The sequence below is a fragment of the Leptonychotes weddellii genome, chromosome 12, assembly GCF_054177405.1.
Source record: "Leptonychotes weddellii isolate Sample4059 chromosome 12, ASM5417740v2, whole genome shotgun sequence".
Lineage (NCBI taxonomy): Eukaryota > Metazoa > Chordata > Mammalia > Carnivora > Phocidae > Leptonychotes > Leptonychotes weddellii.
The window spans coordinates 85,229,485-85,289,669 of NC_138380.1; the positions used below are offsets into that span (position 1 = coordinate 85,229,485).

Here is a 60,185-nt window from a genome sequence, read left to right on the forward strand (position 1 = left end):
TTTTTTTTAAAGATTTTATTTATTTATTTGAGACAGAGAGAATGAGAGACAGAGAGCATGAGAGGGAGGAGGGTCAGAGGGAGAAGCAGACTCCCTGCCGAGCAGGGAGCCCGATGCGGGACTCGATCCCGGGACTCCAGGATCATGACCTGAGCCGAAGGCAGTCGCCCAACCAACTGAGCCACCCAGGCGCCCCTACCCTATGTCTTTTGATGGGAGAATTGAGTCCATTTACATTCAGAGTAATTATTGAAAGATATGAATTTAGTGCGATTGTGTTAACTGTAAAGTTGCTATAGATTGTCTCTGTTCCTTTCTAGTCTTTGTTGCTTTTCTCTCTCTTTCCCACTCAAAGGGTCCCCTTTAGTATTTTTTGAAGAGCTGGTTTAGTGGTCACGACCTCCTTTAGTTTTTGTCTTGGAAACTCTTTATCTCTCCTTCTATTCTGATCGACAATCTTGTTGGATAAAGTATTCTTGGCTGCATATTTTTCCCATTTAGCACATTGACTATATCATGCCACTCCTTCCTGGCCTGCCAAGATTCTGTGGACAGATCTGCTGCTAACCTTATGTGTCTACCCTTATAAATTAAAGTCCTTTTTTCCCTAGTTGCTTTCAGAATTCTCTCTTTATCTTTGTATTTTGCAAGTTTCACTATGGCATGTCAAACAGGTTGACCCATTTTTGTTGATTTTGAGGGGAGTTCTTTGTGCCTCTTGGACTTGAATGCCTGTCTCCTTCCCCAGATTAGAGAAGTTCTCAGCTATAATTTGTTCAAGTAAACATTCTGCCCTTTTTCTCACTCTCCTTCTTGTGGGACTCCTATGATACGGATATTATTGTGCTTTGTGGAATTGCCTAGTTCCCTAAGTCTATATTCATGATCTAAGAGTTTTTTCCCCTCTTCTTTTCATTTTCATTATTTTCCACAATTTTATCTTCTATATCACCTATTCAGTGCTCTGCTTCGTGTATCCTCATTGTGATTACATCCAGTCAGTTTTACATCTCAGTTATAGCACTTTTTATTTTGGCCTGACTAGTTTTTAGGTCTTTTATCTCTGCAGCCAGGGATTCTTTGGCATCTTCTATGCTTCTTTCAAGCCCAGCTAATATTCTTATGACTGTTGTTCTAAATTCTTGTTCAGATATATTGCTTATATCTGTTTTGAACAAATCCCTGGCTGTGATTTCTTCTGGGTCTTTGTTTTGGGGAGAATTCCTCCATACTGTCATTACGTCTAGGTTTCTGTCTCTTGTGTATTATGAAAGCTTGTTATGTTTCCTGCTCCTGAAAGTAATAGTATATTACAAAGGGGTCATACACTGTCCAGGGCCTGGCACTTCAGGAGGTATTTCTGATATATGTTGTGTGCACTCTGCTGTTGCGTTTTGGCTGCTGTTTCCCACAGGTCAGTCCTCTACAGAGTTCCTCCTTGCTTGCAGTGGGGGAGGGGGGTCTGGATTCTTAAATAGGTGTGCTTTGATTTGTTTGTTAAGATAAGCTTGATTTAAAGTAAATAAATAAATAAATAAAAAGCCCTGATCCAAGAAAAGAGAAAAAGGAACAGAAAAGCAAACAGACAGACAAAGAACTATAAGCCTGATTCCAAAGAGTAAGAATGAAAGAAGGAAAAAAGAAAAGAAGAAAAACAGAGCCTGATCTAAAAAACGAGAAAAGGAAACAAAACAACCAACCAACAAATGAATAAAATACTATTAGCCTGATACCAAAGAAAAAAGAAAAAAATAAAATTATATTTAAAAAATATAAAATAACAAAAAAATAATAAAATAAAAAGTAAAATAAATGAATAAATAAAAAGCCTGGTCCTATTTGCACCAGAACTGAAGCTGACTCTTTGGAGTACTCTATGATCAGTAGACTTGGTATATGTTGTGGGGGCCTGTGTTGCTATTCTCAGAGGGAGGCCTGCTGCGCTGGCTCACAGTCAGATCTGCCTTTGTAAAGATGCCCCTGCCCAGCACAGTGGGGCAGGGTTTGGTGTCATTGACTCCAACGTCCACTGGAGGTGCTGTATTTCTCCCTGAAGTTCACCGTGCTGGTGGGCAGGGGGTGGTGGAACTTGTGGCTGCCACTGTTCAGGAGGCCCTCACAGAAAAGTGAAGAATCTCCTCTCCTGTGTCCCAGGCTTTTGTCATACCCCTCCCCTCAACCTGTTTGTGGCTGGCCATTGACTTGCCTGGCTCCATAATTCTGTGTTTTATCTCTGGCTGGCAGCTGGGATTCAAAAGTCCAAATCTTAAAGGGCCTGGCAAGGTGCGGACCTGCTTCCCTCCCCTGGAAAGGAGACTGCTGGAAGGCTCGGCCCCGTTCTGTTCCAGAAAAGCAGTTGCACAGTATGTGCACGGTGGCTGGAGTCTATTGTGATATACGGTGGAAAGCTGCAGTCAGGGTATCTGCCCTCGGTGTGTGCCCCTGGCCGCTGCTGCTGAACGGCCACTCAGTGGTTCCCGGTGGGCCTTTTGTCCTTGGAGAGGCAAAATACCCTCTTGCAAATGTTCTCCAGGAAGGGGAGCGATCTCTGCCAGTGCATCCTAGGGGAGGCCCACTCCACGGCATATTGTGTGAACCCTACATGCCTCTCTCTCTCTCTCCTGCTCTCTCCCTCTCTCCCTGACTTCATCCGTGAAAAGGACTCCCTCCCCTTAGTGGCACCTCGGCTTTTCTCTTCCCTAGTTCAGGGCTCCAAACCTCACATCTGCCATGTTCTCTCCCTCCAAATGTGCAGATTGTTTTCTTAATCCTCAGATCAGTTTCCTAGTTGTTCAAATGATTTGGGGTTGCTCTAGCTGCATTTGTGGGACGAGGCAAGCTCAGGGCCCCCCTACTATTCTCTAGTATGATTCTTAAGGGTTCTGCAATTTGGGGCATGGTAAACGAACATTGGCTTCAACTTTAAGTCAGCAGCTGCACTGGCCCCTAACAAGAGTCAGCCTGTCCTTTGAGGCTTGAAGCTTTGAAGCCAGGCATTGACTTCTCTCTAGCTATGAAAGTCCTACATGGCATCTTCTTCTAATAGACGAGTGTTTTGCGTCCACTGAAAATCTTGTGTAGTGTAGCCACCTTCGTTAATTCTCTTAGCTAGATCTTCTGGAGAACTTGCTTCAATGTCAGCACTTGCTGCTTTACCTTGCACTTTTATGTTATGGAGATGGCTTCTTCCCTTACGAACCAACCTCTGCTAGCTCCAACTTTTCAGACTTCTGCAGCTTCCTCAACCTTTCAGCCTTCCTAGAACTGAAGAGTTGCTCTGGATCAGGCTTTGGCTTAACGGAATGTAATGGTTGGTTTGATCTTCTATCTAGACCACTAAAACCTGCCCTATGTCAGCAATAACGCTGTTTCTCACTGGAGTGGCACCAGTAATTTCCTTCAAGAACTTTTACTTTGCATTCATAACTTAGCTAACTGTTTGGAACAGGATGCCTAGCTTTTGGCCTATCTTGACTTTCAACATGCCTTCCTCACTAAGCTTAATAATTTCTAGCTTTTGACTTCAAATGAGAGACTTAGGACTCTTCCATTCACTCAGATACTTAGAGGACATTGTGGGGTTATTCACCGGCCTAATTTCAATAATGTTGTGTCTCGGGGACTAGGGAGGCCTGAGGAGAGGGAGGGAAGGAGATGAGGGAACAGCTAGCCGGTGAAACAGTTGGAACACACACAGCATTTATGAAATTTACTGTCTCATATGCATGGTTTATGGCACCCCAAAAACTTACACCAAGTAACAAGTAACATTAAAAACAAGGAACATCAAAAATCACTGATCACAGATCACTGTAACACATATAATAATAATTAAATGTTTGAAATATTGCAGAAGTTACCAAAACATGACACAGAGACACAAAGTGAGCAAATGCTGTTGGAAAAACGGGGCCCCTAGACTTGGGGGATGCAGGGTTGCCACAAACCTTCAATTTGTAAAAAAACACAATATTTGCAAAAAGCAATAAAATGAAGTATGCCTGTGCTGGAGTTTTGCAAGACACTGGGTGAAATCAAGTAAAGTGTATATGGGGGCTCTCTGTAGGATTTCTTACAACTGCATGCAGATCTAGTTATCTCAACTAAAGTTCCAGCAAAAAATTACTTGCAATGTACTCTCCCTACTGAAAGGTTAATCTAGATCTGAAGGGTGGAAATTTGGAAGAAAGTATAAATGTCATTATAGAATCAAATCCTAATGTCAGTAATTTCTGAAAAGGACTATGTAAGATGAAAAAAAATTAACAGCAGCAATCTGGTTTAAAAACCTCATTTTATATGAATGAAGAATGGGAAGTGAAGGAAATAAAACAGGAATGGTTTATCTTTCTACCTATGAGGAGTCAAAAAGAACTTTTCATTTTTAATGTTTTTAAAATTAAAAAAAAAATTTAGTTGCAATATAATTGACATACAGCTTTATATTATTTTGGGTGTTTTATTATTTATTTTGACAGAGAAAAGTTTTTTAAAACTCACAGATAACGTGAAATAGGATTGAGACAGGATGTATACCTTTGAAACCTTTGGAGAAGATAAACATATAGCAAGACAAAGAAAAGAAGAGGAAAAGCAATATAATAAATAATAGAAAGCAACAAAAAGATAACAAATAAGGATAATCATTGGCAATGCCAATAAAACTAAATAAATAAATTCCCCAAGTAAGATAAAAAGAAGTCAGATCAAGTTAAAGACAATATTGAACTATATGCGGCTTTTACTTTTTAAAATTTTTTATATATTTATGTTTTAAGATTTTATTTATTTATCTTAGCAGGAGAGAGACAGCATGTGCAAGTGGGGGGAGGGGCAGAGAAAGAGGGAGAATCTCAAGCAGACTTCACACCCAGTGCAGAGCCCAACGGGGCTCAATCTCACGACCCTCAGATCATGACCTGATCAAGAGTTGGATGCTTAACCAGCTGAGCCACCCAGGTGCCCCTATATGCTGCCTTTGAAAGTCACACCTAAACTGTAATGACACAGAAAGTTTAAAATAAAAGGTTAAATGAATACTTATTCAGCAAATACAACCCAAAAGAAAACAAAAGATGGCATCACCAATTTAAGAAAAACAAGTCACCGGTGATATTGCAGGACCTGGGATAAAAGTGGAAATGGAGGTCCACGTATCATGTGTCTCAGTTTTCAAAAGTTAAAAGTCAAGCCAACAAACTTAAATAAAACACATTTTTAAAAAAGATTTTACTTATTTATTTGACAGCGAGAGACACAACGAGAGAGGGAACACAAGCAGGGAGAATGGGAGAGGGAGAAGCAGGCTTCCCACTGGGAGGGAGCCCGATGTGGGGCTCGAACCCAGGACCCTGGGATTATGACCTCAGTCAAAGGCAGACGCTTAACTGACTGAGCCACCCAGGCGCCCCTAAAACACATTTTCTTCTTCTACCTTGACACATAAACCTTCAGAACAATCTGGAATTCCAAGGTCAAAAGCAGAATTCTTGGACAACTCTGATTTCCATGATGGAATGTGACAACAAAGTGAGAGCCAGCTGCAGCCTTGCTTCCCATGAGGGCCTGGCACTGTGTGACCCCCCAGCCTGCTTGTCTCCCTACCAAATCCCAACACCTGCCGTGGGTCCACCCTTCGGGCCTAGGGATGTGCACTTGTCTTGGAAGATGACCTTGGCAAGATGCTGCCTGGGGTTGTGATCTGCTTCTTGCACTTAGTAGTACAGGGCGCAGTTTCCCTAGGGCTCTGTGGTCTTTCACAAGTGTTCTCACGCCTGGGGTTCCCCAGAGCTCCTGCAGGAGTGGGGGAAATGGGAAAGGGGCTTAGGTTCCCCTCATTTGGAGTTCAGACAGTGCAACTTTCTTTTCAGCTGCTTTACATATTGAGCTTCTGCTTCATATTTTGTTTAAAGTTGGGAAGCGTTCATAATTAAAAAAAGTTTTCAAATTTCAATTTGAATGACTTAACTAGTTTTCTACTGTTGGGGATTTTTTTAAAAAATATTTTATTTATTTAAGAGAGAGCGAGCATAAGCAGGGGAAGCAGCAGAGGGAGAGGGAGAAGCAGACTCCCTGCTGAGCAGGGAGACTGATGCGGGGTTCGATCCCAGGACCCCGGGATCACGACTTGAACCCAAGGCAGACACTTAACTGACTGAGCCACCCAGGTGCCCCTACTGTGGGTATTTAAGTTGCTCCCAATTTTCCTTTATGATAAGCACTTTCCCTATCTTCTTTATCTAGCTAATTCATATTCTTTCACTGAGAGTCTTTTAGATGTTTTCTCCCATCCCCACGGGAAATCTTCTTTTTTTTTTTTTTAAACTCAACCCAGTTGGATTTTCCGGCCAGGTGTTCTGCGGGAGCATGGGCACACTCTAGCACCCTGCCCTGTGCTGACCGGTGTCGCTCCACACAATCTGTCTCCAGATAAGACCGGGGATTTTACCGCTGCATTCCCACAGAGGACGGGTCACTAATGTTTGCTGGGTGACTAGATCTTCTGTGGAACCTCTTGCTCAGATTCCATGCTGGCTAAACCAGCAGACATAAGGATGCCTGAGAGAGTTCTTTAAAGCAGAGGCTCTTTCCCAAAGCTGCTGATGCCTGCCACCCCTGGGAGGACCCACTTCCAGAGGGACTGCAGTAGACAACCTTCTCTCTGTTGTCTTCCTGCGAGGGTTTTCTTCAGAGGAGAGAATGTTCTAATAGTTGATAGAAACAGGAGAGTCTGCTTGGATGTTCCTTTTTACCCTGCAAAACTAATGAGCAGAAATTCTGTTTCTTAAGCCATTTTTTTGTATGGTTGGTTAATATGCATCATAACCCCTGAGTTTGGTACACTGTGAAAAACTGACAAAGTCCACTCTCCATCCCTCGCTCACTGGGGTCCAGCTCCCGGAACATGTGGACCCCATTACAGTGGTGATGGCCAGATGCCTTCCTCCCAGACCCGTCTATCTTCTGCTTCATCGCTACTGCCACAAATTAAGTATATCTTTCTTTTTAATCACTTTCAAAAACCGATTATAGATTGGATTTATGCCTGTTAGCATGTGTGTTTAGAAGCAGAAGGCCATCCTTCAGTAATTGGCGTTAGGAGGAACCACAGGCACACCTCATTTTATTGTGCTTCACTTTATTGCCCTTTGCAGATACCGCAGTTTTTGCAGCTTGAAGGTTTATGGAATCCTATGTTTAGCAAGTCTATTGGCGCCATTTATCCAGCAGCATCTGCTCATGTCCTGTCCCTGTGTCAGTATTTTTAAATGAAGATACATACATTGTTTTTAGATATAATGCTATTACACACTTTATAGACTACAATATAATGTAAACATAACTTTTACATGCACTGGGAAACCAAAAAATTCATTTGACTTGCTTTATTGTGATATTAGCTTTATTGTGATATTTGCTTTATTACAGTGGTCTGGAACCAAACCCACAAGCGTCTCCGAGGCATGCCTGTAGTTGAAAAAGACAGAAGTAAATCCTGGCTGTTCTAGACAAGCAAAGAAACTCAGAAATGAAGAGATGTCTCAAGGATGGAGGGGGGTGACTGACAGGTGTGCTGTCCTTCTGGAAGGCAAGTCACAGTGATGGTGTACGGTAGGGGTGTTGTAAGGGGTGATGGAAATCATCCTGAGGAAGAGACTAATCACCCCCAGAACTGGCTTGTGATTAAAGGCTGATTATAGGTGGGAAATTGCCTCCTTTTGATTCTCATGCTCTTAATGGTGCTATATAGAAAGAGTCTTGGACGCCCTGGCTCCTATCCAGGACAGTATTATTTAATAATAATGGGTGCTCAGCTCTCCCCTGGTTGAGTTTGCAGGGTGAGACGTTGGTTCACTAATGCCCCTTTATGTTCTTTTAGTACCTTTCATCCCCAGTGACTTCACAACGTGTTATTTATCTTCAGAGTCGGCTTCGTGTGTGTTGGGGGCAGGAGGGAAAGGGTAGCAACTGCAAATGTTAACACACTGCTTTATGACCAGGGCAAAGAAAGCGTCAGAGGGCGTGTGATTTGCTGAAGTCCAGGCCTAATGACTGTCAGTAGCTGTTCTTCTTGGCAGCCCGTGGAGGTTTAGATGCCCAGTGGTTGGCAACACTTTCAGATTCTTGTCATGGGAATGATTCATTTAAATACAATATGAGTACATGGTTTACATTTCCTTACAGAATTAAAAGAAAAAAAGACAGCAAATGCAAGCTGGCTTCCACTTCTAGGAATGATTGCACTCTTCCCAAATGGCAGGGTTCATAGTCATTCTTAACATTGTCATGTGTATTTCTATAAGTTCTTCTTAGGGAATTCAGCCAACCTAAAATAAAAGGAAACATTTTCAATTTTCTACCACAATGATAAGGAGATCCTGCAGAATGGAGATTTGAAGCTAACATGAACTCCAAGTCCTAAAACCAATATTGAATTGTTTCACCAGCTAAGTACCTGCCCCGGGCAGATCTGTGTAGCCCCCACTCCCCATTCCTCTTTGGACATTTACTGCCCCTAATGGAGTCATTTTTTTTTTTTTTTTAGATACTGCTGGAATAGAGAGGTAAGAAGGAGCTCTTCCCTCCCTCAGGGGCTTGCAGTGGGGAGCTCTGGGAGATGGGGCAGGGATCCTCAGGAGATGTGATCCAGAGCCCAGCTCTGCTCCACATCTCCCTGCAGCAACTCCATGAAAGGGGGTAATGCCAACTTCTACCACATCCCCAGAGCTTGGGGATATGAGCAGCTTCTCAGTAATAATTTATAGGAAGGTGTGAGGGTTTCCTCCTTTATTCCAATTGACCTCTGAGATCATGGGCATCCACATCTATCTTTTATTTTTTTAAAGATTTTATTTATTTATTTGAGAGAGAGAGAGTGAGAGAGAGCATGAGAGCAGGGTGAGGGACAGAGGGAGAAGCCGACTCCCCACTGAGCAGGGAGCCTGATGCGGGGCTCAATCCCTGGACTCAGGGATCATGACCTGAGCTGAAGGCAGCCACTTAACTGACTGAGCCACCGAGGAGTCCCACACATCTACTTTTTAAAGATAATCAGACTTTAAGGTGGCTGGAATTAGACCCTTGCTCCCCTCCCCCAACTGAAACATAGCCTCCAAATCAACCAAACAACCAAACAACCAAACGAGCTCATCTTTTGATTCCAGGTGTGATGTCTCTCCTAACTAATGTCTAAATGGGGGCAACTCAAGGTATAAGCTTAATTTGGACATCAAATTTAGATGGCATATATCCATCTTTACTAAACCTCTCTTGAAATCCTTTGACATCTGGATTAATGCATCAGCAATGTCATCTACTGCTTCAAGATTAAGGCAAAGCTGGTAATATGTGAACCTCCACACAGGCTAATAAATTGGGGGACCATAACATAATATTTATAAACTGGGTATTTGACCTCCATTTAGGAGAGAGACCAAATGGCAGAAAAGGAGAACCCAGGGTCTCACATGCCCACTTGTCCCAGAAACCCCTCCCCACCTTAGCAGGCAGTTCACATGCCAAAGTGGTCATTGAAGCCTCCATCCCCACCTCCAACACACCCTGTAAGTGACCCACCCAAATTCTTCTAATCACAGTTTTCTCTTTGAGAACTCTACAAAATAAGGTTTCTCCCCATTTCTTTAGATTTTTAGCATAATTGGAGGTCACAGTAATGTTTTTCTGTCCCTCTTAGACTAGAAGCCTAGTTCCTCTTGGCCTGCACTTGAGTCTAACTCAGTTAATGGTAATGCTAATTAAAAGCCTTCAGTGACCAGCCTACTAACTTCAGCTTCAACTCTAAATACCGGCCCAAATACAAAACACACCACTTTATCTTGAAGTTCAATGTCACCTCATCTAGCTGAAAGTGTTTAGTTCTATCTTGTTAAAAAAAAAAAAAAGAACAAAAACAAACAAAAAACCACCCAAACCACCTCAAACTGTTATTGTTGACCTCTGCAAACAAGCCCGTCACTATCTGTTTTGCTGTCTAGTTTAAGTAGTGAGATTTATTTCTCAAAATATAAACTATTTTGGTTATAAAACCAACCAGCGGTCCTCTTAATGAATGTATCACCAGGGCTAAGAGCTTGGGGTCAGAAGAGCAAACCACATTAGATTTTTTTGGTGGGGAATTTTAGGCTTTTTTTTTTTAATTTTTATTATTTTTTTTATTTATTTGACAGAAAGAGAGATAGCGAGAGCAGGAACACAAGCAGGGGGAGTGGGAGAGGGAGAAGCAGGCTTCCCGCGGAGCAGGGAGCCCGATGCGGGGCTCGATCCCAGGACCCTGGGATCATGACCTGAGCCGAAGGCAGACGCTTAACGACTGAGCCACCCAGGCGCCCTGAATTTTAGGCTTTTAATTTAATTCCCAAAAATTTATCAAGGAATAGTATCAGGGACATACAAAAGATAAACTTGCCACTAGAATACAACTCTTAAATTGGAGATGAAAAAAAAAAAAGAAACAAACAGAAATGAAAGAGTTATCCTGAGGTGAGTATTATACTAGGATATTTTTATAGAAATCATAAAAAGTAAGTATAATGATAAAGCAGGGCTCACTGATTATTTACTCTAGATAAACAAGAAATGTTTAAGAAACCCATCTGTCTACTGTTTTAGAAGGGATCTAACCAAGTGTTATCTCTTCCCCTTTTGATCTGTTTGCAGAAAGTTTGAAGAGAAGGAACTTCTTTCCTTAGTTTTTAGGCAAAATTATTAGGACTAGGACTACAAACTACCATTTTCTAGACTGTAGTTAAAAATCTACTATCAGGCACCATATACAAAAGATAACTCAGGATGGGATTATAAACCTAAATATAGAATCTAAAACTATAAAACATCCAGAGTAAAGCAAAGGATAAAACTTTGTAATCTTGGGTGGGGCAAAGATATCTCAGATGTGGTACCCAGAGCACAACCGATAAAAGATTTAAAAAAAGATAAATTGGCTCCATCAATATTAAACACTTCCGCTCTCTGAAAGCCACTATTAAGAGAATGAAAAACAAGCCAACAACAGGGAGAAAATATTTATGAAGCACCTATTTGACACAGACATTATATCCAGAATACATAAAGAACTCTCAAAACTCAATAATGAGAAAACAAACAATCTAATTTAAAAAAATAAGCAGAAGTTTAATTAGACAATTCACCAGAGATAATATATGAGTGGCAAATTAGCACATGAAAAGATGCTGAAATCATTAGCATTAGAGAAACGCAAATTAAAACTACAATGAGTTACTGGCATATACCTATTAGAATGGCTAAAACACATACACGCTCACAAACAAAGCAAACAAAAAAGAAAGGCTAAAAATAAGAACAAAACCCCCAAACAAAACAAAAGCCAAAAAAAAAAAAAACCCAACATACTGACAATACCAAACCCTACAGAGGATCAGGGGCAACTGGGACTCTCATTACACTTCTGGTAGGGATGCAAAACACTGCAGTCACTTTGGACAACAGTTGATGGTTTCTTCTAGAGTTAAATATATACTTACCATTACCACCCAGTGAACCCATTCTTAGTTACTTACCCAAGAGCTGTGAAAACTTATGGTCACATAAAACCTGCACATATGTATTTATAACAGCTTTATTCATAATAGCCACAAACCAGAAGTCACCCAAATGTCTTCAAACAGGCACATGGCTAAGCAAACAATGGAATCCACACAATGGAATACTACCCAGCAGTGAAAAGGGTCACATTACTTACACATGCAGCAGCATGAATGCATGTCAAATACATTGTGACAAGTGAAAAAAAAAAAAGCCATATTCAGAAGTCACATACTGTGTGATTCCATTTATATGACAGTCTAGAAAAAGCAGAACCATAGGGACAGAGTCAAGATTGGTGAGGCTGCGAATCGAGAGAGGAGTTGACCCCAGAAGCTTTGACAGGATGTTTCAAGCTGATGCAACTATGCTATGTATCGGTCGTGGAGGTGGTTATATATTGTATTCATTTGTTGGACTTATTAGAGCTGTTCACTAGAAAGGTTGTATTTTACCTTATGTAAATTATGTCTCAATTAGGACAGCTCTGATATTACTCAGAAGAGATCGTTTTAATTAAGAAAATGTCTCCTTTTAATACTCCACTGTCATTGGCAAAGTTCTGTGCTTATAAACAGAGCCCTGCTTTAGTGAATCACCTCAGAGAATTCTTGAGCAGCCCCATCTTTATTCCCACCCTTCTGGCTTTGGTCAGCCTCTCATCATCTCCCAGGACTAGAGGATAGCAGTAGCCTCCAAACTGGCCTCCCTTCTTCCATCAGATCTGCTGTGACCCATATTGGCTTTTCTTTCATGGTAATACTATCACTTTTCTGCCCGAACCCCAGTAACAGCTTTCCCATATCCTAGGATGAAGTTTGAAGTCCTTGGCAAGGCTCATGGCCTTGCTCCTGACCACAAACTCTGCTCCCTTCACTCCCCCAAATGCACACAAATTATCTGCTTCATCTGTTCACATTTTCACACCACCATACTGTTCCCTCTGCCTGAAATTCCTTTCCCCATCTTGTTTACCTGGTTAATTCCTACTTATTCCTTAAGATTCAGCTAAAGGCAGAATACACATACTTCTCATTCCTTCCATAGCATTCTGGGCATGGAAAATTTATTATAATAGTAACTTTTTTATTTGCTTATATTGTTCTCCCTCTGCTCTTTCTTCCGGATCTTGCCAAGGTGAATTCACTTAAATCATTCACCATATCCTTATGGAGCACCTCCTTTGGGATAGGCATACATTGTGCTAGGCAATTGGGATAATGTACCTGCCCATAAATAGCCCACAGCCTAGTGGGAGAGAAAGAAAGAGAGGAAATTAATGATAACGCACCCTGAGAAGCATAGTGATAGAAATATACACAAGAAATAGAGATACCATGGGATAATGATTAACAGTGAGTTTTTGCTGATTAATAGCTAGTTACGGTGTTCTTTGAAATATTCTAAGACCACATGTGAACATGCCCCAATAGGGCTTTATTACTTAATTATAGAAGACAGAATGTTTGTTCCTCTGGGTCTTTTGGCAATTCTGAAAAGCGGGCTTTAAAATGGCTATTTTACTAATTTGGAAAATGGGAACCAGTGAGGTTGACCCAAGCAAGTAAGGAGAATGTTTGGGGTTGGAACTGGGAATGAAATGCTCACATTCTTTCCACTATCACTTTCCCTCTACTTAGATCTTGTTACTTGGGTCCTTCCCTTCACTTCGGTTTTGTTTCTTTTCTTGTGTCTCTTTGGCTCCTGACCTTCTATTACTAAAGCTTTAACTTCTTTTTGACACTTTGCTAAGCCCAGGAACATAGCTTTTCCTGCTCCAGGCTGATTTGAGTAGCCCATGTGAGGGCTGATATTCAAAATACTTAACAACCAGACTTTATGGGCACCAACCATTCACAATGGACACTGATTTGTCAACTGTGCCTGCTGGCCTGGGCACTATCCCTCTGACCAAGTCCTGGCCTTAGACCCACAGCCTGTCATCTGTCCACCCTTCCTGGGACCCTGGGGAAGGGGACTTGGACAAAGAATCTCACTGTCTAGAAAGTTGGTATTCTTGCAGAGAATGGCAATCTAGTATCATATAGGTTTAAGGGGAGACTTGCACAAGGAGGGACGAGAACTTAGAAGAAAGGATGGCTGAAGCCCCTGAGGAAATTAGAGCAGGTTCACATGAGAAATAATGCTGGAATGGTCTTTGTTCATTCTGTGTGTGACTCTATGTGGAGCTAATGACTTAGAAGCACGTGTGAAGGAACGCAGCCAGTCAGGAAGTGACCAGCAAGTCAGCACGAGAGAGTGCTGGGACGCGAGCACCTTCAGTGGGCTCAAGGGTTGATTGCTGAGCCAGATGTGAAGGGCCCTGTACGTGCCTTGCCTAATGTCTGCATGCTACACTTATCCTAAAGAAACAGAAGAGGCCTAGTGACCTTTAAGCAAGAGTTACTGTCCCCTGAGTATACTCGGAAGTGCTGGGAGAGATCAGTTGCCAGTTCTCTCTGCTGGCCTCACCAGAGTGGGATCTCTGGAAGGCTGGTGTAGTCATGTGTAATCCAATGTGTAAACACCTCTTCACTAGGGTGTCTACGTTTGTCTGTTCAGATGCAAAGTTTTATCAATTCTGTTAGGCCCTGATCCTGTATCTCAATTTTTAAGACCTAGCTTTAACGAACTGCGTGTCGACTTACAAAAGAATGTGTACCTGGCCCGTAAAATGAAAGCATTCTTTGTCTGCTATTAACGTATATGGAAAAACTAGTATCAAAATGAAAAGGCCCAGGAACCAGATGATATTATGCATTTGCATATCTCTGTAAGTTTACAAAAAGCTTTCACATCTGGTATGTCACTGGCACTTCATAAAAACACTGTGCGGTGAGCAGGGAACCCCAAAGGCTGGAGATAAAGGACGTGTTAGGATCAGCTCAAGTAGAGACCAAAGTGTAATGTTTACTGTGTTCCCTTGATGTGAAACACACCCATTCTTGGCATGTGATGCAGTCCTACACTATACTTTTGGGAACAACTACTATAGATCCATTTGAGCCAGCTTACTCAAGAGAAGCAACATAATTATTAGCATACAATATCTCCCAAATCCTAAGGGCTGAGCTTTCGGGGTGGATTGAAACCTGAGACTACCATCAGGGTTCTCTTTTCATTTCTTTTCATTTTGTGACAGCGTTACTGAGATACAATACATGTCATACAATTAGTCCATTTAAAATTTACAAGTCAGTGGAATTTAGTATATTCACAAAGTTGTGCAGCAAATCACCACGATCGATTTTAGAATTGATTTTAGATTTTGATTTTTATAATCAATTTTTCATCATCTTCATTAACACCACTAGCTCCTGACAACCACTGATCAGCTTTCTGTTTCTAGATTTGCCCATTCTGGACGTTTCACAGAAACGGAATCATACAATTTGTGGCTTTATGGCTTACTTATTCCCTTACCATAATGTTTTCAAGGTTCATCCATGTTGTAGCATGTATTAGTACTTTATTCCTTTTTTTGCCAAATACTATTCCATTGTATAGATATGCCACGTTTTATACCTGTTCATCAGTTGATAGATGTTGTTGTTTCCACCTTTTGGTTATTATGAATATTGGTATACAAGTTTCCATGTTGACATGCTTTCATTTCTCTTGGATATATAAGTAGGAGCGGAATTGCTGGACTATATGTTAACTTTATGTTTAGCATTTTGAGGAATTGTTAAACTATTTCTCAAAATAGTTGTGGACTGAATCTCTGTATTCCTCCCCCACAAATACATATGTTAAAGCCCTAACCCCAAATATGATCATATTTGGAGGTGGGGCCTGTGGAAAGTCTAGATGAGATCATGAGAGTGGACCCCCAGGATGGGATTAATGTCCTCATAACAAGAGGAAGAGACCAGTGCTCCCTCTCTCTCCACCATGTGAGGATATAGGGAGGAGGTATCTGTCTGAAGCTGGGAAGTGGGTTCTCACAAGGAACTGAGTCTGCCAGCACCTTGATCTTGGACTTTGCAACCCCCAGAACTGTGGGAAATAAATATTTTCTGCTTAAGCCACCCAGTTTATGGTATTTTGTCTTAGCAGCCTGAACTAGTACAGTGGCTGAACCAGTTTACATTCCCACCAACAATGTAGAAGAGTTCCAGCTTCTTCATATCCTGGCCAATGCTTGTTATTTTTTGCTTTTTTAAAAAATTTTTAATTATAACCCTCCTCATGGGTATTAAGTGGTATCTTACTGTGGTTTTGATTAGTCCCCAGTGACTACTGGTGTTCAGTATATTTTCCTGTTCTTGTTGTTTATATGTTTATCTTTTATGGAGAACTATCTATTCAGGTCAAATTACAAAATGCAGGTGAGAGCATGCTGAACACTGTGGAGACAATATAAATGCAGGATATTATTATGGACACAAAAAGACATGATGCCAAGAGCTTGAGGATATTGCATTGTGGAAGTAGGTGGTTAACAGATAAAATGGGGGCACATGGGTGGCTCAGTCAAACATCTGCTATTATGGACACAAAAAGACATGATGCCAAGAGCTTGAGGATATTGCATTGTGGAAGTAGGTGGTTAACAGATAAAATGGGGGCACCTGGGTGGCTCAGTCAAACATCTGCCTTCAGCTCAGGTCATGATCCTGGGATCCTGGATCCTGAGATCGAGTCCCGCATCAGGGCCCCTGCTTGCCGGGGAGCCTGCTTCTCCCTCTACCTCTGCCTGCCTCTCCCCTAGCTCTCTCTCTCTCTCTCTCTAATAAATAAATAAAATCTTAAAAAAAAAAAACAGATAAAATGGTAGTTCAGGAAGTTAAAGGTGGGAGGCAGGAGCAGGAGATAGATTGAGAAAGAGATACCTAAGTTGATATAAATGATTATGCAACATTTCTTAGGTTTTATCTATTTATTTTTTAAAGATTTATTTATTTATTTGAGAGAGAGAGAGATGAGAATGTGAGCGGTGGGGGGAGGGCAGAGGGAGAGGGAGAGAGAATCCTCAAGCAGACTCCCTGCTAAGTGAGCCAACGTGGGGCTCAATCCCAGGACCCTGAGATCATTGGCCAAAATCAAGAGTTGGAAGCTTTAACTGACTGAGCTCCGCAGGCGCCCTCATTTCTTGGATTTTAAAAGAGATGTAACCATTATGCAGTAATGCCTCTAATGTGAAATCCACATGTGAGCTAAATATTTCTATTATATATGTAGGACAGGTTTATCAATGTCCACATGTGTGACGTTTGGACCAGCTTATTCCCTGTTGTGAGGGCTGTCCTGTGCATGGTGAGATGTTTAGCAGCATCCCTGGCCTCTACCTACTAGATGCCCATAGCACCCCCAGTTGTGACACTTCACCCCCATTCCTCCTCTGCTGAGAACCACTGGTGTAGGATAAGGGTGGGAGGGGTAATTCCTGCTCAGTACTGATGTGTAAAGTGGCATGACCTACAAATTTCCACCCCAGGCAGGTCCTAGCTGGATAGTGCATCCCAAGTGTCTGCATCACTGGTGGCCCTCATTGTTCTCTGCAGTTGATTGCATTACCTTCTTGGCCCCTGGTTTCTCTCATTCAAATCCATGCAGGCTGTGTCTTGCTGGTTTCCCAGAAGCTTTGGCAATTTGGGTTTCACTTCTCTCTTCTCTGGCACCTTCTCTCACCATTCATCTTTGCTTCAGCTGCAATGAACTTCTAAGTCTTCCCTGGAAATGCTATGCCTAGGTATGACTCCACATTTATAACCACCGTTCTCCCAGCCCAGAATGTCTTCCTCCCTTTCTCAGCCAGAAAGCTCCTGTAAACCCCCTTTTAAGACCTAGCTCGTATGTCATTTCCTCTGGGAGTCTTTTTCTGACAACGTTAGGCAGGATTGGTGTGACTCCTTCCTCTGTACTTGTAAAGCACTCAGTTAATATTTTTGTTGCAAAATTTTTGTACTGAATTTTAATGATTTACTTTAATTATCTGTCTCTCTTACCCACAGCAGGTTAGATTCCTGGAGAGTAAGGACTCCCTGCTTCACTTGTTCTGCCTTCAGCTTCTATCACTTGGCCTGGAGCACAGTAGGTGCTTAATACTGATCAATGTATGAAGAATGGATGCTTGAACTGATGTGAAGGTAGCTCTGCTGATGCATTCAAGCATGACTGGATGGTCAGGTGGGATAGTTAGTCTAGGTATTTCAGTTCTCCAATAACGGGTGAAGTTCTTTGGCTAGGAATATTGGAAAACAAGAAAGGCATTTAAGTTGAGCAGAACCAGACAATCCTATGGAGGAGGCACATAAAACTCTACCTCCTAATTAATTTAGACCTGCACAGCTAATTATAATATGCAGAGCGCAGGTAAGATCTTGTTTAATCACTCATCCCTGCTCTGGTAATCACAGTGCCCAGCAGCCATGTCTCTGTTGGGATCCTGGTGTGGGACTAAGCCCCACCCTGGGCGCCTGACTCATGTTGTCTGTTCTGGAATCTCGGCGCTCTGCACACTCGGGGCCAAGTCCTTGTCCCACTCTTATAGGACATCTCGTGCTTCTCTGGCTCGTGCTCCTGCTGATGGCTGGTTCCTCCCGGCCTCTGCCGTTGGGCATTGCATCACCCTACACCCAGGCAGAGGACTGATGGTTGCCTTCCGGGTCAGAGCTCTGCTTCCGTTGTGCTGCCAACCTGACCGTGCGAGCTACATTCCCACCTGTCTGGCCTCACGCTGACCATCCTTCATCCCATTGCTGTCTAGGACTCCCGCGTTTGTGCCTCGCCCCTCCCGATGTGCTCAGGTCCCTGCTGTCCATCTGCTGTTCGCTTTCCTCAGCACTTTGGGAGGGGCTGTTTATCCCTGTGGTTTCTGGTGGGAAGAAATCGTTTCAGGGCAGAGCCTTATGAAAAACATCTTAGAAACAGATCTCTTTTCTCCCGGTTTCTTGGCTTCTTCCTGCCATCCACATTTAAGCCTCCCTTGCTGTTGCTGGATGGTAGGAATTATTGGCTATTGCAAGCCTCTACTTAGTTAGCTGGGAGCGGGGAAAGCCTCAAAAGTCTTTGGAAATTCTTGGTTTAAGTACAGAAGAATGTGTAGAGTGAGTTACTCTTTGAGGAACAAAAGGGAAACAAACACACATGCCTATATTTACACACCTATACATAGGATTTCTTCAGAAGGATATATGCTAAGGTAATGGAATTGGTTGCTTATGGGAGAGGGATGCTGGGTTGTGTGGGGGTCGAAGGATGGGAGGGAAATTTTACTGTGTCTTGTTTTGTAACCTTTGACTTCTCAACCCAAGAAAATGTGTTATCTATTTCAAATATAAGTGGACAAAAGCTAGAGATGAATGGTGTACAGAAAAAGAAATAGCAACATTTATGAAAAGATATGAAAAGATGTACAAAATAACTTTTTTTTTTTAAAGATTTTATTTATTTATTTGAGAGAGAGAGTGAGAGAAAGAGCACAAGAGGGGGGAGCGGGAGAGGGAGAAGCAGACTCTCCGCCGAGCAGGCAGCCCGATGCGGGACTCGATCCTGGGACTCCAGGATCATGACCTGAGCTGAAGGCAGTCGCTTAACCAACTGAGCCACCCAGGCGCCCCTGTGCAAAATAACTTTTAACAAAAGAAGCGTAAGTTTATTTATTTATTTATTTATTTATTTATTTATTTATTTATTTAAGGTTTTATTTATTTATTTGACAGAGAGAGAGAAAGCGAGAGAGGGAACACAGGCCAGGGGAGTGGGAAAGGGAGAAGCAGGCTTCCCGCAGAGCAGGGAGCCCGATGCAGGGCTCGATCCCAGGACCCCGAGATCATGACCTGAGCCGAAGGCAGTCGCTTAACTGACTGAGCCACCCAGGCACCCCAGGAAGCATAAGTTTAAACTGGAGGTCAATTTTTACATATTCAGTTCGCAAAGATCAAAACATTAAGGATTACAGTGTTGGTGAGATTGGGAAGCAGGTTCTCTCATACACTGTTGGTGGGATGTAAATGGATCCAACTTTTGGAGATTGGTAGTTATCAGCATGCTCTATAACATAGCAGGATCTCTTCTAGAAACGTACCTACATATATTTTCATATATCAATGCAAAACATATACCAGGTCTGTTGCAGAATTATTTGTATTGTAGAAGCAATCTAAGTCTCCATCAATAATTATTGGGTGAAAAATTTATGGTACATTTATACAAGTATTATATTGTCATTAAAAAGAACATGGTATATTTATATATGCTTATATGGAATAACCTCCAAGACGTTTAGTTCATTGGAAAAGGTATAATGCAGAACAGTGTGAATACAGTTTATGTTCCTCCTTTCATGGCATGTTTATCCTTTAGAACACCTATTTTTCCATCCTTCTGACATTTATTCCTTCCCTGTATGTATGTATGTATGTATGTATCTATCATCTATCTATCATCATCATCTATCATCTTTTATACTCTATTATATATCTCTCCCTCCATCCCTGCTTTTCCCCTCCCTCCTTTCCTCCCTTCCTCCCTCCCTCCCTTCCTTCCTTCTTTCCTTCTACTACATATAGAAAACTTTAAAAAGATATACAAGGACATATTACCAGTGGTTGTCTCTAGTGAGAGATATTTCATTTTCATCCTATACCCTTTGGTACTGCTTAGATTTTATCATATCAAAAGCATATATAAGGGAGGTGGGCAGGGGATGGGCTAAATGGGTGATGGGTATTAAGGAGGGTGCTTATTGTAATGAGCACTGGGTGTTAAATGTAAGTGATGAATCATTAAATTCTACCCCTGAAACTAATTTTACCATATATGTTAACTAACTACAATTTAAATAAAAACTCGAAATAAACAAAGTTTAAAAAAAAGCATTTATAACTTTTTATTTGAATGTTTTTATTATGAAATAAGCTGTCAACTCTCTCTCAACTGTTTTCTTTGCTCAGCAGAACTTGTACAAAACAGAAAAGGTACAGCTTGGTGACGTTCCCAAAATGAGCCTGTATGCAATCACCACTCAGAGGAAAAAGTGGAATCCTGTCAACAGTCTGGAAGCTGCTCTCTACCCCCGTCCAGGCACTGCCCTTCCCCCCTCCCAGAGGTAACCATGATCTTGACTCTCAGGATAATCACTTTTCTGCTTTTTTTTCCCATCAAAGCATTGCAGCTTAGTTTTACATACGCTTTGAACTTTATACCAACGGATTAGTACAGTATGTACTCTTCTGTGTGTGGCTTCTGTTGCCCAATGTTGTGTTTGTGAAACTCATCAGTGTTGCCCCATAGTTATAGGTTGTTCATTTTCATCACTGGACAGAATTCCAATGTGTGAATGAATATACTGTAGTTTATACATTTATTGTAAAAGGATACTTATGTTTATACTTTGGGGCCATTGGAAACAAAGCTGCTGTAAACATTCTTGCACATGTCTCTTGGAGTAATATTTCTATTGGATAAAAAATCAAGAGTGAAATGTTTTGACCATGTTGTAATGTATTTTTAGTTTTAGTAGTTAACATCAAAGAATTTTCCAAAGTAGTTGTACCAATCTGTGGTCTCCCCAAGCAAAGAATGAGAGTTCCTATTGCTCCACATTCTCGCCAGTATTTGATATTGTTTTCTGGTTTTTTTTTTCTGCCATTCTAATAGATGTATAGTGATGTCTCATTGTCTTATTTTGCAATCTATAATTACATATGATGTTGATAAGCCTTTCATATGTTTATTTGCTATATATCTTCTTTGGTGAGTTGTTGATTTAGATCTTTTGCCAACTGTTTAATTGGGTTGTTTGGTTTTTTTAATTGAGTTTAAGAGTTCTTTGTATAGTTTTAAACACACATCCTTTATCAAATCAGTTAATCAGTATTTTTTTCCCAATCTCTGGTTTATTTTTCATTCTCTTGAACTCTCAATTTTTTATAGTTTTTCTTTTTGCATAGAATGTGGTATGTTCTTCATTAGATATATTCATATGTATTTGGTAATTTTGATGTTATTATAAGCGATGTTACTGTAAATTTGATTGCTGATATATAGAAATGCCATTACATTTTAGATGTTTATTTCAAGTACTATTTCTAATAATTTATCTGTAGATTCTTTTGTTTATGCTACTTTTATTTGTTTTAGGTATCATTGTATACTAGCTTCATAAAAATATTTTGAGGTTTTCACTTTTGCTATCCTATTTTCTGGAACAATACTTGTAGTATTTTGATTATCTGGTCTTTGAATATTTGGTAGAATTTCCTAGGAAATTATCAGGACTGGGACTTTTTTTGGGGATAGTTATTTAACAATTTTTTAATTTTCTATATGGAAATTGGTTGGTTTAGACTTTCTGTCTCTACTGGGGTAAATTTTTGCAAATTGTATTTCCCTACGAAATTATTTACTTCATCTGATCTTGGTATTCAAATTACATAGTTTTGCAAAGTAGTGCCTTATTATTTTGAAAATTTCATCTCTTTTAATGTTTATTACTCCCTTATCATTTCTTATTTTATATATTTTCCCTTTTTTCTCTTAAATAAATTTCTATTGTAGAAATTTGTAGTTTGTCTATGTTAGTAATTTTTTCCTCAATGAAACAGCATTTTGGCTTATTCACTAATTACATTATCTTTCTATTTTCTACCACATTCATTCTCCTTTTATTATTTTTTCAACCCTTGTTCAGTTTATACTTTTTTCTAGTTTTTAGAGGCTTTCATTTAATTCTTATAATTTTATTCTTCAGTTCTGATGGCTATAAGACTACTATTTAAGGCTATTACTTTTTCTCTAATCATTTATTTAATCGCAGTTCATATATTCCAGTATGTAGTGTTAATGTTTAGGTTAGACATTCTACAATTTTAGTCTTTTTTTTTTTTCCACTTTTTACACTAGTTTTTTAGTGGAGAGGTTTTTTCTTTTTTTTTTAATTCTAACACATTTAAAATTTTGCTATTAATTTCTACTTAAAACTTGCATAGAATTTTTTGAGATTTTTCTTTGTGATCTAATTAGGTATGGTAAATTTTTGTAAATGGTCTGTACTAAAATCAACATCACTAGGAAAATTTCAATATATACCTAAAAGTTATGCTTTATGGGTAATATTGCTTAGAACTTTAATAGTATAACTTATTTTTGGTCCACTTGGCTTATCTTAGACTGAGAATGTTGTTTCAAAATCTCTTACTATTAATATATTTTTGTCCATTTTTTCCTTGCATCTTTATACTTTATCAAAGAAATCTTTAGTTATTTGCTGCGTAGACATTTATAACTGTTATCTTAACTGGAAATTGTTGCCTTTAGCATTATAAAATGTTTTTCTTTACCATGTTTAATGCTTTTTGACGTATATTTAATTTTATCTAATATCAAGCTCTCTATCCTCAATTTCCTAGTATTTGCATTTGTCTGGTATACATTTGTTCATCCCCTTTATTTTTAGCCTCTATGAATCACTTTGTTATAGAATTGGATTTTATCCTTTGGACCAATCTGGAAGTCCTTTTTCCAATGGGTGTTTCATGTTCGTTAATATTTATTGATACAACTGTTATTCCACATTATTTTGTTTTATTTGTTTGGTACATTTTGTTGTATTTATTTTTCTTCTTTACGTGACCTGTTTTCTTTGCTCTATTTTATAGGGATTTTTGATATTTAGGAAAGTTTCCATTTTTATTCTATTGGTTACTAATTACTATTACATTATACAATGTTCTTAGCACTTAGTTTTCCTCATTTAGATTTCTACTATTTAGTTTGTTTAAAAGATATTCTTTGACTTTCACATGTCTTCAGTGCAATAGTAAATTAGATTTTTTTCTACTTTCCTCTTTTGTTCCTCCCTATTCTTTCCATTTATTTTAGTTGTTCCTACTTTGTCATAACATATAGTATTTACATACTATCCTTTCCTTGTCCCTGCTTTTGCTTTGGTCTTAGATCCATAATTAAATATATTCAGTTGTCATCAACAACTCTTTTGCTGAATTTTGCCTGGTTATCTCTTGACTATATGAAGCTAGTCCTTAAGTAGCATCCTAGGAATGCCTTGTGAACACAGTGTTTCCTGAGATTATGCATGTATAGAATAGCCTTGATATTTCCCCAACGGAAAAATGCTTCCACATGCTGGATTCACCTTCCTGAGTCTTTATCCTCTATCACATCCTTGCACTAACTTATTAGCTCTCTGATGCTTTCAAATACATTCTGCACTGCTTTTATAAATATTTTCTGATATTTTGAACTGATTTTCCTATTATTTTAGCAAGAAAGTTGGTTCAAGTTACTGAATCCTCCAATATTTCTGAATTTCTTAAAGACATTAATTTGAAAAATGCTTGGCTCTCCTTTCCTCTTTTAGTGTTACGTGAGCAACAGAGAAAAGTATGTGGAGATTGAAGAGGGAATTATGAAGTCTATATTTCTAGAAATAAATAACTCACAAATTCACCTGTTCTTTAGGCTTTTCTTTTCTCTTGCCAGAAAAATCTCCATCACATTTTCCTCTAGCCAATCCTCAAAGCTGGGAAAACAAAACAAAACAAAAACAACCTACAGCCAAAGATAAAGGAGAGAGATCTGATCATTGCTTTTCTTGAGCCTCTCATTGCTGTGGGGACTGGGGCTGCCATGATGGTTTTAGTTCTCTCTTTGGAAGGTCTTTATCTCCCAGCTTCCAGGTGGTCACATTTCCTGTCTATCCCCTGCTATCTAGTTTAAGGATAAGCTAATTTAGTTACGTTTCCTTAAGGTAAAGAAGCAGACCCTGGTTGTAGTTTGCTCTGTGTCATACTGGTATTCTGTGCTAAAGAAGGTGATGAGTCAACAAAGATTGAGTGAGCAAAGATTAATCCAATGATTAGAATGTGTTAGAGAAGCTTTGGCTTTTGGCCAGAGTTTAAGAAGCAGCTGAGGCTTTGGCAAGATTAAGATAATGGATGTGCCTTGAGGCAGCCACCTATTCCTAAAATATGCAAGAAAAGTTTCTCCTTCCTCAGAGGAGTTCTTTATGTAATCTTCCTATGCTCCCATCCCAGAAGGGGACAGAGGTGCATTTCATATGGCAGAAGATACTTCAAAGGAGTTTGTTTAGACTAGCAAGAATGTGGCATTTGTTTTTGTAACCTCCTGGGTTTTAGTTCTAAGTTAGAGAGAGGGGAAGCACACATTGTTTTTAGGCTTTCTGTAAGTAACCACCAAGTCTCCTAAGCAATAAAAACTTCCCTTTCTCCATTGTCCCACTGGGGCACATGGTGATCTTTTGCATTTATATATATGGTTGGAAGCCATCCACTTAAATTGATCAGCTAAATTTGAAGAAAAAGATTTTGTTTCTTGCATTAACCTCCTTCCCAGATTTCTATTGTTGAGTGTTGTCTTAATTAAAATAAAAATTTGGTTTGAAGTCCCTTTTTAATGATCTCTGGTTTTGTTTTATGTTTGGTTTAGTTTCATTTCCCCTCCTCCCTCTGCTGTTTAAAATTAAGTTTATTTAAATGCAAAGAATGCACTGTTTATTCAACCAAATGGTATCTTTATGTGGAAAAGGAAAAAAAATCCAGAGCTACTCTACTGTCTCCGCTTAATAACTCAGTGGTTTGTTTTTTCTCTTTTGTGTGCATTTTTACTTCCAGCTGGGCTGCACACATACAACTGCTCTGTGGCGAGAATCTTTGGTAAACTATGCTACTTAAATGTTCATTGAACAAACAATTGCTCATCATTTCCCAACCTTAACAAAATAATACTGCAGTGACTTCTTTTAAAAACACTTGAAAAACTGATTTTCCATCCACATAAAAATTTGTCTTGAGTGTGTGCTTGTGGGAGTTTTGTTTTTGTTGGGATTGAGAGTGTCAACAGTGTGGAGAAAATATTTCCTTTGATTGTATTACCTGTACTGCAGTATTTTTCATTTTGCTGCAAAGTTTGCATGTAGAAACTTTTAGCATTTTCAGGTGTCTTGTGTCCCTATGCTATTCTGTACTATATTATTTTTAGGTCCACCATAGAAGAGAAATGCTATTATTTCTCTTTTCTAACCTTGTAATTAGTAACCTTTGTTAATTCTACTGGGAAAATTTTGGGGATAGTGAAGAGGAAGAGAGAGAGCAAAAATTATCCAACTTCTGTCTAATGGTCAACTCTGCCCAATATTTTGTTTCATAAAACTAACACAAAGGAAATGTTCTGTGGGAGATGATGATGATCTCCTTAAAAGGTTCAAATTCTAAAGATTCTGGACATCTTCCAAATAGCCTTAATTTCCTTAAGAACACATTATATGCTATTTATCACCTCACTGTGCTTAAGCTTACCCATGTTTCTGACCTCTATTATCTCTTGGGGGAAAAGAATTCTATAAATGTATAAAATGGTTTTCTCTTTCTTTTTTAAAAAATAGACTTTATTTTTTTTTATAGAAGTTTCAGGTTCACAACAAAATTGAATGGAAGGTGCAGAAATTTTGCATATACTCCCTGCCCCACCTCCCCAGCCTCCTGCATTATCAACATCCCCCACCAGAGTGGTACATTTGTTACAAATGATATACCTATATTGACACATCATTATCACCCAGGGTCTAGAGTTTACATTAGGGTTCACCCTTGGTCTTGTGCATTCTATAGATTTAGACAAATGTATAATGACATGTATCCATCATTATGGTAAAATACAGAGCAGTTTCACTGTCCTAAAAATCCTCTGGGTTCTGCCGTTCATCTTTTCCTCTCTTTTCAAACGCTGGCAACCACTGATCTTTTTACTGTCTCTATAGTTTTACCTTTCCTGTAATGTTCTACAGTTAGACATACTGTATGTAACTTTTTCAGATTGGCCGCTTTCACTTAGTAATCTGCATTTAAAGTTCCTCCATGTCCTCTCCTTGCTCCATAACTCATTTTTTTTTTTTTTTTGGTGCTGAGTAATATTCCATGTACTATGGTTTATTTATCCAGTCACCTACTGAAGGACATCTTGGTTGCTTTCAAGTTTGTGTGATTATAGACAAAGCTGCTATAAATATCTGTGTGCAGATTATTTTGGTGGGCATAAGTTTTCAACTTCTTTGGGTAAATACCAAGTAGTGCTATTGCTGGATTGTATAGGAAGAAGTGCATAGTTTTTAAAGAAATCATCAAACTATCTTTCAAAGTAGCTGCACTATTTTGCATTTCCACCAGTAGGATATGAGAGGACTGTTGCTTCACATCCTCAACAGCTTTTGGTGTCAGTGTTCTGGATTTTGGTCATTTTAGTTGCTATATAGTGGTAACTCATTGTTGTTTTAATTTGCATTTCTCTCATAACATATACGGAGCATCTTTTCATATGCTTATTTGCCATCTGTATATCTTCTTTGGTGAGGTGTCTGTTGTGGTATTTCATTTTTAATTAGCTTTTTTGTTTTCTTATGCTTGAGTTTTAAATGTTCTTTGTATATTTTGGATAACAGCCCTTTATCAGATGTGTCTTTTGCAAATATTTTCTACTAGCTTGTCGTTTGTCTTTTCATTATCTTGACAGTGTCTTTTGTGGAGCAGAAATTTTTAATTTTAATGAAATCTAGCTTATCAATTTTTTCTTTAATAAACTGTGCCTTTGGTGTTGTGTCCAAAAAGTCATTGCCAAAGCTAAGGTCATCTAGGTTTTTTCCTATGTTATCTTCTATGAGTTTTATAGTTTTGTGTTTTACATTTAGGTCTGTTATCCATTTTGAGTTAATTTTTATGAAGAGTGTATGGTCTGGGTGTAGATTCATTTTTTTTTTTTTTTTTGCAAGTAGTGGATATCCAGTTCTTCCAGCATCATTTATTGGAAAGACTATCTTTGCTCCATTGCATTGCTTTTGTTTCTTTGTCAAAGATTAGTTGATTGTATTCATGGGATTCTATTTCTGTGCTTTTTATTCTGTTCAATTTACCTGTCTTTTCTTTTGCTAATACCACACTCTCCTGATTATCAAATCTTTATAGTAAGTCAAGAAGTGTCAGTCCTTCAACTTTTTTCTTCTTCAATATTGTGTTGGCTATTCTAAGTCTTTTGTCTCTCCCTGTAAACTTTAGAATCAGTTTGTTGATATCCACAAAATAACTTGCTGAGATTTGGATTTTGATTTCACTAAATCTATAGATCAAGTTGGGAAGAACTGATATCTCGAAAAATTGAGTCTTCTTGGCCATGAACATGGAATATCTCTCCGTTTACTTAGGTCTTTGATTCCATTCACCAGGTTTTTAGTTTTCCATGTATATGTATATATAATTATGTATATAAAAGTATATATTTATATCTATAAATATATCTATAAATATATATATATCTTATCCTTATTTTTTTAGATTTATGCCTAAGTATTTCCATTTTTGGATGCTAATGTAAATGTTATTGTTATTTTCAAATTCTACTTGATCATTACTGTATACAGGAAAGTGATTGACTTTTAACCTGTATTGGGCTTATATCCTGAAATCTTGCTTATAATGATTTAATAGGTCCAGGACTTCTTTTCTTGATCCTTTCAGATTTTCTATATAGACAGTCATGTCATCTGCAAACAGGGACAGTTTTATTTCTTTCTTCCCAAACTGTATACCTTTTATTTCCTTTTCTTATTGCATTAGCTAGAGCTTCCAGTGTAATGGTAAAAAGGAATGGTGAGAGAAGACATCTTTGCCTTGTTCCTGATCTTAGTGGGAAAGCTTCAAATTTCTCATAATTAAGTATGATGCTAGTTGCAGATTTTTTGGAAGGTATTCTTTATCAAGTTGAGGAAGTTTTCCCCCTATTCCTAGTTTACCAACAGTTTTATCATGAATGGTTATTGAATTATCCTTTACTTAAAAAAAAAACAAACAGCTTTATTAAGATATAATTCACATACCATAAAATGTATCCATTTAAACTATGCAATTCAACCTTTGTACACAGTCTAATTTTAGAATATTTCATCACCTTAAAAGAAACCCTGTACCCACTAGCTGTCATTCCCTATTCCTTCTTCTTCCTAGCCCTAGGCAACCACTAATCTACTTTCTAATTTAATGGATTTGCCTTTTCTGGACATTTCATATAAATGTAATCACACAATATGGGGTATTATGTGTCTGACTTCTTTCAGTCAGCATAATGTTACCAAATTTTATCCATGTTATAACATGTATAAGTAGTTCATTTATTTTATTGCTAAATAATATTTTATTGTATGGCTATGCCACATTACTTAACCTATTCATCAGCTGATGGATATTTGGGTTGTTTCCACTTTTTGGCTACTATGAATCATGGTACTATGAACATTCATGTGTAAGTTTCTGTGTGGACATACTTCATTAGATTTTGGTGTACATCTAAAAATGGAATTGCTAGGTCATATGGCAACTATGTATATGTATATATAAGTATATATATAGAAAGAGGAACTGACATTTTTTCCCAGAGTCAGTTAACCATTTTACATTCCTACCAGCAACATTTGAGGGTTCTTTTTCTCTACATCCCTGTCAAAACTTGTTATTGTGGGTTTTTTTTTTATTATCATTTGTTTGTTTACTATAGCCATCCTAGTGGGTGGCTATGATATGTCATTATGGTTTTGATTTGCATTTCGTTAATAACTAATGTTGTTGAACATCTTTTCATGGCTTCTCAGCCATTTTCATGTTTATCTTCTTTGGAGAAATGTTTATTAAAATCATTGGTGCATTTTAAAATTGGGTTATTTGCTTTTCTTCCTTTGCTTTTCTCTAAATTTTCCTTTTTTGAAAACTTTCTGAGATGTTTGCTTGATCTAGTACTCTGGCAGGATTACATATTTCTTGTTTACAGTCTTCATGATTTTTCTTATGCTAATAATTTCTCAATCTTTTTAGTCTTTCTTCATAAAACAGCACATCTAACCCTTTGGCATTTTAACTGCTTTTTTCCTGGACTTTCTCTTATTTTATGAAGCTTTTCTTGAACTATATGGAGACACATTGTAGATGGCCTTTTATTGTTGTGCACAATGCGAGGGAAGTAGTCCTTTTTCCTGAGGATGTCCCAGTGTGAGCTAACTATGGGGCTTCAGGTCTTTAGAGAAGTGTCTGAGATGACTTTTGTGACCTTCCTCAGTCATAATTGGTACCTCCCATCTGCTAAATTAGGTTTATATTGTCTCTCATGCAGGTGGAATGGAGAAAAGAAAGCCTGGAATTTATAATAATAAGCGGGCCTGATGCGAAGGCTGATTCTGCTACTTATGGCTTTGTGACTTGGGACAAGTTACTTAATCTCTTCATAAGTAAAATTGGGATAATCATAACCACTTCATAATATTATTGTGAGGATTAAACTGATAATGACTGAAAAACAGCTCACAAAGTGACTAAAAATGAGCCATAATTGCTCAACAAATATCAACTATTTCCTCATGTGTTGACATAGAAATTCTTGTTAGCTTCCCTTCCTACTTGTCACTTTTTGTACTATCATTGCAATTTCTCAACACCTTAAATCAATTTTTAAACCTTCAAGTCTTACATTTATGACAAGACATGCTATGGTCTGAGTATTTGTGTCTCCCTTCTGTCCCCAATTCATATGTTGAAATCCTAACACCCCCAACATGATGATATTAGGAGGTTGGGCCTTTGGAAGGTGCTCATGACAGTGAAGCCCTCATGAATGGGATCAGTGTCTTCTAAAAGAGGCTCCAGTAAGATCGTTAGTCCCTTCCACAATGCAAGAAGGTGCCAGTTTTGAACCATAAAGAGAGCCCTCACGAGAACATGACCATGCCGGTGCCTCGATCTTGGACTTCTAGTCTCCAGAACTGTGAGAAATAAATTTCTGTTGTTTATAAACTACCCAGTCTATAGTATTTTGTTGTAGTGCCTGAGGAGACCAAGACAGGGTATTGTAAAATTTGCAGATTAACCTAATTCCAGCACTGATTCCCCAGATCTATTTTGTACATTCCCTTGCTATTTTGAGAAATGTGTGCGCGCATGCATGGGAACATGCATTAAAATCATTTATGTACTGATGGCAAAACAGTCCTTATCAATGAATGGTTACTTGTTAAACATGATCTTTTGGCCTATTGCTTCAGTCTCTCAAGTTCTTAATCACTGGTTGAGTGGAATCCACTTTCTTCTTCAAGTGACTCTTTCATTTCCAGTTTTGACTGATTGAAGAGCTTTCATTTTGAAATTTCATTTCACTTTTAGCTTAGTTGTACTTTTTCTTGTATCTTATGCCCTTTCTTTCTTAGATCCCAATTTCCTTTTCCAAAGCATATCCTCAATAGCACTTCCAGAAAGGGTATGTAGAGAAACACCTGACAGTCGTGCTGTCCATAGAGTTTTAGGTTCAAAAATCATGTCCCTCAGGGGGCATCTGGGTGACTCAGTTAAGTGTCCTACTCTTGATTTTGGTTCAGGTCATGATCTCAGGGTCCTAAAACTGAGCCCTACATGGGGCTCTGTGCTCAGCAGGGAATCTGCTTGAAATTCTCTCTCTCCCTCTGTCCCTCCCTCTGCCCATGCACACTCTCTCTTTCTCTCTCTAAAATAAATATATAAATCTTTAAAATAATCATGTCCCTCAAAATTTCAAACATTGCTCTCTCTCCATCTAGCATGCTCACAAGAACTCCACTATTCTGAGTACCTTTCATTTGTAAATAAGCATTGGCACGCCTCCCCCTCCTGAAGATTTTAGGGTATTTTTTTTTTTATTTTTGTTGTTCTGAGTCAAGAGGTGTCTAAGGGTAAGATTTGCTTTCAGGGTGAACACTAGCATCTCTCTTAAGCTTTGGTGGAGGTGGAGGAGAGAATGAGGAGGAGATTTCCCAAAGATTCCTCTTATTTCCTACATTCTGTTTTCTTTTTCCAGAACTAACATAGATTTTAAACTTGGGGATTTACCCTGGTGTTTCCTAACTCCTCTTTTATATTTTCTATATCTGATATTTTCTAGTTTCAGAATACTTCCTTTGAGTTTAATTTTTAGAGCTTCATTTAAGTTGTAAGTTTTTTTTGGTTTTTGCTATCTCCAGTTTTGTGTTTGTGGGCCGGGCTTATCTTTAGTTGTTCCTCTGGGGTAGTTGTTCTCAACTGGCGATGATTCTTCCCCCCACGTATATTTGGCAATGTCTGAAGACATTTTTGGTTTCTACAAAAGGGGTTATTACCGGCATCTAATGGATGTGGGCCTGTGGATGCTAAATACCCTATAGTACAAAGTACAGTTCAAAAGGCAACATCCCCAACAAAGAAGTATTCTGCCTAAAATGTCAACAGTGCTTGGACACCTGGGTGGCTCAGTCGGTTAAGCGGCTGCCTTCGGCCCGGGTCATGATGCCAGGATCCTGGGATTGAGCCCCGCATCGGGCTCCCTGCTCAGCGGGGAGCCTGCTTCTCCCTCTCTCTCCCTCTGCTTGTGCTCTCTCTGTCAAATAAATAAAATCTTAAAAAAAAAACCAAAACATTTAAAATGTCAACAGTGTCACTGCTGAGAAATACTCTAGGGTGTATGGGAAGAAAGTGCAGGCACACTGATCATCCACCTTAATGTTGAATATGAAGCACCTTTCTTTTGGGGTGCTGATATTAGGAGTCTGGCATTCCCAGGGCAGAGTGCTCACTCTCTTTGCAGGACAAACTTCCAGTTTTATTATGACAACAAATGTTACTCTTTCCCATCTCTCAGCAATATGAATGGGAATATGGGTCCAGTTGTTCTGTGGGCAGTTTTTAATTAGGTTACCTGCCCCATAGGTTTCTGCCTATGACTCTCACGTTTACATTCTGTACTTTCTGACCGGGCTTGGAAGCCCTCTGGTTCCACTGAGGAGAATCAGTGTTTCCCACCTTTACTACAACCATTCCTAAGCATATTTTTAGCTATTGCTTTCTTTTAAAACAGTCCTATCTCTGTGTATCTTCAAGAAACAAATCAAGAATCTTGTCTTCTGGGGCGCCTGGGTGGCTCAGTTGTTAAGCGTCTGCCTTCGGCTCAGGTCATGATTCCAGGTCCTGGGATCGAGCCCCGCATCGAGCCCCGCATCGGGCTCCCTGCTCCGCGGGAAGCCTGCTTCTCCCTCTCCCACTTCCCCTGCTTGTGTTCCCTCTCTCGCTGTGTCTCTCTCTGTCAAATAAATAAATAAAATCTTTAAAAAAAAAAAAAGAATCTTGTCTTCTGATGGCTTCCCTCCTGTTCTCTATGCTTTTATAAACTTGTTCATCTTTATTCATGCTTACTCTCATTTCAGTAAAAGTTTAGAAAAAAAGGGAAGGTTATCAACTTAATAAATGAATTGAAAGTACATCTGATTTTAAATATAAAAATAATTTTATTTTTGATGAATATCATTTTAGTTTGTACTTGACTTGTTATTGTTAATTTTTTCCTTCTTTTTTTAGTCAGGCTTTTATTATACAAATTTTTAGTTTTTCTTAAATTTAATAACCTCTCCATAGTTGTTTAGCATTTCCTCTTCCATCATAATACTAAACATAGTATCGTAAAATGCAAATGCAGAAGAGATTTTAGAGGTTTACGAGATCAAGCCCTCCTTTTATAGATGAGAGAATTGAAGTTACTACAGAAATTATTATTATGTGGTTGACCTAGTGAAGAATTTTTCCCAAGTACCTTGGGCTTGCTATGGCCACTGAGCAGAAGCCTTGTCTTTCTGATTTTATGTGGGAAACTGGATCTTCCTCTCAAGACTTTGCATCTATGCCAGTATTTCCAAAGTGTGCTCCATGGAAAACAAGTCCCACCAGGTCACCTTAAAAACAGGTTTCAGAAGCAAACGTTTCAGAATGGATTCTGAGACTATCAAGACATATTAACATATTAAAACACTTCAATCACTGGAAATGAGTCTTATAGGGACACCTCTATGGAAATTGAAGACGTAGAGACTTCCTATGTCCTGAGGCAATGTGCCTAAGAAATCTTTGGAACTGTGGGTCTAGGGGCTGGCACTGGGAAAGTAAAACATAGTCAAGGGGATCAAGGCACGAAAATAATAGCAGATGTTTTGTCTAACTAGAGAATCCTTCCTGTGTACTGTTTTCTAATTTCTAAGGAAGTCAAGGAGAGCGAGATTTGCTTGAACACTACTGACTTTGGCAGACCTTGGCTACCCTGATTCTCTGTCTCTCTTTTTGGAGAACCTCTCACAGTAAAATCTAAAGCAATGTTTCTAAAAAATAAAAACCTTCAAAACCTATTGTCTCCATTTGATACCAGAGAAAAAAAAGAGAAAATAAGCCACTTAACTATATCAAACAATCCTAACTACATATATGGTAAGAAAAAAAACAAATTCAGCATTTCAAAAGAAGTTCATCCTATGGAGGAAATTGACATGGGACCATATGTAACAGAAATAGATGTCATTTCATCATGGCAGTATTAAAACTAACACACACATGGCAGTGATATTTGTCTATACCAGGCTTCTGGAGGGACAGGTTTCAGAAACAGCAATAGCAATTTCAGTTTAAGAATCTGCTGTGGTGATTGTCTACTTGAAGCCAATTTAGAGACAAGAGCAAAATTATCCCCAGAAGCAACTGTGGTGTATGGACCTAAGCAAATCCAAAGCACAGGAAATAAGGTCACAGCATAGAGCCTATGCTCAGGACCAGAAATCCAACCGACAGTGTAATGGGTGTTAATGATCTTGAACACAATAGATGAGAAAGAAAGATGCCTTGGGCTCATGGGATGCCACCATTACCAAGTTCTGAATTGTGTAAGAAAGGAGGAATTCCTCAGCTGTCCTTCTCTGGGGAAGTAGCATAGATGGAGTCCATCCCCGTCCTCCGTCTCTCACCACAGATACGATAAACACAGTTCACAGTTCCACAGGTAACCTCATCACTGTCCATCCTGGACAACTCGCATTGACTGGCCTCTGGCTCCTCTCATTTCTCCAGATAACCTTGATGATGTTTGATGAGATCAATGGGGCTTGGGAAGTATGCAGATAGAATCAGCTCTGAGATTGCTCTACTCCTCTCCTAGGAGGGTCAGTCATTTCCTTGGCTGACCAGAGTCTTAGAGCTTGCACCAAATGAATCAAGAGAGCAAAAAACATTGGATTGTTGCAGTGGTACTTATTCCCCATTCCTCATGTTTCTATGACAAGCAATTTCTGTTACTAACACTCCTGGCCCCTGTCTATACCCTCAGTCCTACGTGGATGATAACTTTTCTAAAGGAAAGTGAGCTCAGCTCCTCTTTCTCTTTCAGATCTTCCTATTTTTAAAAGGCATACATTCTGTTTGGTTCTCTGTCACATAGTAAGTAACTGGGTAGGAAATTTTGTCTATTTAAAAAAGAGGTACTAGCAAGCCTTTGAACCATAGAACTAAAGCCTTGGCCTTCAACCAGTTCCCTTGGGGATAAACACAGTGTTTTCCTGTTGGTATGACTGACACTTGTGTCTGGCTCTCAGTGGAATTTGAACTTGGAAGAAGAAAAGGGGCCTTATATTAGTTTGCTATAACAAAGTGCCCCAGACTAAGTGGCTTGAAAAACAGAAATTTATTTCCTCACAGTTCCGAAGGCTAGAAATCCAAGATCAAGTCTGCAGAGCTGGTTTCTCCTGAAGCCTTTCTCCTTGGCTTGTGGAAGGCCATATTCTTCCTGTGTCTTCACTTCATATTCCCTCTGTTCATGTCTGTATTCTAACATCCTCTCCTTAGAAGGACATTGGGCATTTTGGTTTAGAGTCTACCCTAGAGACCTCATTTTAATTTAATTACTTCTTTAAAGACCCTATCACCAAATATGGTCACATTCTGAGGTCCTGAGGGTTAAGACTTCAACATATGAATTTTGGGGGGACACAAGTCAGCCCATAATAGATTGTTTAATTGGCTCCTCCTAAGACCCCAACTGGTACATATAAATGCATTTCTAGCTGCATGTAGGTGTCATGCTTTTTTATTCCCTTGGCACCTAGTGCAGGCACAGAACAGAATTGTTTCTCAGTTTAGCTATTAGTTCTGGACCTTATCATAAGTTTTAGCCCTTTACTTTTAAAATGACTTACCAAAATGGCTTAGCAACATGGGTCTAATAAAGTTAATTACATAAGCAAATATAGTAAGAAGTTTCAAATCATTACAACCTGGAATAGAATAGCTCCTCAAACATTTCAGTCATGGTTATAAATTACCAAAGCCATATCATCATTCAAAAATGATTACCTTATCAGTCATTTCTAACAATCAATTCACTTTTATGCAAAGAAATGTGGGTTTAGAATATCAAAGGGACTTTAGTTTCCAAGTCCCAGGAAGTTAACAAAAGGGTCTGGAAAGCTTCAGTGGAAAAAATCAACAGGGTGTTGAGTCTGTACCTGAATCTTGGAGGTAGATTTTAGACATTACATTTAGGCAAGGTAGATTTTAGACGTTACATCTAGGCAATGTAAGATGCCTAGAAATGGGTAGAGGGGACTACACTAGAATGTTTTGTGTCCTCAGAAGCTAAGGGGTTAAGGCGAATGAGCAGGACTTACTTGGTAAGTCTTCTGGGAAGAAAACGTTATTGGATCAGGCCCTGATGAGCATGTGGGATGACCCCAGAACAATGAAGTTGAAAGGAATGGAGAGTCTCATCTACAAAGACACAGAATTGGAGGAACAGGATGCTTTCACAGTTTGGGGAACAGAGTCTTCTTGGAGAGGAGAATGAGAGCACAAATTAGAGTGGTTCAGTTGAAGAAAATCACATCCTGGAAATCCAGAGGAACTTTGGGGTGTGAAGGCAGCATTTTAGAGCTAACCTCACTGACCTGGGAAAACCAGGTTGCTTATTAGAGATGAGAGAAGTATACACATAGGTGGCAGAGATCAGGCCAGATTGGTAGCCAGGGGTCAGATTTTGAAAGGCCTTTTCTCTGATCTTCTGTTGATTTCTCGCCCTCCCTCACCATAGATTCCTTATTTTTACTTGTCGAAAATCATCACTAATCTAACATTGTCCTCCAGGTTGATCTTGTAGGTAAATCCAGTCACTGTGCTTTTTCATCTACTATTTATGTCCTTGAGATTAGGGGAAGGAGGCTGAAGGCAGTTAAGTAGTAATTGTTAAAATATTTGTAGAAGGGCCCTCCTGCATTAACTTGGACCCACCTGTTAACAAGTCTGAGAAAGTATTCTGACACAACAGCACACAGGCTTTATGCACACTTTAATTAAATAATCAGAAGTGTTACTTGTTTCTTTCCTCAGCATTTAAAGAATAGCCCATCAGTGAAGAACCCTATAAAATATTGTGTCGCTTTATTTACCTTTCAGGTTTTCACTGCCAGGAAAATAAATTTCCTTTGATCCAAAATTGTTGTGAGATGAACTTTTGAAGTTCTCTTCCCACCTTGTCTGGAATCTTTAATCTTTACAGATCATGAAAGTAGAAAAGATTGTTGCAAAATCATTGGTTGAATTTAAGACTAACGAAAGAGTGGCTTTTAAGAGGCCTTCCACGTAGGTACAGAGCACAGACCGATTGCCACAAGCCCTGTAGGATTACCTGTAGCATTTGCCATGGTCTTATCCTGGCCTATTCCTCTGGGCACTGCAATAGCCTGTCTTTTTTATCTCCTTTCCCTACCTAAGCAAGAATTTGATTCTTTCAGAGTCTAGTTCTTTAATAGGTTAAAAAAAAAAAGTTGTCTATGAAAAAATCAGACATGTTGTTTTCTGCCTATGTGCATATCTAGATAGTATTATAGAAGAAAAATGAGCAGTCCATCAGAGCTAGGGCCAGTTCTGCCACTTTCATTTGTCTCTTTAATAAATTGTTACTGAACAACTTCTGTATATCAGACATTTTCTAGAAGTGCAATTTTATCAAATTATTTAACTTCTCCATATTTCTGATTCTTCACAATATCACTGGACAGATAAATTCACCTATACGTAAGAGTTGACTAATCCATGGCATGAGGAAGCTCCAACAAGTGTAGATAATCCTTCCTCCTCTTTATTGACTTTTGAAGATTAAAGTTTAAACATGCATGATGTCCTAGAAGAGTATGAGGTCAAAATTTCTTGGTTCTTGTTTTGCACCTACTTGCATTTGCTGAACTTGTCTGATTTTACATAACTTCTTTGAACAATAGCATCTCCACTTAAAACAGGATCATTAATAGGAAAGAAAGAGCCTTTTATCTAAGAAAGCTTCAGGGCAGTCACTTCATATATATATTTAAGATAGTTATAATGCTCTTTCACATGATGCTTCCACAGCAGACTTAATATCATATTTTCAAATTTTTATTTTATAAATGAATCTCACTCATTAGTGTTCAGAATAGGAAGAAAGGGTGAAATACAGATTCACAGAATAAAAACATCCTAGAGAAGTTCTGTGTGGGTAAGAAAGATGCCAAATCAAGAAACCAAAAGTATTAGAGTTATGAAGTGAGGACAGGATCAAATTCTTAATTATGTATCATTACACAGTAGATTTGGTGTAATCAAGAAAAGAAGGATAACAACACTGGAAGGAAGATGTCCACTGAAGGTTGGACTTCAGATGTAGCAAATAAAATAGTCTGGATCAAGCTTGTCAACAAAGGGTACATCTATCTCTATTATCAGATCTTTCTTTTTCTTTCAGTATTTATAATGCCCTAACAGAAAATTCACCTTGAGATTGATTATCAGATTCCAGAAGTATCACAGTTATTTATTTATTTAATTAGTTATCTTAAAAAATTTTACTTTAATTCCAGTGTAGTTAATGTGCAGTGTTACATTAGTTTCAGGTATACAATATAGCAATTCAACAATTCTATACATTGTACTCATCTGATAAGTGTACTTTTTAATTCCTATCACCTATTCTACCCTTCCCCCCTCTCGTGTATTTATTGATTGATTGATTGCCATTAATTCCACAAAATATTTGAAGAGTTTACAGAATTAGATCAGAGGGGTTGCCAAAAAAACAGCAGCAGCAAAATAACGATAAACAATAACAACAAATGGCAAGGAAGGAAAAGAATCCTATTTCCAATTGCCATGTAATAGTATTTAAAATGTTCAGTTTTTCAACAAAAATTATGATATAGAAAGAAAAAGGAAATTATGGCCCATACACAGGAAAAAAGTAGCCAATATTAACGGTTTCTGATAATCACAGACATTGATCTTACTACATAAAGATTTTAAATCAGTTAAAACTAAAACAAAGCATGTCTAGAGAACTAAAGGAAAGTATGAAAACAATGTTTCACTAAATACTTTCACTAAATATCAATAAAAAGATACAGATGATAAAAAAAATCAGAGGAAATCTGGAGTTGGAAAGTAAAAAAATTGAAATAAAAAATTCACTAGAGGGAACCCCCAGCAAATTTGGACAGACAGAAAAACTAATCATCAAACCTGAAAAGAGGTCAATTGAAATTACTTAGTCTGACTGAGGAATAGAAAGAACAAAGAATGAAGAAAAGTGAACAAAATCTCAGAGACCTGTAGGACACCTTAAAGAGTACCAATACATGCATAATGTGAATCCCAGAAGGACAGAACAGAAGGAAAGGGGCAGAAAGGATATCTGAAAAAATAAGAACCCCAAACCTCTCAAATTTGTTGAAAAGCATAAATCCATGTACCCGAGAAGTTCAACAAACTCCAAGTTAAAATCAAAGCGATCCACAGCTAGATATATTATAATCAAATTGGCAAAAGCCAAAGACAAAGAGAGAATCTTGAAAGCAGTGAGAGAAGCATCATGTACAAGACTCAATAAGATAACAGCTGATTTCTCATCAGAAACCATGGAGGCCAGAAAGCAGTGAAATCATATATTCAAAGTGCTGAAAGAGAATAGTAACCAAGAATTACATGTCCAGTAAAATAATCTTTCAAAATGAAGGAGAGGAAAATGACAAGGATGTCTGTTCTTGCCATTTCTATTCAACATAGTGCTGGAGTTTCTAGCCAGGACAATTAAGCAAGAAAAAACAAAAAGAGAAAGAAAGAAAAGAAAAAGGCATTCAGATGGGAAAGGAAGTAATAAAACTATTATTTTCAGATGACCTGATCTTTTATATGGAAAATACTCAGGAATCCGGAAGGAAAATCTATTAGAGTTAATAAATTCAGAGGTGCCTGTGTGGCTCAGTCGGTTAAACATCTGACTCTTGATTTTGGCTCAGGTCATGATCTCAGGGTGGTGAGATCAAGCCCTGTGTTGGGCTCTTTGCTCAGTGGGGAGTCTGCTTCTCTCTATCTCCCTCTCCCCTTGCCTCTCTCTCCGCTCACACTCTGTCTCTCTTTCTCTCAAACAAATCATCAATCAATCTTAAAAAAAAAAAACCAAGTTCAGCAACGTTATAGAATATAAGATCTAAATACCAAACTAAATTGTATGTCTATCAATACACAGTCTAAAAATAAAATTAAGAAAAAATTCCATTTAAAATAACCTAAAAAACATAAAATATTTAGGAATACATTTAACGAAAGAAATGTAAGATTTACATACTGTAAACTACAAAACATTTTGAAAGAAACTTAAAAAGACCATGTAGAAAGACATTCCATGCTTATGGATTGGAAGACTTAATATTAAGTGGCAACACTCCCTAAATTGATCTACAGAATCAATGAAATCCCTATTAAATTCCCAACTGCCTTTTTTTCCCCCAGAAGTTAACAAGCTGATCCCACAATCTATAGGGAAATGTAAGGGACCCAGAATAGCCAAAACAATCTTGAAAAAGGTGAACAAATTTGGAAGATTCACATTTCTTGTTATCAAAACTTACTACAAAGCTTCAGTAGTCAGCTTTGTAAGGAGACATTATGATACTGGCATAATAATGGACATATATAAATGGAATAGAATTAAGAATCAAAGAAAAAACCCTAACTTTTATAGTTAATTGTTTTTCATCAAGAGTGCTAAGACAATTCAATGGGGGAAAATCGTCCTTTCAACAAATGGTACTGGGTAATGGGATAACCACCTGTGAAGGGATAAAGGAGGACTCAGTCTTCACAACACATACAAAAATTAATTCAAAATTGATCAAAAAGCTAAATGTAGCAGTGACAATTGTAAAACTTGAAAACATAGGTGGAATTCTTTGTGACCTTGAATTAGGTGATGGTTTTTTGGATGTAATTCCAATAATAGTTTTTTGGATAAAATTTTGGTTGCATTAGCAACCAAAGGAAAAAGGAATTTGACTTCATCAAAACTAAAAAAAAAAAAAAATGTGCATCAGAAAACACAGTAATGGAAGTTAAAAGACAACCCACAGAATGGGAGAACATGTCTGCAAATAATGTCTCTGATAACAAAGGACTCGTATCTAGAATATATGAAGAACTCTTACAGTAAAAAGACAAAGGACCCAATTAAAAATCGGTAAAGAATTTGAATAGATACTTCTCATTTGAATATACACAATAGGCCAATAAGCACATGAAAATATGTTTATTGAAATATGAAAACATCATTAATCATTAGGGAAATGCAAATCAAAACCACAGTGAGATATCACTTCACACCTACAAGAATAGCTATATCTTAAAAAATGGACAATAACAAGTCTTGGCATGGACATGGAGAACTTGGGACCTTTGTACATTGCTGGAGGGAACTAAAATAGTGCCATCACTGCAAAGTACAGTTTGGCAGTTCCTCAAAACCCTAAACATGGGGTTATCATATCACCCAGAAACTCCACTCTTAAGTGTATATACCCAAGAGAAATAAAGACATAGGCCCACAGAAAAATTTGTTAATGAATGTTCATATCAGCGTTAATCATAATAGCCAAAAGTAGAAACAACCTAAATGTCTGTCAACTGATGATTGGGTAAACATAATGTGGTATATATATTATATCGATTCAATGGGATAGTATTCAGTCCTCTAACTGATTCATGGATGGATTTTGGAAACATGCTAAATGAAGGAACCCAGACACAAAAGGTATGTATTGTATCATCCCATTTATATAAAATGTTCAAAATATGGAAATCCACAGATTTCAAAATAGATAGTTGCTGCCTAGGAACGGGTGAGGGAGAAATTGGGTATGACTGCTAATAGAAACAGGGCTTCTTTTTGTGGTGATGAAAGTGTTCTAAAATTGGTTGTGGTTATGGTTGTCAACTCTGTCAATATTCTTCAAACCATTCGATGGCACACTTTAAATGGGTGAATTATGGTACATGAATATGATTATGACATGAGAATTATGTCTATTCTGAGCTCCAGAGACATACTATCCAATTGCTCACCTTAAATATCCTTTGGAATACTTCAAAGATGTCTCAAAGACAGTATATCCAAACTGGATTAATAATCTACCCCTCGCCTCTTGTTCCGCTTTTAGATTTCTCTGTATCAATGTACAACTCTGTTCTCTCATTCGGTTGTATAGTTCAGAAACCCAAGAGTCATTTTTTATATTTCCTTCTTTTTAACTAAGTCCTGCCCATTCTCCTTCCTGGGTTTCTCTTTTATCCATTTTTGTACATCTCTACATTACCACCAGAGTAAGTCTGGACCATTTTAATGGTCTCCTAACTAATCTTCCCATCTCCATTGTTAGCCATTTCAAATCTGTTCTCCACACTGAATTAGAGTGTGTTTTCAAAATGCAAATCGAATCATGTCACCCCTATGGTGACCTATGGACCTATGGACCCAGATTCTAAAGAGACCCTACACGGAATAGCTTTTTTCTGCCTGTTCAGCCTTTCACACCTGATTCCTACTTTGAAAAAAATCAGCAAGTCATACAAGTAGATTGTAAAAAAAATTATTAATCAGATTATGTGTTTCAATGTCCTAAAAAATTTCTCTTCATGAAACACACCACTATTCAGGATTTCACAGGTAGGTAGATGATTTAGAGTTATTGCATTATTTTTCAATAATATTTTAATGATAATGCTTGATAGTATTATTATAATGACTTTGACCATAAATTCATATTTCAATAAAGAGATAGAAACCCAATTTTTCTTTAATTTTCCCTTCAATTTTTAAAAGCAGAGGAAACCCTTCTTCAAATGGAATCTTATTAGAAAGCCCAATGTGAAATGAGAAAATTAGTTGCCCTGGTAAGATAATGGAACCTGGGCTTCTGTCAGCTTGATCCTCCTCTTAGCTTCTGACCTAGATTCTGAACCATCTAGGGAACACAGCTGAAATCCACTGGCTTAACCTATCAAACATCATAAAAAAAGGAGCAGTGCCATGGTTTTGACTTTTCCATTTGCATTAATATTTCTTCTAAAAACATTTGTTTTTGGGAATCTTCCATGTACCTATTTTTTACATCCTCAATGCTATCTCCATTCCTCTTTTCCTCTTGTAGTTCCTTCATGTTGATTTATATTAATTTCCATTCCTCTCCGGGCCACCTGCACTGTATTCATTTCTCCTGTGAGAATAACCTCAAGGGTTCTTCATGACAGTTTACAGAAAAATCCATCATTTGAGATGCACTTTTTCATTTGGTGAGATGAATGGTGCTTTCAGAGACATTGACTGTTTACCCTTTCGCTGACCCTGTAAATGCCGATGATTTGCCCATGGAGCACACTGAGATGAAATGCCAGTTCTCGCAGAAAGTCTCTGTGCTCTTCTACTCAGATGACATCTCTTCAAATGTCTGGCTTCCGCTTCTCCAACTTTTCCCCCACATTCAACCACTACTGTCTTCAATAGTGTGCTGGTAAATGTTTAAATAACTGGCTGTCCTGCGGGGAGGACAAACCCTGATTTATAGTGCTTGCCTCTTTCATCCTGGCCAATTTCAAACCACCAGTGTTGCCACTGAAAGGTGGAGCGAGGCAGATATGTACAGTGACAGAGCATTACATAGCCTTCCTGCCATACAGAGACAGCATAGAGGGATAACTTCAAGGGCATAGGTCATAGGAAAATAGTTAAGAAGTGAGGAATTTTTAAATATGTACTTTTTAAAAAAATTTATTTATTTGAGAGAGAGAATGGGAGAGATAGAGCACAAGATGGGGGAGGGTCTGGCATCAAGCAGGATGTGGGGCTTGATCCTAGGGCTCCAGGGTCATGACCCGAGCCGAAGGGAGCCTCCCAACCAACTGAGCCACCCAGGCACCCCTATGTACTTATTTTTAATACACAGATTTTCCTTGACTTACATGGAGTTGTATATCCATTGTAAGTTGAAAATATCAAGTTGAAAATGCATCGTATATACCTAACCTACTGAACATCATAGCTTAGCCTAGCCTACCTTCTCATCTATACACCACCTGCCCATGCCCCACATAGGATTCCTGTGGGCTTTCCAGGAACCAGAGATCCCTCTCATCCCACCCTTCCGTGTTTGCTTCTGCATCCCAGACCCTGCCCACCACACCTCATCCTGGTGCTCTGTCCTGCTGGCCATGAAGGTACATTTCAATGTCACTAAGGACCCCTGGCTGACATTCTGGAAAGCTCTGGCACTTGATTCCATGATCTTAGCTCCCTGGCTCTCTAGTCCTTGGTTCCTTATTTAATCCTGTGATATCTGCTCTGCTCCCTGCATTTGGTGGCTCACGTAGAATCCCTTCTGTGATTTACAGACCTCGACTTCTTGTTTTTCTCTCAGCTCAGCCTGTGTCAGGCTCCCTATGCTGTGAGGAAGAGACATTCTTTTACCTACCTGAGGCTCAAGGAATCCCTCCCAACCAGGTGAGTCTTCCTGTTGCCTCTCCCCCGTCTCATATTTCTCTCCCTCCTCACAGCCATAGGAGAGAGATTCAGTAGTTATTCACATTTCAGTGAGATAGTCTAGCTGGGATTACCTCCACAGTACCTGATACACAGCTTATGATCAAACGTTCGACTCAACTGAAATGCTCTCTCTCTAGGGGAGTTAAGACTTGAAGAGAGAAAATCAATCAGCTATGTTTTATGTAATTCCTCCAACTCTTAGAAAATACAGGTTTTTTTGTTTTGTTTTGTTTTGTTGTTTTTGTTTTTTTATCACTAGAAAATGGTGACCAGGAATATTAGAAACCCAGGTAACCTTCCAAAGGTTTTTACAGGTTAAATATATTTGAGAGAAAGGTGTTGGCATTTTCATAACACCTAGAGGCACAATGTTTTTCTTTTTTATGCTAACCCTTGGCTTTATAAAATGGCTGGAAGTTTTCCAGTATTTGCCACTTGGAGGGCAAATGTCCTTTGCCCTGAAATGAGGCTGAAATCTGGCTAACATGGTTTTAACAGGAAGTGTTCTTGGACTTTCAGGAAGATGAAAAGCAAACACAGGGACAAAAAGAAAAGACAGGGGCTGGAGCTGCCACTCCTTGACAAAGGAAAAGAGTTGCACATTTTAGCTTTTTTACTTTTTTACTTTTAAATGATCATTGAATTCATCAGGTGTTGGGTTTCTAACACCAACCCTGAGATCCTGGGCCTGTCATTGTTAGTGTTCACCTCACTGAGACCAGTGGTAAGAATAGGTTGACCAGGTGGCAGAAATCCTAAAAGGACAACACCAGAAAAATGATGCTTGAAGACGAACTCTATTAAATTATAAAAAGTGAAGGGGTCTTCAGAATGCAAATGTGATGAGCACCAAAACACTGGTTTTGGGAGTCTGGGAAGAAGAGCTGGTGATTTGAACAGTTACATTTATAAGCTTCGATTTTAACTAAGATCCAAGTTCAGAGCCTTTGAATGCTGAAGGGGGGAACGTCTGAGATATAAAGTTTCCTAAAGAAAATGAGAACAAAGGTAAAGGAGATGGACTATGGCTGCTTTGCAAACATGGAGTCCAGGAAATGCTTTGAATGGAGATAAAATGGAAGTAACTTAGGCTTCTTATGTGCTATTTACTTGAAGCATGTTTTATCTTAAATGTATCCTGTGTACTGTTTTCATTATCCTCATTAGGGGATTATGAGAGCACTTATTTAGTTTAAAATTCTTGTCTTTCATTCCCTCAAGACTCATCAAATGTTGTATTAATGTAGAAGGGTAAATAATATTGGAAAAGAATTTGCTCTTTACTGAATCACAAGGAACATTACTTTTTAAAAAATATCCTTAAGAGAGAAAGGTCTTTACAGTGGTAACGCTTCATATTTTAGTTGCAAATGTGTATCTAATTAAAATTCCATATGACAATCATACTATATTATTTAAATACCAAATGATCATTAAAATCACATTTAATTGTGGCTTAAAAAATATAACAGATATGTACCCAGGAAACAGCTGCTAAACATCACCAAGATTTCCTTGATCAGCTTTGTTTTCCTCAAGCATTTCCCAGTTACAATGAGCCTGGTTGGAACAACTATTTCTTTTATACACACACACACACACACACACACACACACAGAAGCACTACTGATGTTACAAGGGATTTTGTTTGAATGACTGACAATTTTGTGAGAGTTCTGAATGATTCAAAAATAGTCATGCCAAATCAAGCCTGGATTTTCCATTTTTACTCTGATGTACCATGTAGAACTAAAAACCATCTACAGAAGATCAAGTATGGGTTATGTTGAAGATGGAGAAGAGGAGAGGTCTGTAGAGCTCAGAGGGCTTAAAAGACAAGGAAATGACAAATGCATGGTTTCGTATGCTCTGAAGCCTTTGGTGGCACCAAGTCTTCCTCCACACAACTCTGGCTGTATTCTGTCAAATCTCTATGTTACTTTGAAAGCAATTGGATATCCACTACTCATTTTCCAAACAGCCAACAAAATTAAACGCTCTCTGAGGAAATGGGTTTTGTGTGGCCAAACATCTTCATGCAATTCATTGTGAATCTTTGATTCAGAGATTGTAGACATGGCCGTCGCCATGTCCAGGTTAGGAGGCAACATTGCAAAGGGGAAAAAAATTCTCCTCTTAGGAAACTCCTTCACTTCTGCTTTTTTGGTGCACTTCACTCACGTTGTGACTTCTCAGGATACCAGTCATCTTGACTCCGGATTTGGAAAGTCCTCAATGGTAAACCCATTGTGCGCTGTGCCCTGCGGTATCAGGCCTGAATCTATTCTTCCCCTGAAGTCTGCCACTCTGCACTTACTTTCCTTTCTGTTCGTAGCCCCCTCCCCAGCAAATCCCTGTTCCTTAACATCTACACCAGTGGCAAACCGTTTAAAATAATTCACATGAATATGCAAACTTGCAGCGAGTTGTCTAGCATTGTGAGGGGGAGCCATGTAAATGGATCTCCCCCTCTCCCCACCCTCCTCCCTCCCTCCCCCCCTTCTACCTCCCTCTGCCTCTGATTTTCTTTTGTTTTAGAAAGGCAACCCAGGACTTCTGGGTAAGAATGTGATGTCAGCACAAGTGTCTAATTCCTCTCCTTTCAGGTCCCCATTAAAATGACCGATAGGTATAAAAATAAGAGAAAAACCTGCACCCGGTGCTGACGCCCGGGAAGGCTGAAAAGTGCACACCGCATCTCCAAGAATTTCTGTTAGAGGAGAATGAATCGAATGAAAAGGCAAACTCGTGACTCTCCCTCGGTGGAAGAGGGGCAGGATGCAGACAGAGTAAAGTGGCAGAGACACAGGCAGAAACCTGCTAACAGCCCTTAGGTTAAAGGAGCCAGGGCCGGCAGGAGGTTAGACCGTTGGGAGGTCAGGAGCACATCTGGATTCCTTCAGTGTGTTTGAAAAGTGTCAGCTGCTCCCTCGGGGGAACTGAACTGGTCATAGAGGCTACCCTGCAGCCCAGGCTGGGCGAGGCAGCTCTGCGGAGGACCACAGGGTGTGAGGCGTGGTGTTTGTGCTCTGAGCCTCACATGCATCTCAGCTTATTTCCTGAGGATACGTTCTTGGAAGGAGAATTACCAGGCCCAAGGCTATGAACGTTTCTATGATTACTGATCAGAAATTGCTCCATAAAAGGACTGTGTTGCTTTATACTTCCACTAAGCAGCAAATTGCTGGACCCTTTTCACCAACCCTCACCAGTGTCAGACACCAACGATAGATGAAAAATGACAACTCATGGCTGTTTAATTTTGTGCTTGAGTATTAACGGAATTGAATTTGTTTCACTTTTAACAAGCGTGTGTTTTTTTCTTTTTTGAATTGCTTTGTGCAGGTTTTCCCATTTTGGGGCTCACCTCTTTCATATTTATTTGTGAAGTTGCTACCTTTGAGGGTGGGATTCCAGTTCTTTATTTCCATATTTTAAGGCAGAAAAAAATCTGGTTCCTTAGGGATGGCACAATAGAAATGCAAACATGTGAGCCAACCGAGTGGTACAAACTTACCCTTGCTTCCTGCCTGTTTCTTGGGCCTGATGGTTTTAGAAGATGCTCTGATTTCATGGCTGCTTTTATTTATATTTTTTTAGTGTGGGGATCTGGAAATATATGTTTGAATTCTGATTTTGTGAGCTTTCAAATTAGATCACCTTGTCTGATAAAGGGAAGAGCAGGATCCTTTCTTCTAGGGAATGCCTCAGAAGGAGTAGGCTGGATGCTTGTCATACGTACATCTCTTTCTTCTTGACCAATATTAACAGATCCTGGGAGACAAAGACTGATTTGCTTATCTTTTTATCTACCCTCCACCCCCATAGCCTAGCAAGGTGTCACACGATGGGTGCTTGATGCAGAAAAGATTGATAGGGAGGTTTTAAGAGACGGAGGAGCACGACCCTAAGCAATGAGGACAAATGAGCAGGGAACAGAAGGGCCCCAAAAGGAGAGGATTCTGGCAGTTAGAAACCAAAGATAAACATTGCCTGTTTTATAGCTTTGCTTCAGGAGACTTGAGTTCCAGGGCGGGCCAAACTAATTCCACACTTAAACAAATATATTCTATATGGCTCACAAGGCAACCATGGCAGCTTAAGACGGCTCAATTTCCTATTAATAGCCCCACTCAAAATGGTCCCACAACTCTCTCCCCGGAGCCTGAGACTCTAAAATATCTGAGGCTGGCCAGCATGCCTCCTGAAATTCTTATGGCCCTTAAATTGGACTGGCTTTTTTTTTTTTTTTAGTAATTTCGATTCTGAGAAAGAAAAAGTAGCTCATGCGGGATACCTGGATATCTTATCCTTTACTTACTTCTTTACTTATTCCAGCAAATGCTTTGCAGATGCTCCACTGGGAGGCTGCCGAGGGGGAAACTCATGCCCTGGAGGCATTTCTCTCATCCCATTTGAAGACCCTAATGAAGTGGGCTGGTTGCTGAGCTGTAGCAGCTTGCCGCTCTCCGCAATTGAATTCCACTCTCTAATGAGTTCCCCTAAATCTGCCATCAGATGACTTTATTGACTTTCAGATCATAATTAACCAACACTCACTTTTTTTGCAGTTATTTTGACTTTTTTTCTTTTTTTTCCCCCCATTCTGTGATTGAATGTCTGGACCCAAACTAAGTCATGGATTCCGACAGATACTTAATGACCAGGCACCAACAAGGGACACTGTCTCTCCTTGTCACTTCTGAAAGAAATATTACTGGGGTAGGAGGGGTGGAGGAAAAAAAGCAGCCTAAAGTATTTTCCAGAACCGCTGGATGTCTTAAAAGGTAAATAGGAGGAAAGTAACCCATCAGTGGGTAATTGACACTGTTTGTGACGTTTTTATTACTTTTCAATTAGAGGAGGTGATAGAACATTTGGTTACCTTCTAGACCAGTAAATTCTCCAGCTCAGAAAGTCTTGGCTTCATTAGAAGCACATGCTGGTTAAAGTTGTAGATGAACAAGGCTAAATCAGTTGCCACCTTTTTCCTTTTTCTTTAGGCAGACTGAGATAAAATCCTGTGATAAATGAGCAATTAGGCAAAGCCCTCATTATTTTTTCTAAAGGAACGTATTCTTTTCAGCATCCCCCATCATTTAAATTTGATTTCCAGAGTGTCCAGTACATTGCCTAAGTTGGTGACCGCTCATTAAATAGATACCACCTTTCAACCCATGTGTGCACGATCCATACTGTCCGCACGCCTTTTGTAAAGTGTTCTTTGAAATACTCTGCAGATAGATTTAAGTGCCTCACAATAAGGAGTCAGGACCTTGCACCTAGGGGATATTGATGACTCAATTAATTAGTGAGGTGGTCTTTAATGGGCCGAGCCATGAGTCCCATTTTCCTGATGGGAGCTTTGTGGCCCAGAGGAAATTAAGATCAGTTTGACACAGGGCTAATTGCACAGATGTCACTTAAAGGCAATTAGATCCTTTCCTCTAAAGCCAGGTTTCTGCTTTCCAACCCTGCTTTCCTGATAATCACAACATGCTCTTGTAACTCCTGTCCCACCACACATGACCGTGTATTCTGGGGCAGTTCATTTCACTTTTCTGAGCCTAGTTTCCTCATTTGTATAGTGGGGATGATGCTATCTTCTTTGCAAGGTTTTCATGAGGTTTAAATGAGGTGTTATTGCTCAGGTGCTTTTCACAATGTTTGCTGGCTCAGAGTAATTGTTTAGCATAGAAATGCAAGTAATACACATCAATATTAAGAATGATAATCTGGATTTCGTGCTTGCAGATGAGAAGCTGCTGCAGTTGGGACCCTTCCCCAGCTCTACCAGAAGCAGCATCACAGAGCGAACATCGCAGAGCTCCTGGAGCCCGTGTATGATGTCTGCGTCTGCCAGACAGGGGGCACTCAGACTGCTTCTCTCTTGGCAGCTTCTACTCTAAATTTGAAGCACAACTTGATGGGGCTCATGTTGAAGTTCAAAGCAGTCTGGTAACTGATTAAAAATGTCTTTCCCAGTTTGTGGCTCTCTCTGTTCTCTCTTGAAATAAGAAACTGGCCTGAGGTGGAGGGGCTCAGGGAGGGGCTGGGAAAGGGGCAGTGCAGGAGAAGGTGACGGTGGGCTCAACCCCAGATGAAGATGGTAGAGATGCTCTGGGGACAGAGCCTGTCAGCTATAGGGCGTGGCCAACACCTGGCCTGAGTCAGAGCCTGAGGTTGGGCATTGGGGGTTGAAGATGTGCCGATGTTGGCTACTGTCAAATGGAGAAACTGCTTGCAGTTATCACTTAATTATTATTTAAATTATTCCTTGATCAGAATTTGAGTGGCTGGAGTCTAGGGTCTGGAGCGGGGGTCCTAGAGTCTTCCTTGCCCAGAGCCCCTGGAGGCTGGACGGGAAGTCTGCCCAGTCTTGCTAGAGCACAGCTGGCCAGGGCCAATGTCTAAATTAGGCTGTCCTTTTGGACTTCGGAAAAAATTGAGTCATGCAGGCAGATTACCCTGAGAGAAACTTTGTGCTCTTTTAAAACAGAGTCCTATGTGCGGTCCTTCAGGAGACTGAGATTGTGAATGATAATTCTTTGTCATTTGAACAGTTTCCAAAATCTCTTCTGAGAAGTGGGCCAGCAGCTACACCCAAATGACTCGTGGCTTCTCTGTTTGGAGAAGCACCTAGGACAGGTGACTGGACAGGCTTGGCAGCCAGGCAGACGTGGGTGCAGGTCCCAGCACTTCCATCTGGGCGTGGGAGCTTGGGAAAGTTATTTTACCTCTCCAAGCCTCCGCTTTCCCTGCTACAAAGTGGGGCAAATGATGCTTATTTCAGGGCTTTGCTAGGATGAAGATAAGTACTGTGATATTCTGTGGCACAGGAACAACGGGTACAATGAGTGCTCAGCACAAGGCAGCTATCGATGTTGGTGACGTTATTTTCACTATTCTACCTCTTCACTGAGTCCCAGGAATCAAATACTTATCATATGGTACAACTGGGATAGAAAAGGGAAGTGATAGAGCATGGGGCATCAGGGCCAGTGGGACCTCACCCGATCCACACCTCATCCCACCAGTCCGTTATCACTGAGCATTTTGCTCAAGGAGAAAGCAGGCCTGCACAGTGAAGTGGCTTACATGGTCGATCAGCTGGGAAGTACAGGGGCCAGGATTCAGACCCAGGCTTGTTGGACATGACGGTTCATGCCGTTTTCACCAAGAGTGCAGTGTCCACCCCTTCTGGAGTCATGAAGAGCATAAGCCTTTTGGCTAAAGGATGATGTGTCCCACTGGGATCAACCTGCCTGGGAACTGCCCCACCTCCCTCCTGTTTTAAGTCCCTGCCTTAGGTCATGTTGTTTTGCAAGCATGGGGTTCTTCTCTTTCCCCAAGTCCCTTCTTTTCCTCCTTACTATGCACTCCACCTTTTCTAAGGTAGCTGAACTATGATTCTTCTGGTCTTCAGAGCAGAGCTTCTTGGATTTCTAAAGGACTTGCTGCACATACCTCCATCATCACACCTGCTCCTCTGACTTGGAAAGATCTATCTATAGACCTGTCTTCCAACTAGACTGTAAGATGCTTGGGAGCCATAGTCAACCTCATGCTCTGATGCACAGAGCCTGGCCACAGTAGAAGCCCTGTGTAAAATCGAACTCAACTCGACTTAGAATTTTGTTTCCAAGCTCATGTTCCTTCATTCCTTTATCTATAAAATCGAAATGGAATAAAAACAGTGAGAGTGGGGGCGCCTGGGTGGCTCAGTCGTTAAGCGTCTGCCTTCGGCTCAGGTCATGATCCCAGGGTCCTGGGATCGAGCCCCGCATCGGGCTCCCTGCTCAGCGGGAAGCCTGCTTCTCCCTCTCCCACTCCCCCTGCTTGTGTTCCCTCTCTCGCTGTGTCTCTCTGTCAAATAAATAAATAAAATCTTTTAAAAAAAAAAAACAGTGAGAGTGATTCTGCTTTGAATATGGAACAGTGGTACTCAGCTGGGTAATATCATACCTACTTAATTAGAGCTCTGTTCCTGAATGCACATAGGAAACAGGACACATTGACCAAATGTGGTTCCAAAGCACATTTAATTAATTGTTAGAGTCCTAACTAACATTTCAGGGTTTCCATGTTAAAAAAAGTAAATTATGTTTTTTGAAGTAACGGACATAAACAGGTGTATAAATTAAAAAAACAACAACAATTTTTCCACTACTCTTCAATCTCAACTTCTAGAGATAATAATCCCAGATTATTAGTGGTAATCACTGTCTGGTCTGCATCCTGTTAGACCAACGTGGCCCCATAAAACTTTTTTCTGATAGTGGAAATGTTCTATGTCTTTTCTGATGGTGGAAATGTTCCATGTCTGCACTAATACGTGATAGCTCCTAGCCATACATACCAAGCACTTGAAATGTGGCTGGTGTGATTGAGGAACTGAACTTTCTATATAATTAAATTTTCATTAATTTAGATGTATATGGAAATAGCTGATGTGGTTGTTGGCTGCCATACTGGCCAGAACAGGCCTCTCTCTTTTCTTTGGATATGCAAGTCTATATGTTCTTTATAAACATAGATTTAAAAAAAAAAACCCACACATTTTATTTGTATTGATCAAAAAAGAATGCCTGGAAGCTGTTAGTACAGGACATTTGTGGTTTTGCTCACAAAGGCTTGTTTGTTTGTGATACTGAGTGGTGGTTTTGTCATTCTGTTCTAGGCCCCAAAGGGAATACGCTAAAAAAGATGTACACTAACAAGTGTAATATTGGAAATGGATTTGTGATAGTTGGGTTGTGATCTTTTGTTCCTTTTTTCTTTTAAAACTTTCAGTGCAAAGAAATACAATCAAGTGGCAGAAGAATTTCCTTACTGTGGGGGCTCTTAACTGCTAGTGACATTCTTCAAGAAAGTTACAGAATTCTTTTCTCTACTGCCTACTATATGTAGCATATAAGCTCTTAATCATCTGAGGTATATGAGTATTAGCCATTCTTACAGCAAGGTGATAGACCACATGGTAGGTTCTATGAGCTTGATTCTAATAAATTCCATATTCCACTCATAAATGCTAGCAAGATTTTTGGGGAACAACTCATTTTCCCTTTTTATGACTACACTGAAAAAGTTCTTAAACAATATATATTAAATTTTGACTTATAGGAATGCCGTGGTAAAGAGGATAGTGCCATATGAAATGTCAGAGCAGGCTCAGATGGGCATATAAAACTGCAGCCATGGTTCCATCCTTTAGGGAATGGGTTGGGCCATTGTGTGTCATATTTGGGGATATGAGACCCCACCTTAACCGAATTGGCTCTCCCCTGTTAGTCACATTCACTGGCTGATTGCTCAGTTTCTTTACCATGGCTTTTCTAATGAGTTCCAGTCATGAATGCAACCCCTACATGGACCTGTGAGTGGAGGCAGCAGTCCAAAACTCAGCCAGCCACCATTTGTCACAAAACTGGGGGGACAGAATATGGTGGAGGCACTGAGCTGAATACTTACCCAGGTCCTACTAAAATCCAGCTCTTCATTTGAATGTAAAAAAGGTGGAAATGATGATGTTACTGAATCAAAACTCCTTCCACCAAACAAATATAAAATAAAATAAAATGAAATAAAATAAAATGAAGCGTAGCTTGAATTAAACATTGCCTAAGAAACAGACTCTATTTTTATTCCATATTTGAAATCATCTTGACATTACCTTTACTTACAATTGCAAAACATCAGAGTCTACATGACAAGTTCTCTGATCAGAAAAAGGGGTACCAGAGGATACAAAATTACTTTGCATCTCAATGGATAAGAAAGTCATTGTTCCCTGGATGACCTGATGTAAGACAAATTTCTCTTTGGTCTTAAAGTCACTGTGGCCTTTAGCTGATAATTCACCAAAGCTGATAATTTGTCTACAGAAGTTGACTCAGAGGCCTGTGGCTGCTGGGTCAAAATGTGGCCCTTGGATCTGCGGTGTTATCAGCATTATCCAGAACACTTTTAGAAATGCAGAGTCTCAGGACACACTACTGAAGCTGAATCTACATCTTAACAAGACCCCAGGTGGTTTGTATGCGCATTAAAATCTGAGGAACACTATCCCCCAGTGTCTGAGCTTTATCTCCTAAGGGGATTCTGATGCTCAAATCCTATTTGGCCACCAAGGTCCTTGATTATCGAATGTATCTTTCTGATCTAAATCAATTTTTCTTTCTGAGTACCTACAATGCCTGGCATTTACAATGCATTCCATTCCTCTGCTTTTCTCCAAGTTTTCCACCCACAGATTTGCTGCAATGCTGCCGATTTTGCTCTGGGAAGCCAGGTGGCTGTACTTGAGACAAAGATTTGCTGTAAGTTGATTACCATCTATGGCTCTGAAAAATTAAGTGGAAACATCTGTTCTAAGGTCAAGATGAATTTAGTTGACACTTAGGACAGATCCCTGAAATCCACACACAACACAGGGCCAGAGGCTCCCGGATTCAAACCCTCTTCATTGCTTCATAGGGAAGAGTACATTGTCTTGGAACTCTTAGAAATCTTTTTCATTCCAAAATGGCTGTCATCTGGAATTTGATTGCATTCCTGCCTGTGGTTACAGTGCCCAGATACCATCCCATACTTACAGAATTGGATCTCCATGGGTGGGTCCAGACACCTTTATTTATTAGCATAGGTAATCCTGATGCCTGGGCACAGCCCAGGTTTAGGGTTGTACTGGGGCATCTTACTTATCTCAGTAAAATTGTGTTAAAGATGATGCCAATGGTCATGGTCACAAGGAACCAGCTCTCTACCAGGAGCTGGGGTTTTCTAACTGATAACTCACCATAGGAATTCTCAGCCAAAAACTCTTCTTGCCCATGAAACTGACCCAACCTCTGAAGAAAGAGACTGAAGTCAAACAGGTTTGCCTAAGTGCTCCAGGGCCAGAAACCCCTGAACTGAATGGGGCTCAAGAACCACCTCCATGTCAAACAGGCATTTGATTACTGGGGAGAGAGAGAGAAAGAGGTGGCTGATGGGATATATCAGATGTGAAGAGTCTTGAATGCATCATTCTGCTCAAGTATCTAATTTCAGATATTTATTGATCACTTACTATATGTATGGTTGTGTGCCTCAGGGAATGCTGCAAAGATGATAATTCAACAAGACTCTCATTTGTATTGTGCATGCTGGGGAAAAGGACCATCAGGAGCGAAAGTCAGAAACACAGAGTGTGTATTAGGATGGGCCTTTTAGGCACCACCTGGCGCTTGGCAGAGCTGACTGAGCTGAGATACTCACCACAATAGTGCTGTCTGCTTGTCTGTTCTAATTTGGGACTTCAGTTCTGATGGCTAGTTTTGGGCTAGTACAAGTGCGTGGAGGTAGCCTGTGAGTGCGTATGTGTGTGTGTGTGTGAGAGAGAAAGAATGACTATAAGTAGGGCTCCAGTCCCCTTTCTTCTGTAATTACTATATTCTGTGATATGGAAAACTATTATTTTATCAAACTTAGATAAAATTATATGTAAACACAGCCTCAAATCTCCCCTTCCAACCAGACTGCCTTCCCCAAATACACTCTATATTAGGAATTCTTGATCATTCTGGAACAGTCTGGGACTGTTCCCTGCAGCTAGTTGTCTTTCGTCATGGACTTCCTGTGTCATCACAGACCCTGGCTTAAAATTGCTAGTCTTCTCTCTGTAGAATAAAATTCTGTGCTTGAGCCTCATGTTGGTGGCCACTGTCCTTGCTGAAGGACATCCACAGTGGCTCTGGTCTGGTTGAACATCTCTGTATCTGCCATTCCTTGTTGTACTGTTCTACTCAGTGAGGACACTTCAGTTAGACCCTCTGAAATTGACTGTTGGCTTGGTCTCTTTCTCTCTCTTGGACATTTAACTCTGCCTGCTGGGCTGGACTTCCTCCAAGCATCAGCAGCTGGGTCAAGCTGCCTACCACCTGTCCCACCCCAGGAGGGAAGAACTGGTTTTAAGGTCCCAGCCCCTCCTCAGTCTCACTGTCTTCAAGCTCCTCAGTCCACTCAATTAATTGAGTCATGCCTGGCTGTTTTCCAAGATATAACCCAGATGGAGGGAGAAGTTATATTTTGTTTTTAGGAGGATGGCTCTGTAAGGGTCCTTGGAATGATCTAGCCACTTTCCAAGAACATTATCTGACACCTTGAAAGAACTCCTCATAAATTAATTCATACATGCTATTGCCATGACACTCTCCCCCAGTCTTGATGACATGACAGTCATCAGTATTTCCATCTTGTAGGTAGGGAAATGATCTCAAGTTTTTCCACCACTAATCTGCCTAAAGTTTATTATTATTATTATTATTATTATTATATTTCAGTTCTCAGATTAATCCATGCAAAGAAGTAGTCATGTTTACTAACAGGAGACACCCATGCGAAGATCTTTTTCCAATCCTGGGCATATATTGTGTAATTAATAACAAACTCTTTGGGTATGCACAGTTCTTTTCATTCCAAAGATTCCCAAAGCACTTTTACAAGCTTAACTTGGGCTAAATATCCCTATTACCTCATCCAGCTCTGAAATGTAGCAACCTCTGGGGGAAATTATGGCAGCTGCTTAACAATGCACAGACATAGTGTACCGCAGCATGAACACAGGAGGCTGCTGGGTTCACAGATCTCTTTTATTTTGTATGGCAAGAGATGCAGATCAGGAGAACAGAATCAGGAAATTGCCTGGGAGCACTACCACAGTCTGTATGCACATGCTCTTCATAGAGTCTTAGAGGAACAAAGCACATTCACCCAAGGCATACATCCCAGCCAAGCAACACTTCTGGAGCTAGTAGGTCAGGGAGGGAAAGGATTGGGCAAAAAGATGCTTCTGGAAGGTCACCTGGAAAGGTAGCACTTAGTAAAATTTCCTGGTTGTTGACAGTTTGAACTCATACAATTGCTTTATGTGTTATGGGTGGTGGATGGTTTCCATGTTCCTCTCTAGACTGATTCCGTACCTCTCTACTCTGCTCGGTTCCCTGAGAGACTGACCTTTATGGAGTGACTCACTGGGGTTCCCCTGCCCTCTAGTTTCTGGGCTCAGCCAATGGTTGGAAGCAGTGATGTTGGGTATCCATTTCATGGCATTGGGGGATGGTATTATTCCACCGAATTCTGCCAGGGCTGTCAGATGACCCTCTCTTCCAGCTACAGCTGTTCTTTCTGCTTTACCTAACCATTCCCTCTCCTTGCCCCTGAAATCTACAATGGCAAGGGCTCCTCGATGCTGCTAGTCCCAGGGACCTTACTTTCCCTTGTTAATTTTCCTGACAACTTGCCCACCTCAAGTCACCTTCTCTAAAGAATCCATTTATATATTTGTCTCCTTAAATACCGTTATTTGAATGTGCCACCTGACAATTTATGATAGGAACATATATGAGAAAGCACAATGAAGAACAAATATTTATAATAATAATTAATTTTAATGAACACTTACTTTGGGCCAGATAAGGTTACATGTATAGTCTCACTTAGTTTACTCTTCATGCAACATATATTTTGATTATATCTGTGTATCAAGTATAATTCTAGGCTTTGGAAACTAGTGTTCAAAGCAGAAGAAGGCTTTGAACTTGTGGAGCTTAAATTATACTGGAGGGGCTCAGAAGGTATGAATTCATACTCCAAGTTTCATGGAAAAAAGCTGGGAATAAGAGAGTGAGAGAAGGGCCATAATTTCATGGGTGGTCAGGGAAGGCTTCTGTACAATGGTACCATGAGAACAGAACTGAAAGAAATGAGCCCTGTGGGGATCTAGGAAAAGGTCATGTAATTACTGTTTCTGTTTGATGGATTTTAAAAAATGAGGCTTTGAAGAGTTAAATGACTTGCTGAAAGTCATATAGCTAAAAACTGAGAAACTATCTCATGAGAAAGCCAAGCACAGATCTCCCTAACTACCTAATTCAGAAGAATGGTAGGCCTCAATAAATACTTGTTGATGGACTGAATGAATGAAACTCAAAGTCTGTGTCATAAATCATAACTAACAATAACTGATTTTATGTTCATTGATAATCTGAATAACATCTTCCTGGAAACCAAGGATAGGTGTTTTAGATTAAGCAATGGGCTAGGAATCCCTGATATGCAAGGTTCAACATTAGAAAACCAAGTGATGTAATTCACATTAACAACAGACTAAAAGAGAAAAATCATATGATCATCTCATTAATGCACAAAAGGCATTTAACAGAATTTAAGATCCCTTTATGATAAAACTCTCAGAAAATTTGGAATAAACAGGGACTTCCCTAACCTGATGAAAGGCATATAGGAAAAACTTATAGTTGCTATTTCTAATTATTGTGTCTTAATGAAAGATTGAATGCTTTTATACTTGTAAACAATGCTTTCTTTTTAAGCAAAGAAAGTCAGTCTGCTCTCACCACTCCTATTCAACCTTTATAGTGGAGTTATTAGCCAATGCAATAAGGGAAGTAAAAGGGGGGAGAAGGTGTACAGATGGAAAGAAAGAAAAAAAAATCTATTTATTTGCAGATCAACGATGGTCTATGTGGACGCAATGGACTGTATGTTTGTGATCCCCACAAATTCATATGTTGAAACTCTAATCCCAATGTGATGGTGTTTAGAGGTGGGACCCTTGTGAGGTAATTGAATCATAAAGATGGAGCTGACATGAATGGGATTATAAAAAGGCCAGAAAGTTAGCTATCTCTCTTTTTACCATGTGAAGATATACATCAGCAGTCTGCAACCCCAGAAAAAGGCTCTCACCAGAACCTGACAATGCTGATATTCTGATCTTGGACTTAACAGCCTACAGAAATGTGAGCAATAAATTTTTGTTGTTTATAAGCCACCTGATCTATAGTACTTTGTTATAGCAGCTCAATCCCAAAGGACTAAAGGATTAATCAATGCCTCTTAAGGCAGCAGAAAATCTAAAAGTATCTACAAATAAAGCTCCTATAACTAACATAAATTTGGCAAGGTCATAGGATACAAAATCACTATTTAAAAAAGTTAAAAATTAAAATTAAAAAAGTTTAAAGTACCATTTATAATAACAAAACATGGAGTACTTAATATAATATTAATATACTTAATATAAAAATACTTAGCACTAAAAATACCTAATACTTAGTGCAGAATATGTGCCAGATATGTATGCTAAAATTGATTCATGAGTGATATCAAAGTAGATTTAATAAAAGTGGGGCTTTATCATGATCATGGATTGTAAATCTCTATATTAAGATGTTGGTTCATACCAAATTGATCAATGTAATCCCAATCAACAATTTTTTGGGTAGAAACTGGTAACCTGATTCCATATCTAAAAGCAAAGGACCTAATATGGCTAAAACAATATTGAAAGACAACAAACTTGAACAATTCATACCAGCTGATTTCAAGATTTAACTTAAAATTGTAATAATCAAGGTAGCGTGGTATCAGTGAAATAACAGACAAATAGATCGATGGAACAGAACATAAATACCAGACATAGATCTGCACATGTACAGTCAATTGATTTTTTTTAATAGTGATTGATTTATTTACTGATTTTACAAAAAATATCCCCCAACTCATTCATTGTTTTATACTGCTTTTGTCCATTTCAAAGAAGCAATAAACAATACAGTCATTATTATTCTGATATAAAATTGTTTTCTTCTTTTCATAATCAATTGCATTTCTGTCAGCTTTTTGGAAGCAATACTTGCTTTCGTCTTCAAGTTCTTTTATTATATAGTACTCTTTTTTTAAAAATTTTTTTATTGTTATGTTAATCCCCATACATTACATCATTAGTTTTAGATGTAGTGTTCCATGATTCATTGTTTGTGAATAACACCCAGTGCTCCATGCAGAACATGCCCTCCTCAATACCCATCACCAGGCTAACC

The 60,185-nt window shown here is 39.3% G+C and overlaps 1 long non-coding RNA gene across 1 annotated transcript; it reads left to right on the forward strand.

Moving 5' to 3' along the window:
* The first annotated feature begins 16,601 nt into the window (after positions 1 to 16,601).
* Positions 16,602 to 51,938, forward strand: LOC145716610 (uncharacterized). The gene is made up of 4 exons (XR_014139424.1): positions 16,602 to 17,619; positions 20,487 to 20,638; positions 44,177 to 44,259; positions 50,056 to 51,938. It is a non-coding gene; the product is annotated as an uncharacterized LOC145716610 (long non-coding RNA).
* The last annotated feature ends 8,247 nt before the right edge of the window (positions 51,939 to 60,185 follow it).